The sequence below is a fragment of the Vigna unguiculata genome, chromosome 5 (assembly GCF_037176805.1).
Source record: "Vigna unguiculata cultivar grain cowpea cultivar isolate G323 ecotype 2 chromosome 5, ASM3717680v1, whole genome shotgun sequence".
Classification (NCBI taxonomy): Eukaryota; Viridiplantae; Streptophyta; class Magnoliopsida; order Fabales; family Fabaceae; genus Vigna; species Vigna unguiculata.
This window is the reverse complement of record NC_140796.1, coordinates 52,511,336-52,561,911: the sequence shown is the minus strand read 5'-3', so window position 1 is coordinate 52,561,911 and position 50,576 is coordinate 52,511,336. Positions and strand designations below refer to the sequence as shown.

The 50,576-nt window shown below is 32.6% G+C and overlaps 6 protein-coding genes across 13 annotated transcripts; 4 read left to right on the top strand and 2 right to left on the bottom strand.

Annotated features, from left to right (window-relative positions):
• Positions 1 to 3,240: 3,240 nt before the first annotated feature.
• LOC114184260 (zinc finger protein WIP2-like) lies at positions 3,241 to 5,644 on the bottom strand. Its single transcript, XM_028071550.2, has 2 exons — positions 4,858 to 5,644; positions 3,241 to 3,768 (listed from the first exon to the last, which is right to left on the bottom strand). Exons 1-2 carry the CDS (start codon positions 5,392 to 5,394, stop codon positions 3,313 to 3,315), a joined length of 993 nt encoding a protein of 330 aa, XP_027927351.1. The 5' UTR covers positions 5,395 to 5,644; the 3' UTR covers positions 3,241 to 3,312.
• A 5,567-nt stretch (positions 5,645 to 11,211) lies between these two features.
• On the bottom strand, positions 11,212 to 19,117 carry OEP80 (outer envelope protein of 80 kDa). 3 transcript variants are annotated; one of them, XR_003604841.2, is made up of 17 exons: positions 18,457 to 19,117; positions 17,408 to 17,501; positions 17,222 to 17,304; positions 16,911 to 17,008; positions 16,719 to 16,788; positions 16,281 to 16,371; positions 15,120 to 15,201; positions 14,802 to 14,837; positions 14,172 to 14,325; positions 13,931 to 14,071; positions 13,619 to 13,689; positions 13,458 to 13,536; positions 13,268 to 13,383; positions 12,995 to 13,142; positions 12,256 to 12,325; positions 11,621 to 11,846; positions 11,212 to 11,485 (listed from the first exon to the last, which is right to left on the bottom strand). XR_003604841.2 is itself a non-coding variant. In XM_028073363.2 (17 exons), exons 1-16 carry the CDS (start codon positions 18,994 to 18,996, stop codon positions 11,692 to 11,694), a joined length of 2,028 nt encoding a protein of 675 aa, XP_027929164.1. In that variant the 5' UTR covers positions 18,997 to 19,117; the 3' UTR covers positions 11,212 to 11,485; positions 11,652 to 11,691. The 3 variants fall into 3 exon arrangements, 1 of the variants encoding a protein (XP_027929164.1); XR_003604840.2 differs by having other exon boundaries at positions 11,625 to 11,846; XM_028073363.2 differs by having other exon boundaries at positions 11,652 to 11,846.
• Positions 19,118 to 23,334: 4,217 nt separating this feature from the next.
• Positions 23,335 to 25,756, top strand: LOC114184868 (uncharacterized). The gene is made up of 2 exons (XM_085673708.1): positions 23,335 to 25,115; positions 25,320 to 25,756. The coding sequence occupies exon 1, from the start codon at positions 23,732 to 23,734 to the stop codon at positions 25,073 to 25,075; it is 1,344 nt and encodes a 447-aa protein (XP_085529834.1). The 5' UTR covers positions 23,335 to 23,731; the 3' UTR covers positions 25,076 to 25,115; positions 25,320 to 25,756.
• A 2,102-nt stretch (positions 25,757 to 27,858) lies between these two features.
• LOC114184869 (ADP/ATP translocase 1, mitochondrial-like) lies at positions 27,859 to 29,804 on the top strand. Its single transcript, XM_028072234.2, has 3 exons — positions 27,859 to 28,368; positions 28,494 to 28,868; positions 28,949 to 29,804. The coding sequence occupies exons 1-3, from the start codon at positions 27,859 to 27,861 to the stop codon at positions 29,243 to 29,245; spliced, it is 1,182 nt and encodes a 393-aa protein (XP_027928035.1). The 3' UTR covers positions 29,246 to 29,804.
• A 6,513-nt stretch (positions 29,805 to 36,317) lies between these two features.
• On the top strand, positions 36,318 to 40,486 carry LOC114183740 (E3 ubiquitin-protein ligase BIG BROTHER-like). Of its 6 annotated transcripts, none has more exons than XR_003604507.2 (10): positions 36,319 to 36,512; positions 36,624 to 36,680; positions 37,151 to 37,250; positions 37,360 to 37,528; positions 37,775 to 38,009; positions 38,148 to 38,185; positions 38,328 to 38,372; positions 39,346 to 39,479; positions 39,891 to 40,102; positions 40,270 to 40,486. XR_003604507.2 is itself a non-coding variant. In XM_028070866.2 (10 exons), the coding sequence occupies exons 4-10, from the start codon at positions 37,406 to 37,408 to the stop codon at positions 40,321 to 40,323; spliced, it is 738 nt and encodes a 245-aa protein (XP_027926667.1). In that variant the 5' UTR covers positions 36,319 to 36,512; positions 36,624 to 36,680; positions 37,151 to 37,250; positions 37,360 to 37,405; the 3' UTR covers positions 40,324 to 40,486. The 6 variants fall into 6 exon arrangements, 5 of the variants coding, with proteins under 5 accessions (XP_027926670.1, XP_027926667.1, XP_027926671.1 ...); XM_028070866.2 differs by having other exon boundaries at positions 39,891 to 39,999; XM_028070867.2 differs by having other exon boundaries at positions 36,331 to 36,512; positions 36,587 to 36,680; positions 39,891 to 39,999.
• A 5,714-nt stretch (positions 40,487 to 46,200) lies between these two features.
• Positions 46,201 to 47,963, top strand: LOC114183585 (uncharacterized). The gene has a single exon (XM_028070657.2). It carries the CDS (start codon positions 46,300 to 46,302, stop codon positions 47,755 to 47,757), a length of 1,458 nt encoding a protein of 485 aa, XP_027926458.1. The 5' UTR covers positions 46,201 to 46,299; the 3' UTR covers positions 47,758 to 47,963.
• Positions 47,964 to 50,576: the final 2,613 nt, after the last annotated feature.

Below are 50,576 nucleotides of genomic sequence, written 5' to 3'. Positions count from 1 at the left end.
CTAATCAAATAATAATTTTCTTTAAAATGCAAAAATTATTTACGATACTTTAACTAAAAAAAGTATACATACTATTTTTTATTAGATATTGAAGAAAAATAAGTAAACAAGAAAGTGAAGTTATAAAATTAGGAAAAAAAATTGATACTAATAACTATAATTTGACAACACATTGTAAAAGTAAAATAATCTTAAAAAGTAAATTTTTATATGGGTTAAATATGTTTTTGGTCTCTTAACTTTCAGTAAATTTTTGAATTAGTCAATCTCGAAACTTTGGATCAATTTAGTCATTCATCTTTTGAAATACGTGGATTTAGTCCTTTTAATCAAATTTTGTTAGGTTTATTTGACATTTTAAATGCATTTCATAATAATATCTTAGTTAACATTAAAACAAAAATGTGTCAAATAATATAAACAACTTAAATACGATCCTGAAATGCGTACGAAATATTAAATAAATCTAACAAAAATTGATTAAAATGATTAAATCTACGTATTTCAAAAGATGAATGACTAAATTGGTCAAATATTTTAAAATGAATTAATTCTAAAATTTACCGAAAGTGAAAAGACTAAAAATATATTTAATTTTTTATATTTATAAAAGATAAAAAGATGGAATGAAAAATAATATCGAACGCAACTAAAAACTTTGAGTGATAGAGTATCACTATGTTATAAAAATTTTCCTAAAAATTGAAGAACCAGCTAGAATAATTTTGATAGAACGAGTCCAATGTCAACTTTATTGGATTAATATATAAAAATAAGACTGTTTTGGCAATGGTCCCCAAAGTCGTGATATTTATTAGAATCTGAGCATTGCAGTGAGGAAAGGGAAATCGAAAATGTATACGTAAAATGTATCATTGAATGCTTATTCTATCACATTGTTGCGGCAAGTTTTTGTTGGTAATATATATTTATGCAATAAAAGAAAAGTTGATGATTCGATGAAGAATAGAAGAAGGTGTTGTTAAGGTCTACAAGGTTCCATCACATCATTCTTTGTTAAATCTGACAGGTTTGTGGTGATTGGGGATGTTGTGACAGATTGACGTTACACTGAACAACACCATCCATATTCATAACAAGAAAAGAATCACATAATTAGTTATTATCATTTTTTCACTGTTCCAGAGAAGGAGACAAGGAACGTTAATGAGGGAAATAGAGTGAAGTGTGTGTAGCTACAATTCATATACTGCTTCTTCTTGTACTTTGACATGACATCTCAATGAATTGGTTTTTCTATCATAACATTTCTCTCATACAAAGCTGCCATCACCATCCAATGCATGCATTCCTTCCATCTTCCACTCTTCAATTCCCAATGTTCAATATAAATGCTTCTCTTTGCATCTTTCTACCCAACTCTTCTTACTGTTACTGTTACTGCTTCATCTTCATCACCTATTAAATCCATCTTTTACTTTCATCAAACAAATATAACACTGTTGAATTCGTAATTTACAGATTAACGTACTTGAACCAAATGAATGGTGTACATTTTATTAACAATAAATAGGTTTACTTATTTTTTTTTATCTTTGTTTTTGTCGAAAAGTACTAGTTTTTTTAAGTTTCAATTTGTTTATAATTTCTTAAAAGTTCACATAATGAGATATTTTTTCGTTTAATTTTCTGAAATGGATTAAAGATATTTTATTAAGATTGAAGTTATTAATAATGATGATTTATTTTATAATGTAATTAACATACTAATAATGTCAATTTCGATAAAAAATTATTGATTAATTTTAATAAATTTTAAAAAAATCAAATTGTATAAATTTTAAAAAAATCAGAACTAAATTGAAATTTTAGAAAATTAGAAGACCAATTTGACAGTTTTAGACAAAAACAGAAATAAAAAGAGTAATTAAACTCAATTATGATTATAGGTAAAATTTCATTGTGTAGTTATATAAAAATGTTGTTGTTCAACTGATAAGTAAGTTGTAATAGAGTAATGCTTGTCTCTTTTAATTAATAATAGAACCATATATATGATAATTTTCTTATAAAAACATGATTTATTTCTTTTTTTAAATTTTGCATAGGCCTAATTAATTTAAACCAAACCAACCCTTTGGTTAGGTCTGAATTTGTACCTTTTTTGAATATTTAAATCACTAAAAATTTGATTAATTTAAAGTTTATCTTTTTCCTTAATTCGATTTCAACCGACCCATGGACAGCTTTATCTTTACTCTATTTACAATGTTTTTCATACTTTTTATAATTAAAATTTTATGTGAATAATTTATGTAAGGTTTCTTGTACTTTCTTAATTATTCATTTACATTCCAAACGTAATCCGTTTTCAAGATTAAACCAGTCAATAAGTAAGGAGAAGACATTATATTATAAATTATTGTGAAACTATTATGGGACTCTAGATATATGAAGATGATATTAATATATAAAAATATTGACTAATTATATTTATGATTACATAATCAATTTTAGTCGTGTTTTTCTTTCAATTTTGTATTTTTTTTTTCCATCACAAGTTTCAACTTTATAGTTATGGAAAATAGTCGAAAAAAAAGAGAGAAAAGAGACATTTTTGTTGAGAAGATAATGATTTTGATGGAAATGATTATGGTGAGTGAAAACATAGTATTTGATCGGTTCATCATGGTGGACATAGCAAAAGGGAAATAGCAGCATCATATGAGTCATAAAGCTGAACAATCACAGACTCAAAAGCTTCCCTTATCTGCATTTGAAATTATATATATATATATATATATATATATATATATATATATATATATATATATATATATATATATATATTTACCCTTTTCCCTTTTTGTTTTTCTTAAATAAAGTTCAACGCGCACCTTCTCTTTGTCTATTAATTATAAACGTAGTACCTTAGTTTTGAGAAACTTTTATTTATACGCGTTGTAGTTTAAATATAATAACAATATTGTTTCCTTAAAAACTGAATAATTACCTATATATAATAAAGGAGAAATGTCATTGTAAAACTACAAATCTTGACAGAAAAGTTTATTCAAATTTAACATGCACGTGATCTTCTTTGCATATATCACAGTCTGCAATGATTAGTAAAGTGTAGTTTTTAAGTATTAAGTTAAAAAATGAGGTGTATTAGGTAAGAAAGTGATATAAAATTTGAACATAGAAACCAGAAGCAAAATGAGAGAAAAGAAGAAGTTACAGAAATTTGATTATGCAGAATGAAGAAACAAGAAATGGTTAGAGAAGGGAGTGAGACAGTGAAGAATTTAATATCAGTTTGAAAACATGAGAATCCTCAAATGTGACACATCAACTATGACTAGAAAGTAAAGATTCATTGACATTTTCATGCTCAATTTCAGAGGCAGCTTCATCGTCCTGGTCAAAACAATCGATTCCAAAAGCTTTATGTCCATTCCCAAAAGCCTTGATATGATCTTTGAGAGAGCGTTTGTGCTTGAAATCAGAGCCACAAGAGCAATACCATAACTTGCCACAGTTCTTCTCATGGGTCCTCCAATCACCCCTAACAGCAAAAGCTTTGCAGCATTTTCTGCACATGAAGGGCTTGATTCCATGCTTTCTCTTGTAATGAGTTTGGAGGGTCCTAAAATCTTTGAGTGGCTTTGCTCTTGGATGATCAATGTTGTTCTTGCATTCAGGTGCACAACAATAGCAAGGAAGTCTAAGCATTGCTGTTGGTTGAGTTCCTCTCAGAGACTCTGGCCCCTTTCTATATTGAGATCCATGCCCCCACATATGCATCTGCAAAGGTTAATTTTTGGAGCAACATCATCATCATCATTCAACACCAAAACAGTTCAAAAGGGGTGTGGTGAAAATCATTCATTCACTCACTCACATTCACATGTTAAATATTTGGAACCATCGATACAGTCCAAAAGCCTCACTGTGAAATCGGATTCCCTACAAACACTATCTTTGTTTGTTGCATTGCATGTAACATTGTTAAGATTAAGAATTATTTTCCCGAACAGGCCAAGATTTTGAGTCAGAAAGCCTAAGGATATATATATATACATATATGTATAATCAAGGACCCGCGTCTTTTTCAACATGTTTCAATACTTCTTAGTCACCTATATGGTCTAGGAGTAAAGAAAAAAGGTAACAATGTAGGGCATCCTAATAAAGTAGTAGCTCGGAAGCCCAACAAGGGAATATTGGACAGCTATTTTTGTTTATGTTTGTAGAGATCAAAATAAAAACTCACTCCATGCGTGTTGTACTAATAATGAAAACTTAATTTATTGATGTTGTTTCACTTTATGTCACCTCGTGTTGTTGGTGTTAACGTTGTTGTTCTCTCTATGTAACATCTTTAGCATAAGATTTAAAATAAGCCCTAGATATCAATAGTTAGTCCCTGCCGTTTTCTGTTTAACACCAGTTAATAACACTTTGCAGGTCCTCAAAATATAGCCTTAATAAATAGTACTGATCTTTCATTGGAGTGGGATTTTTCCATTTTCGTCTCTTCGACTACAAAAGGGGCATGGTAAAAAACCTTTGAGATTGATTGATTAGCTTAAGATAAAAAAATAAAGGACATGCAATAGTTGTTACAAAAACCCTAAATTACACAAGTGCTCCCGTAAGGAATTGAAGACAGCATAGGTTATAGGCTAAAAATAATTAAAAGTGATGATATTTACAAATGGAAATTTTCTTTTCAACAATTTTCCACAAAAGTAAGATCTGGGAAAGTATGTGGTAGGATTATTGTAGGAGTGAAAAAAACAATAATCAAAAGAAAGAAAGTGATAACATTCTTTTTCTTTTCCTTCTATATATGAACCATCTTGAATGAATGGTTTGATGGTTTTTAAGTACCTGCATGTTGTTGTATCTGTTGAAAGTCTTGAAACAAAGGGGGCAGGAGAACTGTGTTGGACCGATGAGAATTTGAGCAGGGGTAGGGATCCAATATTGGCCCTTGTTAATTCTACTGGGAGAATACTCACAAGCTTTTTCTTTGTGTGGTGAGTATGTGTTTGAAGATGAATCAGCAGAAGCAGAAGCAGTAGTGTTTGGAAGCCCTAAGTGCAAAGCCACGGTGACAGTTTCATCATCCATGGAGTTGGAGTTATTATTGGACGATATGCTTGCTTCTCTCTCCTTCTCTCTGTTGACTTTCATGGCACTGAAGGAAGATTCAAGATCTTCACCCCTTGCAGGGCTAAGGTTAAGGAGAGGAAGTGCTTCTTTGGGGGGAGAAGAAGATTGATTGTGATGAAAAGTAGAAGGAAAATAGAATGGAGGGTTGGAGCAAGGTGATGAAGAAGAAGAAGAAGAAGAAGAAGAGAAAAGGAATGGAGAATTGAGGTCAAACCAAGAATTGAAGTGATTGGAGCAAAAGGGGTGAGTCATGATGATGATGAGAGTGTAGAAAGGATTAGGTTATTATGAAAGAGAGAAGAGGTAGTGTGGTAGTGGTGGAGGAGGAGTTGAGGGAGAGGTAGATAAATAAAGGTAAGCAAAAGATAAGTTTGAGAGTTAAGAAAATAATAAGCATAATGGAAGAGTGAGGAAGAAGAGGAGTTAGAAATCCAATGTTGGTAAAGCAGACCCAATAAAGTAAAGAAAGGGGAGACAAGAAATCACTTGCGAAGTGTGACATAACAAGGGGCAAAATAAATATACAAAAGAGGTAGAGAGAGTGAGAAAGAAAAGAAAGAAAGAAAGAAAAAAAAAAAAAAAAAAAAGTCAGGTCCTGGATGATGAGATTACCTTGGGACTTGAAAGAACGTTTGCAAGAACAGTGATCAAAAAAAGGTTGCACAGATTTTGTATAAAAAACTCTTTTATATACGTAACATGTTCATTAAGAATAAATATGGTCACAACTCTACCTACCCTTGTGTTTGTGGTGGGGAATAATGCCAAATTCAAAGTCAGTCAACGAAGCTTAACCTAGCTTCTCTCTTTTCACACCACAGTCATAATAATCATTTTCTTTAAGAGTTTTAATAGTAAGTTTTGTTCTTAAATGAGTGTGGGATTAATATATAATTAAGAAAGAAGAGTTTGGTTGAATGGTTGAAAGGGGATTAAGAGTGTGGAGTGACAGTGGTGTTGGTTGTGAAGATGTTGGGAAACAAATAGTGTGGAGAAAAAGCAGCAAGTGCTTTGGGGTGCACGATGTGGTCGGGTTTGGGTGATCTTAGGAGCAGAAAGACTCAGTGTGTGTCTCCGCTACTGTTCTCACCTGTTACATGCAAACCTTCACTGTTGGATCTACCTCTCTTTCTCTTCTGCTCACATGTTTTTCTTCAGTGCCATTTTTTTGACTTAAGGGAAGAACACCAACATTAACGTCTGCTTTGACCTCACACAAACACTTACACATAATTACTGTTTATGGCTAACTGCTATCACTGACCACCACCTTGTCACCCACATGATCAACACAACAACACCCTTTTTCTCTATTCTTTTTTTCTCTTTTCTTTATCAACAATGTCTATGAATAAAATACTAAAGATTTTGATATTTCATAACTATTTATAAGTTTGAAGCAATTAAATAAAACCCGTGTTACAAATTTCTTTGTTTGTTAAAGTGAACTATAAATTTAACTCAATCCTACAAAATCGATTTGTAATGTGAAGTTTGTATCTCATTTGTATACTATAAAAAGATAATTAACACGAGACTTTCAACATCTCGTTAATCATAAAAAAGTACGAGAATGAAAGTTTTGGCCACTGCTCATTTTTAATTAGTTCGGAGGTCTCTTATTTGTAACTTTATTCTGATGAATATGCGTAGTTTGTATTTCTTTACATAAAGTAATGAAATTTTTTTAATTATAAAGTAAAGTTGACGTACGACTAAAATCTCGTTACATTCTGAATTGATCAGGAATCACAGAGTGAATCTTGGCACACAACTTTACCAGTAAAAGGTTCACCAAAAAGAAAGGTGAGAAATTATGACGACAAGTCAATAAGAACTATATGTTAAAAAATTTAGAAGGCCAAATATTGATTTCAGCTGTTACGAGTATTGACATTTCTTCAATATGTATCCATTTAAGGAACAAGAAGAAGAAAAAGATGTGACTAAGCTAGGTCTAGGATTGAATGGTTCGATTTTTTCCCTTAAAAGAATGTTTTTTTTTTCCACTTTTTTTGTAAGTTAATATATGGAACTCTCTTTCATTCAATGGTTAGCTTTTAGCAATCATCTTTCAGTTTCCTCTCTGGTTACTTTGCTTTAACAAGGTTGTTCCTTTCTTTCTCTCTCTATAGATTCATCATTGTTGTTGTTTTTTATCTTTTGATGTTTGTGTTTTTCTTTTTTTTGATGGATCTTCTTTCTAGAGTGAGTAAATGATATAGTACTAATTTGGTAATTGATCTGATGGCTGCAGCACATACTTTGATGAGCTCCAATAATACAGAAGATGGTGAGGAACACTAGCTAGCTGTACTAGAGCCTCAAAATTGCTCTGACATATAACCAAATAGTTACCCTTTAAAGAACATTACTTTACTTGCTTCTTGGATATTACAGAGGAAAAATGAAGGAAAATATCTCAAGATTTTTTTATTTAGTTTATGACTTTATTGTTCCATTAATTGTACTAAGTGCGTGTTTGTTTCTTCATTTGAAAGGTCTCAAGTTCATGTTTGTTTCAAAGACGCTGTCTTTTATTGAAGCTTTGTAATGTAAGTTTACTAAATATGATATAGAAGGAGCACATATTATTCAATGATCATTGCATTGTTTAAGAATATGTATTAGCCTTGGGAAATATTGAACTTTTCTCTCATTTAACACATCTTTCAATTTTTTTCACCAGTTATGTTTTCATTAGAAAAATATTATCATGCTAATATTTCCTAATTTCAAATTATCAAGGTTAGGACATTATATTTTAGAAATTAAAAATGGTGATTAACCACGATGCTGATAATAAAATGTGATTCATTTTGAGAGATTCAATTGCACATATTATTGATGGAATTTAATGACAAATTTATAATCGTCTAACTTATTGATGTATTCTTGTATTTGTTGATAAACTTTACTGAAAATCATTTTATTAACGAAATTTTATTAATCGATAACCTGTCAATGAATCATGTTTACCGACTAATAATAATCATAATTTGCATTTTTTTTAGTGTACTATTATCAAGTTTAATGTTATGTTTCCACATTTTTTACAACTTTGTAATGAATAGAACACTATAAATATCACATATTTTATGGTTTGGGTTATCAAATCGCTTATCTTTTATTATAACAATACTACACTATCACATATCTTGTTTCTTATCTGCCTTCTAAAATTTTCTAATTTTTTTCTATTATCTATGTTTGAAATGCCATAATAATAATAATGTCATTCACATTTCTGTGTATACTCCGGATGAATAAATAAGTTTATTCGTTTGATGTGATCTGTATTACCATAATGAGTGTGTGAATGGAATTGTACTTTTTGATGAATTGAGGTAATAGAAATGGAGATGATGAGACTCACTATCATAGTTGTTGTCTGCAAAAAAAAAGAAATTAGTTTGTGCTTATGTTATCCACTTCAGAAGAGGTACTTACTTTGCTTCCTACAAATGAAGGAAGTAAATATATATATATATATATATATATATATATATATATATATATATATATATATATATATATATATATATATATTTGTGATGATTTAATAAGTATAATAATTTAAAAAGAAATTATAAATCATATAAAGATTCTTTTTCAACTGATTTTATGTTAGTTTTTTCATACATATATTAAAAAATTCAAAATGTATTTACTTATAAATTTATAAGTTCATTTTTTGTTTGCATAAGTATTAAAACAGACGATAAATAATTCATCTTTCTCTTTATTTATTAACAATACTCTCAAAGTAACCAAAGTATTAAAAAATTTGTGATTTCTGAACAGAAATATAACGACTAGTGGGGACTTTTCTCTTTAGTTATGGATTATTCATCGTTTTGTAGGGTATTGTAATATGATCTTTAGTTATTAATTATTCGTGCATGTTTGGAGGTGCGTTGAAATGTTGAAATTTTATATTTTTTTAATCAGATTTCATGGACGTAGAAGTTAATATTTCTAGATTCTCATTGAAAGTGAATTTTTTTAGTTTTAAATCAATTTTAAAATCAAACATAGATAGATTTTGTGTTGAAAATTCATAATCACATCAATATGATGCTAAATCAAACATTCACTTCATCATTATTTTGTGAGATGATTGTAATATGATTTGGTTTAAGGCAGAGATAATAACTATTAAGAAATAAAAATTAAGTTGTAATATATAGCGGGTAAATGTTTGAAAGAAAAATTAAGGTGTAAAATATAGCTTGTAAAGATGAACCAAAAGTAAAATTATGATGAGCTAATGTTAATGTTGATTGTGTAAGAATGATGGATCGGTGGTTATGTTTTTATCTGGTTAAAGTCAGATTAAAATCACCTGAGGTTCAGGAATTTTTACGGGTGTCTCCAACTAATTTGAAGTGACATAGGTTCATTATAAATTATTAAAAAATAATTATTGAATATAAAAACTTATAATTTATAAGAAGTATTATTAAATAAAAATTAACATCATTTAACAGTTATTTTAAAAGAAAAAAATATTATACGAAAGTTAAAAAGAAATATATAAATAATTACATTAATATAATAAACATAAAACATATTACTTTTAGTAAAATAAAAAATATTTACGTACAAAAAGTTAATTTCATTAAAGCTCTGTTAATTAATATTTAAAATATAATATATATATATATATATATATATATATATATATATATATATATATATATATATATAACTTTTAACAAAAATATTTAAAATAAAATTAAACATATTTTTAACTTTTTAATAATTTTCATATATATTCATTAAAAAAATATTGATATTAAATTGAAATTATCTCTTTTATTATTTTTTTTATAAATTTAAAACTTTTAAAATTAACTACTTTTTATTTAATAAAATACGTGACAAAAATAAAATACATATTTAAACATCAATAAAATTAAATAATATTAAAATTGTAATATTTTGTATTATATAAAAATAAAATATGTTAATATTTTATTTTTAGATTAGATATGATTTTAAAAACTTTAACATAAAATTAAAATTTATCTAATTCTATAAATTCTATATTTTTGTCTTTAAAGTTTAAGAATGAATTTTTGTTGAAACTATATTTATTTATATTTTAAGATCAAACATTAAAATTCGAAAGACCACAATTTTTTAACCTTTTTACTTTTAACCATAAACATCTTCTGTAAACGACACACAAGTCTAACAAGACTGAACTTTTAACTGTTGCCATCTATTAACGTGTCATTTTCTTGGCTTACCTCCTTGTTGGTTTGATTCTTTTCAGCATGATGCCGATAACACATTTTCCAGGTCATTCAATTTGTCTTTGTTTGTCGGTGGTTGTCATCAATCCAACTATGTTGATTCTTCGTCCCTTCTCATATTCAACTCCAAACTCAATCCATATTTTATTAACGGTAATGTTAATCTCTGTTTAACTAAAATAAAATAATTTTATAAAAAAAAATCCATGGATACCCCATTTCTGGTAAAAATACTAATGTTGTTATTTCTCAATTAAATATTAACTAGCAACACCATTTAATTAATCATTGATGTAAGCGACATCAGAATTTGAGATGAAGAGGAAAATTAATTCAACGTAAATGTAAATATAGATTAAGGAATAAGCTCACTGAAGTTGGTTTGGTGATGGAAAAGGTAAAGAAATTAGCATGCTTAAATTCAAATCTCAGTACTATCATTTTACACAGGAAAAATATTCATGTAGTACATGAGATTCTTTTCAGTTCCATCGACAGGATTCATAAAACTTGCTAACATTTCGATTCTCATTATTCTATACCACTGGTTGCTTGATAGAGTGTATCTAGTTGAAGAACACTGGATTAAAATATAGCAGGGACACATCAAGAAAAAAAATAGCATGATTCACTATTTGTTGTCTTTATTCAGTTTAATGAAATAGTTTTAGATTTCTTCCAAAGTATACTTTATATTTGAAAACTATCCTACCAATGTTTTGCATTCCAATTCTTGCATTTTATGTCTACGTCATGCGAATATTCATATCCGTTTACGAATCATTCCGGAATAAAAATCCCACCAAAGTTTACGAATCATGACTCTTTGTTCCTCCACAATAGTTTACGAATCATGACTCTTTGTTCCTCCACAATGCCTATTCACGTGTGCCAATTGGCAAGACAAGCTAACTAGTAGTGTCAGAACGTAAAGATATAAATAGAAAACGCAAAAAACATGGAACATACTCGTAGGGGTTGTATTAAAATCAGTGGGTCGTAGTTTCCTTAGTGTCGGTCTGTCCCTATCATGTGAAAAATCCACAGGAGAGAGTCATTCCCTTCTAACTGGTATACACATCCTGTTAAAAAAAGAGTCATTTAATCATAACAGCTATAAGATACACTTAAGGGGATAAAGGCAGTTGAGTAATATTTTAATCGAAAAAAGATACATATAAGTTTTTTTTTTTCGAGTAAGGAAAAGGCCATGCAACCTACAAAAGGATGGGGAGAGGGATTATATACAATGACCAAGAAGCAGCTGGTAAGAATTGTCTCCCGATATTTAATTTCTGTGCCCAACTCCAAAGTGAAACCTCTTGTCTTTCTTGTCGTTAAAGGCATATTCAAGGCGCAAAGGACCCAAAGGCGATTCCACACGGATGCCAAACCCATAGCCATATCCGCTGCCAGGTTTCTTCCTTGCTCCAGCAGGGTCACCTAATATAAAACCAAAACACCAAATATGTACTTTGTTAATGAACAGCATGAACAAAATCAGCATACATATAGAGAAATACTACCAACTGAGACGAAACAGTTGAAAGTTCGTGAACTGTTTAACTTTTGAGAAATGACATTGTGGCTATTGTCATTTAAAGGAGTCCGAGCACAAGGATCAGCAGAAAGCTGTTCGCTAGAAATGACTTCAGTCTTTTGACTGTTTTGTGTGCTTGGTTGTCTCCTTGACTGAGTTATATAACAGCGAACATTGAATAAACTTCCCAATTTGTTAAGAAAGGTTTGACGAAGGCTATGATCTTAATTATTCTCGTGAAACACAAAAAAGGAAAGAACCAAATTGAAAAAAATAAAAAAAAAAAGCAAAGAAAGAAACATGAAAACCTACCTGGTACAGTTGGGCCTGATCCAAGGTCAGTTCCATAGTCAGAAAATATAACACCCTCCACTGGCCCGTACTGCAAACAGAAACAGTAAAGATAAGTGAGTCAAATTACAGGGACAACAGCAATAAATTTTCTATCATCCATTTAGATACATATGCATAACTACTTGCAAATTATATGTGGCTGCATACTTAGTTCTGGGCTCAACCTGAACCCACAATCCATACAAAGAAGTAACATGGGGGCCTATAGGTTCAATCATGTTCAATTCTACGTAATTTCCCTGTTAGTAAAACGGAAATCATTGTAGGTGACAAGACCAGGCCAGTAAAAACAGGAGAAAAAAATTTCAATTGCTCGCTACAATTTGCAATGTTTAAATGACATCGTGTTCAACTTTTGGCAAATGAATAGGAATAAGGTTCTGCAGAAATTTTATAGAATATTCTATTTCCTTGTGTTTTGCCCACTCCTAACACCAGAAGATACCATCCTTCCTATGTGTTTATACATAACACACACACACACACATATTACAATCAAGTTCATACACTTACTTCAAATATTTTTCAGGCCATCTTCTACTAGTATTCTGAAAACATGTCACTCCAGTCCCCAGAAATTACAACTCAAAAACAAATTTCAGATATGAAATCATGAAAACTAGGATAAGCACAATTGAGGCATACGCAAAGAAAAGATGCTTAACAAGAATGAGCAAGAAATAATAATTTTGAGTACCATGGGGAAAGAAACTTCTCCAGAGCCAACAACATACGATCGACCAGAGCCCACACTACCTTCTTCATAGCCTCTCACACTGTTTGTTCCACCAATGGCAAAAGCTTCATAGGGAGGGAAATTTCCCACCACATGCCCACCAGAGATACTACCAGGGAACCAATTAAAGCAGGTAAAGCATAAGATTGTCTGTTTTGCTTTAGTTTAAAGTGTAAACAAGGCATTCCTCTTACTTTCAATGACAGGGTTGACTTGATGGTGTGTATTTCATACCTTAAATGAAGGCGTGTAGGACCTATCTCAACACCTTTCCTAGCACGTGCATTCACCCTAGTGAAGGACAGCCATTCAGGCAAAAGAGGAAGTCCCTTTTCCATGTTAAGGACAAACTGAAAAACCAATCCTTGATAAGAAACATAGTAGTAAATTTAAACAGAAGGACCTTAATCAATTCAGAGCATACCATAGAAGAGCCATGGTCACCAGAACCAGTGTAAACAGTCTCAAGTTTAGCAAGCAACGTCTGATCATGAGTATTGCCACTACAAAGAAAGTTTGACAAAAGTTAGAAACAACCACACAATGTCATGATAATAATACTCTCAGCATTACTTAGATTACAACCTTGCAGTAAGAGGACTGCTGAAGCAATCCTTAATGATAGGAATACCTTTCTCATCACGGACTCCAGCATGCTGAAACGATATAGGAATTTTGAATGGAAAAAAATCAGTAGTATAAATAGATAGCCAATCTATATTACAATAACATTTCATTTATGGCAGAAATAATCCGATTAGTGATTTCATAGTTTAACTAAACTAAACAAATAATCAATTTACAAGTGGTATTTATAAAGCTAGAGTTGAAGGACTTAAATTAGAAGAAATAAAAAGATATCACACAAAAATGTTGTCAAAATTGTCAATCAAGCACCTGAAAAACAAGTCCTGCTGTTCCACTCCACTTTGGCCTGATTGGGCGACTAAACTCTATACCACCTGTGATGCGGCCAATGGTCAGGCTACCGTTACCATCCGCATTACCATGAACAATGGTTCCAGGAGTTCTTGAGTTCTGAAGTAAAATTACTTGAATATCAAAAAGTACAGTTTTTAACATTCAATCATCAAAAGTACAGTCATCGTGTTCAGACAAATCAACCTTCAGAAATTACCTGAATCATTATTGTTCTAGATGTTCTTTTATCATCACCTTGAATCCAAGGGTCTGTGTAGTTTATACGATAGACCGAGTCAATCTGGCCCCTCTCTAAAGAAATATTTAGCTTCTGGTTTTTACCAAAAACATTCCGATGAGAATAGGCAAAGCTGCAATGTTATAAAATAGAATCAAATGGATCAGTAGAAAAGAACAAAGAAAACAACTAGTTGCAGTTGGACCATAAGTTAAACAAAATGTGAAAACATAAATTACAGCCAAAAAAGCAACTTAATTTGGCTGACAACGGGGAAAACATACATAGTCACAGATAAGCCAAGATAAATTATCCAAAGTTAATATCAACTAAATTTCACCCATGCTTTATCCCAGCAACATTATGCATTTATTAGTGGCATGCTTAGAGTTAGAACTACAAGTGGCATATTCACCACTTACCAATATCATCAAACTGCATACCACTCGGTATATAGAGACAACAAGAGAGGACCAAAGGTAAATAACCCTTAACTTGGTTCCAATTGCACTAAAGTAAAAATAGGCCATTAAATGAAGGGGGTAATAGGATAGCAAGAGTCAGAAAATTAACTCATAACATAGCACATAAGTATAAATTGGTTGTCACCTTCCAATAAGCCCTCTTAGTGGACCATTTGTAATCCTGCAAAAATAAATACCAAGTCAGGTACTCAGATAAATCAGCAACAAACAGAGCCAACCTGGCCCCTAGAGTACTGGAAATAAAACCATCCCTCTATCTGTTATGTGTATTTATCACCAACATGGTGCTGTACAAAAGACTGTTTCGGGGCTGTCTATAATATAAAAACCAGAGGAATATTTGCCTTGTCAAAATTAAAATTAGGGGAGTTAACAGTATTACCAAGAATTTCATAAAAACTAAAGGAGGTAAGCGTAATGCTTGAAGACTAGAATCACTTACCCACTTGATATCCCACCACCAGCAGAAAATCCTCCACTTGGACGTTCCACCACATTCATCACCAAATCAACCTTCCCTGTATCTATATCATGCCAAAGAAACAAGATGCAGAAGTTTATGGATCAAGTGGGTGAAGACAAATAAAGGTGATTAAGTCACTTCTTCAAGAATATATTTATTTTCCATTTGACAGTATCAGTTGAAGAAAGTGACATCACGTCAGTTCTCTGTTTTGCTTTTAGACATATTGACTTAATGTGTCACCTCTTCATTACTTGTAATTGTAAATCAGTTAACTGTGTTTATGATTGTTGCAATTGACTGACAGACGAGACTTCAGATAGGTTATTGATCTCTGCTGTACAACAAATATCAATTGTAAACTCAAACTCTAAACAAAAAATTCACTTAGCTAATTTTCCAATATACGGAAAATTTCCCAAAAATTCTCATTTTCTAGATATTCAACAAGGATTAGTAGGTATCATATATAGCACCTTACTGTCAAATGTCATTACATGAATAAAAATTATCAAGAAAAAAATTGGGACACACTTGCAGAACACTGCAACTTATTGCATTCCTCATTAGCTCCAGTTAACTGTATAAGAAGGGAAAAAACTTACATTTGATACTATTGAATTTGTTAGATAACCAATGTAAGAAGTTTAGTTATGATATGTTAGTAACTCACTAGCAGTTATATTGGTGAGTCAGAAGTACGTTAAATTATCTAAATAAGGCATCTTGCATATAAAAATCAAGAGGGAGGCAAGATACAGATCATCTTGTCATTTGTAAGAGAATTAGGGCCTTTGGCTTCGGAGGTGCAGTCCCTCAGGAACAGCTGACTGTTGAGTGTATTAGTGTTCTATTTTCTAGATTGGGAAATTCATCCATATAATTCTGTAAAAAATATACAGGTTTTCTGTCATACTAACTTCTTAGTTTCTTTCTTCAATTCTTTATTTTTCCTTCTTCAGTTTTCATTAAATTAGTTTCCTAGTTTCTCCCTAGGTAGGCATGCAAAATTCTTCACTTTATTTTATAATCATTTATACAAAGTCAACTTTGGTAGGATAGAAAATGCTGAATAAAAAAATATATACTTAAACAGGGTTTGCCTGGACTTAAAATCCATTTTTAGTATGCATACATTACCTGCTGGTTGGGGAATAATGCTAACATCTTCCATGATTCCCATAGTTAATACAGTTTCTACATCTCTTTTTCCCTCAAGCATGCTGTAGACCTGAAAATACAGATGGATGATGCTCAAATCCTTCTCAGTAAGAATGTGAACTCAAAGAGGCATGTTTCCCACAAGAGAAAGGATACATCTGAAAATATCCCTGTGATGAGCTATGAAAAATACCAATGTCCAATTACCATCAAACAGACCAGAGAATATTGCAACCAAATTTGATAAAATAATGCCACACTCCACCTTTCAAACTTACACAACACAAATATTAAATCCTCATGCTTTATCTTGATTCACAGTTTCACACAAAATTAAATTTATATTACCTCTCGATATCTTTCAACACTAACTAAAAACTAAGAACCGTCATCAGCAGGAGTGGCCAGTACAATTACCTGTCCCTTCTTTGTTGTTATTTGCCTAAGTATTGTTTCGGGCTTAGTCTTTCCCACAGTAATCTCACCTCTACAGGTCAAAAAACAAGTTGGTAAAAAAAACTCAATATAAACCATAACAAAAGATTGCAGGTAGGGTTGTCTTTTCACGAGTACTAGTGTTTGTCAATCAAATTCAAAGAAGGTGCTTACGTCTTCCTGTCAAGAAACCGTATGGAAATATTATTGACCTCAGCCTCTGAAACTTGTAATCTAAGAATACCTCCAGACAAAATCTCAACAGCCGAAACCTAAAGCAATGATCAATACAAGGAAAAAATAAAAAGACAATCCCCATTGATACACTGGTTAGAGAAGGCAAATGAAGTTGAATGATATAATATTGTGATAGTTACTGCAACATAGGCTACTAAAAATCTGAAACATGGATCCAAATTTTGGATTCCAACCGAACAGGAGCAATATTAGATGTGAAGTTTGACCGGAAGTTTAGGAGAATTTACCATGGCAAAAAGACCACGCTCCATGTACCAGTTATTAATGGAAGATATTGCTTCGTCCAGTCGTCTCAGATTAATAATCTTCCCTGCAAAATACAGCATGTTAATCTGAATACAGTGAATGTCAAACTTGAGCAACATGCACATGAGAAACAACTGCATGGATATGGAGAATGAAGAAAAAGTTACCATATCCATCTCGCATTGAGTTCTCTAGAAATTTAGCTGGAAGAACGTTAGCTCCTTCACATACCAACCCTTGGAATTCTTGATTTGGTTCTACCTTATTCCACAAGAAATCACTACTAAGATTACAGAACTCAATACTGCAGACATGAATAACCAACACTAGGATGCAAAATTCAATTCAAACAACAATAAAATCCTTATAAAATCACGATTACAATAGTTAAATGAAATTGTTCAACAGAAGACAACTTGCATAAAATACTAATTGGACATCGTCACTCATACTAGCGTTGCATCACTCAATATTGCAAACTTAAATTGTTGTAATGTGCATCCACTATCTCGTGACATAAGTCAAATGAGTAAAGTCACAATCAAATCATGACGATTAGACCGTTACATTTTTAAGTAGATAGAGTTGCACTTTGTTTATCAATTATAGTTTTTGGCTTAATGGTAAGCGTTCAATCGAATAATTGGTATAAGAGAAAGGTAACAACTTTGATTCCCGAGGAGACAATTATAGAGGGTGAGATTAGTGCAGATTTCATCGGTGGCACAAAGGCTAGATGTTCACTTTGACTATAGACTATAACTTTTGACCTAAGTGTTTCATCTCACATACATAACAAACACTAGAATGTGAAATTCTATTAGAATTGCAATGTAAGATGACGAACTCAGCTCCAATACCTAACCTCCATTATTAAACAAAAGAGAACATGCCTGAAAGAATAAGCGGATACCATCATGCTTACTAACATTACACAACTCAATTTTGCAGATTTAAAGACACGACACTTTAATGCGCAATTCTATTAGAGACGAATTTCATTCCAATGCACAACCATCATTGTACGACAGAAGCGAACAGCCTAGAAGCTTAAACACTAATCGGATACCGTCACGCTGTATATCAAAGCAGTCAATAGTGCTTCAGACTTAACATTAAAAACTAGAATGCGAAAGTCTATGCAAAATCACTTTAAAATTTAATCTCAATTCCAATGCCTGGTTGTCATTATTCAACAAGAGAACACATAACATACCTGAAATACTAATCGTATACCATCTCGCGTATCAACCGCAACCGGCATGCAAGACGAAAAATATCCACTGTTGATGATGCGATGCACATCCTCTTGTACCTCGCGCACTGTGAGAGCCGAGTTAGGTCGACAAGCCTTCAGAGCCTGCACCGCCTCCGCCTCGAGGTCCTTCCTCTCCATTTCCTCCCCGTCTTTGTTTCGAACCAGCACTTCGCTGATCAGCACTCTCTCCTCGTTTTGTCGAGCCTTCTGCTGCGCCTCCTCCGCCAGAGACAGCGAAGCCAGACGCCGAATCGGGCATGGTCTCTTCCTGTCGCCGGTCAAGGACAGAGTCGCGGAGCAGAAGAGCGACGATTTTTGGAGGACGGAGCGAGTAAACTCGGTGGAGTGAGACGCGAACGAATTAACGAGTTGCGCAAACGAGTTTGTGGCGTTGGCGATGTGGGAATGCGCCGTTCGCAGAGGACAGGTTGGGCGCTTGGAAGGAAGAGGGATTTTGATGGCAGAGGAGACGACACGGATGTCGTCGTTTCGAAGCATCCTCTTGAAAGGTGCAGTTTGGCCCCGTGTTTGGTTGAATAGGTGCAGCTTGAATCAGGAGAGTGAAGTGTAGTGGAGTTCTTGCCTTGTCACGGCTAAAGCTTCCTCTAGCAGTCACAGCTGAGACTCCAAAGAGGAAATCATTTTTCTTTTGGGCCTTTCCATTCACAACGGACAGGCCTCTCTGGATTTACTCGGACTGGGCTTTAAGTTACGACTACTTAAAATTTTATATATTTTTTAATTAAATTTCTGTCGTTTAATTTTTTTTTAATTAAATGATATAAGAATTATATTATTGATCTTGTTTATTTGTTTGTCCAAGATAAGATTGAAGTTAAAATGAATGATATTACCATTTACCACGTTAGCTCTTTCCAAAATATGTTATTTAAGAAGGAATTAGTACCTAAGTCAATAATAATCCAAGAAGACTATTTTCATTGTTATAGGTAATATCATGAAAGTTATAAATGAGGATTATGATATTATTGCTCGACACATTTTTAATTAAAACAATAAATATTATTTGACATCTTAAGTAAATTGTAAAATTGTTTTATACTAAATATGAAACTTCACTTACTTAAGTCAAAATTAAAGAGTGGTAATTCAATTAAAAATATTAAAACTTTAAATATTAAATAAAAATAATAAATATTTAATAAAAATAACAATTTAAAACATTTAATTATATATATATAAATCTAGAAAAATACTAGAAGATATATCTAAAGAATGTAAAGTTTTTTGGAAGATTGACGAGAACACAAGTTACCACTCCTACATCTATACCACAACTCTAATATCATCATCTAAATATGTCTTTAGATCTGTATATGCTCATTTCAAGAAGGTGATCATTGCAAAATAATAATACCAAGACACATAACATACCAACAAAGAGAGAGGGTAAGCTAATAGATAAAAGGATGCATCAAATACCAGATAAACATGTCATATCCATAATAAAGAATTCACCCAGTTATAAAACATAAGCCACACAAGATAAAGACTTTCATAGATTCAATTATCCAGATAAAAAATACATTAATGTTGGACAACTTGGAAGTCATGTATTCGAGATGGATACTCTTCCACCTAACAAGGCTAATCCTTTAGTTCCATAAGACCTATAATGTTCTTTAGACAAAGACCTTATACTACTCTCACCTCCTAATCCACCATTCTCTATTTATGTATGAATGATTAGTAGAATCTCAAGGTAACCTCTATTATGTGTCCATACTTTAATGCATAACACCTTTCAAAAGAATTTCCTCCCTAGAATTCCCTATATCCATACTTACACATTTCTAACATTCACATCATCAATACACAACTATCCATTTATATATTTACCTTAAACAATCCATTATGAACTTTAAAAAAGAATTTTCAAGTCACCCAACTACCGGCCAACACCATTAGTTGTCGCCTAACACCACTTAAACAAAGAAATCCCCGAAAGAGTGGCATCAAACGACAACCAAGCAGCGCCCAACCAGCCTAGTGGTCATCCAACAAGAGGACCCCTAGAGTTCCTAGGATTTATTTGGATTTTCTGACGCCCAATGGTACCAAGTCATTAAGCTTTCTAAATTTGGCATCGCCTAACGAGAAAAAACCCTCATCCAACGATAGATAGATATGAGAATCTATTGACTAAGTGGCGTTGACGGTGTCAGAAAATTTCAACTTTTCCTCTTGAGCTTGATTTGTAAAATTTGACATTTCTTAAGTAAATTCTCAGTATAAAACACCTTTATGATCATAAAAATTTGTGGTTCTTAACTTAACCAATGTCATATTACTCAATTAAAGTTCCACGATGGAAATTCAACAAAACCAGCTAACATCACAAATTTCAAACACATAAAACAACAATTTCACAATTTTTATCATTCTACCAAATGTTTTACCACATCATCACATATTCACTCTAAACTAGATATCAATACAAATTCAACCAAAGAGACATCCAAACTCGAATTCAATAATAATCACCAAACAAACATATTACAATAATAAAAATTTAGCTTCTCACACCTAACATAACAACTTAAGGTAGCTTTAAGATAGAAAACACACCTCAAAGTTCAAAGGATATCTATCTACATATCAAAACATCACAAGCATAACCAGATTAAACCATTATGATCATTGATCAATAGAGACTCATATAGGAGATCAAAACGTTATACGAAGAGAATTTCACATGCAAGCCAAGACATATTTGACCAAAAGAAAAAATAGTGAAATTTCAACTTACACATATGAAGAAATTGATCATACAAAAAGAAATAGCTCGCTAAGAAGACCACTCCAACTGTCTCTGATCTTTAAAAAGATAGTGCCAGAGAGTAAGAAGACTTGTAAAAACCTATTGTGCTATATATAAATAAGGTGTGTTATAAAGTATTTGAAACTCATTTATAAAATTTCTATTTATATTTAAATATTTTACTACTGAAAATCAAAATTTCAACTGTTTTAAACATCCTCGAAAATGTACCATTTGTAGAGTACATGGTACAAATGCTCTTTCCTAATAAATATGAAATATTTTTTCGATTAAGCATACGAAAAGAAGTATGGTGTAAAATTTTATTAAGTTAATATATTATTTAATAATTTTATTATGAATTTAACTATGTTTTATTAGTTGACAAGTGATATCAGCTATTAATTTTAAAAGTTAATTTTGTGTTTGTTTAAGAAAAAAAAGAGAGAAAAATAATACTATATGAAATTCTCAAAACTATTAAGTATATCTGGTCAACTAAAATTACTATTTATATAAGTTTGAAAATATTTTTTATAAAATAAAACATATTTATATTATATATTATGTTGCAATTGTATGATAATATATATATATATATATATATATATATATATATATATATATGTTATATTTTTTTTTTCTTATAAATTTTCATCTCAATCTTAATGAAGATATTATTGGTTGAATAATTCTGTTTTTGTTATTCAATACATGAGTATATTTATCATTTGTTATTACTTAAGTTTTTTTTTTTTCTAACATCAGTAATATAACGTTGGGATAATGTGGAACATATTTTTTTATTTTATTTTAATATGTATAAATCTTATGTTTAATTAATGTAAATTAAAGTTATTCTTTTATCATTAAATACAAGTTCAAGATTTTAAGGGACTAGATTTTTCTTGACTAACTCTAATAAAACTAACTTGTTTTTTTCTAGATGTTATTAAAAATTTATTCTGTTAACAATAACAAAACTATTTTTTGATTAATCTAAGATAAACTTATTTTAATCATCATCTATTAGGAATTAAATAATTTTATTATCGAGAATGTTAAAATCATTGTTTGATTGGTAAAATTATTCCTTTCAGAATGACATTTTTTTATAATTTGTTGGGAACATTTTTGTTAATGTGATCAGGTGGAAGAACAATTTTTATATTTACAATTTTAGTATTTAACATTAAATGAAATAATCTGTACCAACAATAAAATTATTTGAAATTAAAATAATTTAAAATGTAAATAATTCAAATTCAATGAATTAATATATATATATATATGTATAGTTATATTTAAAATACTTAATAAATTAATAAAAAATAATTACATAATTATAATTTATTAATTTCGAATATGTCAAACATTATATAATATTATAAAACAGGTCCTTTTGATGTTTTTTTTTAATAATTGCTATCTGGACGTAGATTAAATGTTTGTGAGGAAGTTGCAAGCAAATTCTGAATAAGCTAATATACTAATTAATAGGTTTATTATGAATTTAAGTATTTATTGTCATTTGATAAATATTACCAGGTATTGATTTGAAGATTTAATTTAGTGGTTGGTTAACAAAATAAATTATAGAAAATCATACTATATTAAAATTTAAAAATTAGTAAGTATGTTTTCTTAAATAAAAGTACTATTACTTTTAAAACACCTATTATCAAATAAAACATCTTTATATGATATAGTTATTTTTTATGTTATTTTTTAATTCTTAATAACATAAAATATTTATCTACTCTTAAAATATAATTATTTATATATTTTTTTCTCAGGATAAGGTAAACTATTTATTAAACATGGTGACAACTAATGCTTTAGAGGAAAGAACCAACAAAATTAAGGGATTTTTAAAATATTAGACAAATCTGCTGCTGAGTAAGAAAGATTTATCTCATCCTAATATCGAACTGTGAAGGTGAAAGAGATAACAAAACAGTGAAGTTGGTTCCCCATTATCAAAACAGGGGAAAGCTCCCTCTTTCTTGTCTTTTTCTTTTGCTGCTGCTACTGTGTTACTGATCTTTGCTCACCAACAGGTAAGCCAAAACAAGATCTGTAATCAATATCAGAATTGTCATCAACTTTGGTTTTAATCCCAGTGAATATCAGCTTATATTTTTATGTAGGGGTTTAGATTTGAACGCAAGGGTATATGTTCTTATCACAACATATCAAGCTTCTCATGATTATTTCTAGTTAATGTTCGTTAATTGCCTACATGTGAATTCCATGAGCTTTATTTAATTTTTTAGTTGTGGGAGCAAAAGTTTCTGGCTTTCAAGATTTCTGGTGGTGTTAGGCTTAGTCAACTGGTTGTAAATAACTACTGTTCTGTGCACGACCCAATTATTGAGATTTAAGATTTTGTTCTAGTCTGTTTCTGTTCACCATCTTCGAGGATTAGGGTTTTGTGTTTGAGTTCCAAGAATGAATAGTTCGGGTTTGGGTGGTGGATTTTTATCTGGTCCCAGTGGGGGGATTTTGGACTTGGAATCTTCATTTCATAGACATCAACAGACTCAACTTGGTCATCCATCAATTACTGGTCAACAACACTTGAATATCATGGGTGGTCTCGAAAGTGATCACCCCATTGGCCTAATTGAAGTGAAAAATTTGAATGCCGGGTTGAATTTTGGTAAAGGAAAGACAATTGCTCCTTCCAATAGTAATGAGTTGAGTGACGAGGATGAGCCTAGCTATGCAGAAGAAGGGAATTGTGAGAACCCGGATGGTGGGAAGAGCAAAAAGGGGTCTCCTTGGCAGCGAATGAAGTGGACAGATAATGTGGTTAGGCTTCTTATAACAGTGGTGAGTTGTGTGGGTGATGATGGCACTATTGGGGGCATGGATGGTCATAAAAGGAAATCTGGGGTTTTACAGAAGAAGGGCAAGTGGAAAACAGTCTCTAAGATAATGATAAGCAAGGGTTGCCATGTGTCGCCTCAGCAGTGTGAGGACAAGTTCAATGACTTAAATAAGAGATACAAGAGGTTAAATGACATACTTGGAAGGGGAACTTGTTGTCAAGTGGTTGAGAATCCTGCATTAATGGATTCAATACCTAACCTGTCAGCTAAGATGAAGGATGATGTCAGGAAGATCCTGAGCTCAAAACACTTGTTTTATAAGGAGATGTGTGCCTACCATAATGGGCAAAGAATACCAAATTGTCATGAACTTGATTTACAAGGTTATTCTATGGAGCATGGGAGGGACTCAAGAGAAAATAATGGATCTGAGGATGAAGATGAGGAGAACAATGATAGTGAGGATGATGAGTTGGATGATGAAATTAATATTAATGCACACGAGGATGGAGGGAGGATGCAGGAACTCTGTGATAGAAATACATTAAGCGAGGAGGATGGCCATTTTGGCCCACAAACTTCTCGGATGGACAAATTTGAGGTTGAAATGGCAAGAGTTTTTCAAGACCCCGGAAAGTCATTACGGGAACAAAGAGAGTGGATTAAAATCCAGATGTTGCAGCTTCAAGAGCAAAATATCAGCTACCAAGCCCAAGCTCTTGAACTTGAGAAACAGCGGCTTAAGTGGTTAAGATACTGCAGCAAGAAGGACAGAGAGCTGGAGAGGCTGAGATTGGAGAACAAAAGAATGAAATTAGAAAATGAGCGCAGGATCTTGAAACTGAAACAAAAAGAGCTAGAGACAGATTTCAGTACATCTGAGATGCCTTTAGACCCTGCCTCTATAGGAATGAACCGGCCGCAGGGGAGGGAACATATCAGCTTAGGCAGACAACAGTAGCTGTTTCTCAGAAAGGATCAGCCGTTATTGCTTAAATGAGGTATAAAATGAATCCGTTTCGTTTAAAGTGTTTAATAATTTGCTGTTACAGTTATAGTTTAACATGGTAGGTTACTAGGCTGTAGATATAAAATAATTGCATTAACATAGTGAATGAATGATCTATCAATTTGTTCAAAGCTTCCAACCATATAGTTGAGAAGAGAGTTCAGTTGACAATATATGTTTTTTATACCTTTTGCAGTGCTGTGGCGCTAGCAACTTAGCTGAGATGCGCAAATTCATTTGGAATGTGAATGTTTTTGCTCAAGTAGTTGTGTGCTTTACCTCATTTAATCACTATAAATTGGCATGTGGGATTTTGCCAGTATGACAGAAAAGAAGGATGTTGCTCCAAGACACTTAGCTCTTATTGGTCATCAATTCACCATTGATGTGGATTTGACTTGTTTTTGTCATCTTAATTGTAACTGTTATTGTTGTATCCGCATGCCACATGCGTTATTTTTGGCCTTAAAGCTGCATATTGTACACAAAAATAATTGTGCAATTCGGGGAAAAAGGTTACAAGCATCCCTGGGAGTATGCACCGACTTGAATCTGTAACTTTTTTTGGTACAGACTTTATTATAACTTTGTTACGTTAAGTTGCTACATGAAGAATGTTTGATTCATTTTTAACTATGTATTTTTCCATAGGACTTTCGTGAAAGCTTTCAAGTAGTCTTTGAAAACTTAGTTGTTTCGGTCCACTTTTTTGTTTTTTAAATTGTCACCAACTAAGTATTGTTATTTGTTCCTCCCCTTATTGTTATTTTATTGTCTTCTTCATGTTTAGTATATAGGTGCTGGACCGTTCAACGGGATGGCGTGTTTGCCTTTGATTACTTTAGTAGAAATACTTTTTTGGAAGGTTTCTTCGAAAATATTTTATATAGAACAATCTGATAGGTTTAGTGGGTGTTTGGTTTCACCTCCAAACAATTTAGTACTTGTTACTAGACGGAACAAACAGAACCTATAATTTTTTGTTTGTGTCAATGGTGGAAAGGACTCAATTTTAGATCCAAGGCAACGGAGATTCAAACATTATTTAAAATGGTTTATTTTGCATTTTTCTTTCTTGTTAACTTGTCGTTTTCGTTTATTTTGGGCGATTTTGAGTGGAAATGTTCATGCGATAAACAAACAGGCCTCTAATTTATTAACAGAAACGGTCCAACTTGAAAAGTCTTGTGCAAACAAGTCAATGCCAGAAACTTCAATGAAACCTTCAGTCTCGGTAAGAAGTGGAAGCTCATTTTGCAGCATTAACTATTCCACTATAATGTGCAAAATCAACCTATTTCTCCAAAAGTGTAGGATTTGTGCCTACCATGATATACAGCCGTAAGATTTGCAGGTTGATACGGACTAAGGAGAAAAAATATTTTTAACTTAATTATCATAACGGTTCGAGACTCCCCAAGTTCAGGAGCCTGAAAGGTTTTCATTCAAGCGCTTCTTTCTTAACGTGTTATCTCTGTTCTCATTCAAGAACTCAAGACCAACGATACAGTCTCTCTCCCTCAGTGTCTGGTTTGACTTTAATTTGCGTTTCTCTTTATAACCTTGTTCGTGTTGATTTACGAGTTAGTTTCTGTTATTTTGTCCTTTTAATTTCTGGATTATGGCTTAAGCTGGTTTCTTTATCAATTTTGATCGATTTATGTTTATTTAAGACACTCTATTTACTTGATTCCATAGCTGGTTGTTATATAACTGTGTTTCTAATTGAAGTGTGGTTCTGACTGCATAAATTTTGACATTTAAATTTCATCAGGTAGGACTGGTTGTTATATAACTCTGCATAAATTTCTTTGACAAAGTAGTTCTCTATTGTTCAAATAGGCTAAGGTAATTACAAAGTACAATGCAGAGTTTTTATCTTACCTATCATACCTCATTTATAGACTAAATCCTACCTAAACTATACTATGTAGTGGAAAGACAGCGTGGTGACTTTGGAAGTTGTCTTTGTTTTGGTCTGAGGTTTAGTCGGCTAAGAATTCAACGCTTTATTTTTGTCATCCTGGGTTCTTACATTTTTATCACTTTTATCTACTTGAAACTTGATTTTCACATGGTGACAGTTTAATAGTATGGCTTTGAGACAAATCTTATTTCTGTTTAAGAGTAAACTCTATATAATACAAAGCATTTTTTGTTATAATTGTCTCTCGTATACAGATATAATGAGAAGGCTCTTGTGTCATGTAACTAGATAACATAATTTTTTCCTCTAATAGATTGATAGAGAGAAGGCTGTTGATATTGTTATAATGTTGTTAGGCATGGGATGGAAATTAGTTTTCAATCATTATGATGCTTGTTATAACTACGATAAACATTATGATTTTCTGTTAGTATTGCTCTATATACTATCATGTTATGTTTTATCAACTACATATAATCAATGCATTTTTCGCAAAAGACAAGAAAAATTAATGACTTTGAAGTAGAATAAGAAACGATGTATACTATTACCACAGTATAAACATCAGTGATCAGTACTACAAAATGATAGTACTCTTAATTTTACTTAGTTACTTCACCTTCCTTTTCTTCGCCAGTAATAAGCAGAAGCTGTCAATAAGCAGCTTAAATGTGATTGCGAATTCAGTGTTACTCTTGAACTCAAATAGCCCAGGTCTTGATTTCATTTAAGTCCGTAAGTAAGTAGCTTAACACAATTTATTCTTTTTGTAGTTCATAGTATTTCTAAGCACTCAACTACTCAAGCAATGATGATTGATAAACAACAGCACCCAACGATCGAACAAAAGCTTGCTGGCCAGCTTCACTCGAGATCCAGCTCCAACCTTTCCCCACATGTTGGAACTTGTTACGGAGGTTTGAAAAGGCTAGCTCTGTTTCAGCAGCGATTCTCTCCTGAAAATTATTCAAATGCAGGGTTACAGTTCCCTGTCATGCCCGCATGCAATGCCACAAACTACATGCATTCTGCAGGTTCACCTGTGTTCGTCCCATCCCCTTCGGAGAAAAACTGGGGAAGCTTTGCCACCGATTTTCTCATGGGTGGAGTTTCTGCGGCAGTGTCCAAGAGTGCGGCTGCTCCTATTGAGCGTGTAAAGCTTCTCATTCAAAATCAGGATGAGATGATCAAAGCGGGCCGGCTCTCTGAACCCTACAAGGGCATTGGAGATTGCTTTGGAAGAACAATCAAAGATGAAGGGTTTGTTTCATTGTGGAGAGGGAACACTGCTAATGTTATCCGTTACTTCCCAACACAGGTATACTTGTCATTCCAACGTGAAACTTTGTATGGTTGAGACCTACTATGTGTTCGTGTACTTGGTCTATTATATCATCCATTAATTATTAAGCTTGTGGTGACTACTTTCTAATGCTTTTATAGGCCTTGAATTTTGCATTTAAAGACTACTTTAAGAAGCTGTTCAACTTCAAGAAAGACAGGGATGGATACTGGAAATGGTTTGCAGGGAACATAGCATCTGGTGGTGCAGCAGGAGCTGTGTCTTCGGTGTTTGTATATTCATTGGATTACGCTCGAACCCGCCTCGCCAATGATGCCAAGGCTGGAAAAAAGGGTGGTGGAGAGAGGCAATTCAATGGCTTGATCGATGTCTACAGGAAGACTCTTCAATCAGACGGTGTTGCTGGCCTCTACCGTGGCTTCAACGTTTCTTGCGTTGGAATCATTGTCTACCGTGGTTTATACTTTGGCATGTATGATTCTCTGAAACCAGTGCTCTTGGTGGGAACTTTGGAGGTAAAGCATTACACTTTTCATGGTCCCTTTTTTGTCACCTTGGTTAGTTTGGTCAATATTTTTCATTTCTATTTTTTCAGGATAGTTTCTTGGCTAGCTTTGCTTTGGGGTGGGTGGTTACTATCAGTGCAAGCATTGCCTCGTACCCGTTGGATACGGTTCGCAGAAGAATGATGATGACATCGGGTGAAGCTGTGAAGTACAAAAGCTCTTTGGATGCATTGTCGCAAATTGTGAAGAATGAAGGTTCAAAATCTCTCTTCAAGGGTGCCGGCGCAAACATCCTTCGTGCAGTTGCAGGTGCTGGTGTGCTTGCTGGTTATGACAAACTTCAGTTACTTGTTCTTGGAAAGAAGTATGGTTCTGGTGGGGCTTGATTATCACAAAGTGTCATATACTAACAATATCTGTGGTACCAAAACTGCATTCAAAGTTTTTTTATCATTAAATATAGGTATAATTATTGATTTGGTCTCCCAATTTTTTGAGTTTGTACAATTTGGTCTCCGAATTTTTGGAAGGTTCAATTTGGTTCCCGAGTTTTTAGAAGGTTCAGTTTCATACTCTTATTTTTTAAAGTGATTCAGTTTGGTACCTTCCGTTATATTACAGTTAATGCCGTTTGTATACTAGTGAACTATCACTGTGCAATAAAAACTTGGGTGAAGTTGTTAATTGGATTGACTTGTTTGTTGGGTGTAGTTAACATCATTTTAGTCTCTTTGTTGATGTATCATTGATCAAGTGTATTCAATATGGTACTAAATTGATCAATTTTAAAAAATAAGGGTACCAAATTGAACGTTTCAAAAATTTGGGAATTAAATTGAACAAACTAAAAAAATTGGGGTACAAAATCAATAATTATACCTTAACCTTGTGTTTGGATGATGCATTTCAACAATTCAAAGAAATTAAAATGTATTGTATTTAAAATTCTTGCAATTGAATTTCCTTCATTTTTTAAATAATATGCTTGGATAGAGTAATTGAAATATCTTACATTTCAATTTCTTGTTTGGATAAAATAATTGAATTTCTCTTATGAGATAAAATTTCATTTTAATAATATTTATTTTAATATATAAATTTTGAATTTAAATTTAACAAATATAATTGTCAACTTAAAATATTTAAATTCAGTCAAATTAAGGTCTTCGACTTGGTCTGACTCGTGTACATCGTCAAGCTCGTCTAGTTCGTCAGGCTAGTCTAGCCCAACCCGTTAAGTTCGTTGGGCCAGTCAACCCATTAGGATCGTCGAGCACATCAGGCTTGTTTGAATCGTCGAGCCGGTCAGGCCTGTTTGGGTCGTCGGGTCGGTCAGGCCCATTTTAGTCGTCGGGTCGGTCAAGCCTATTTGGGTTGTTGGGTCGGTCAGGCCCGTTAAGGTCATTGACCCAGCCTGACCTGTATACGTCGTTGGGCCCCCGAGCCCATATGGTTTATTGGGTCCACCTGACCCGTCTTAGTTGTCGAGCTTGTCGACCCGTCTTGGTTACCGGGCTCATCCGACCTGTCTAGGTCGTCGGGCCTGCCCAACCCGTTTGAGTTGTCAGACCCATCCAGCCCGTGTGGGTCTTCAAGCTCGTCCGACTTGTCTTGATTATTGGGCTCATTTGGGTCATCTAGACCGTCTGGTCCATTTGGGTCGTTCGGCCCGTTTTAGTAGTTAATTGGATTGACTTGTTTGTTGGGTGTAGTTAACATCATTTTAGTCTCTTTGTTGATGTATCATTGATCAAGTGTATTCAATATGGTACTAAATTGATCAATTTTAAAAAATAAGGGTACCAAATTGAACGTTTCAAAAATTTGGGAATTAAATTGAACAAACTAAAAAAATTGGGGTACAAAATCAATAATTATACCTTAACCTTGTGTTTGGATGATGCATTTCAACAATTCAAAGAAATTAAAATGTATTGTATTTAAAATTCTTGCAATTGAATTTCCTTCATTTTTTAAATAATATGCTTGGATAGAGTAATTGAAATATCTTACATTTCAATTTCTTGTTTGGATAAAATAATTGAATTTCTCTTATGAGATAAAATTTCATTTTAATAATATTTATTTTAATATATAAATTTTGAATTTAAATTTAACAAATATAATTGTCAACTTAAAATATTTAAATTCAGTCAAATTAAGGTCTTCGACTTGGTCTGACTCGTGTACATCGTCAAGCTCGTCTAGTTCGTCAGGCTAGTCTAGCCCAACCCGTTAAGTTCGTCGGGCCAGTCAACCCATTAGGATCGTCAAGCTGATCGAACCTGTTAGGATCGTCGAGCACATCAGGCTTGTTTGAATCGTCGAGCCGGTCAGGCCTGTTTGGGTCGTCGGGTCGGTCAGGCCCATTTTAGTCGTCGGGTCGGTCAAGCCTATTTGGGTTGTTGGGTCGGTCAGGCCCGTTAAGGTCATTGACCCAGCCTGACCTGTATACGTCGTTGGGCCCCCGAGCCCATATGGTTTATTGGGTCCACCTGACCCGTCTTAGTTGTCGAGCTTGTCGACCCGTCTTGGTTACCGGGCTCATCCGACCTGTCTAGGTCGTCGGGCCTGCCCAACCCGTTTGAGTTGTCAGACCCATCCAGCCCGTGTGGGTCTTCAAGCTCGTCCGACTTGTCTTGATTATTGGGCTCATTTGGGTCATCTAGACCGTCTGGTCCATTTGGGTCGTTCGGCCCGTTTTAGTAGTTAATTGGATTGACTTGTTTGTTGGGTGTAGTTAACATCATTTTAGTCTCTTTGTTGATGTATCATTGATCAAGTGTATTCAATATGGTACTAAATTGATCAATTTTAAAAAATAAGGGTACCAAATTGAACGTTTCAAAAATTTGGGAATTAAATTGAACAAACTAAAAAAATTGGGGTACAAAATCAATAATTATACCTTAACCTTGTGTTTGGATGATGCATTTCAACAATTCAAAGAAATTAAAATGTATTGTATTTAAAATTCTTGCAATTGAATTTCCTTCATTTTTTAAATAATATGCTTGGATAGAGTAATTGAAATATCTTACATTTCAATTTCTTGTTTGGATAAAATAATTGAATTTCTCTTATGAGATAAAATTTCATTTTAATAATATTTATTTTAATATATAAATTTTGAATTTAAATTTAACAAATATAATTGTCAACTTAAAATATTTAAATTCAGTCAAATTAAGGTCTTCGACTTGGTCTGACTCGTGTACATCGTCAAGCTCGTCTAGTTCGTCAGGCTAGTCTAGCCCAACCCGTTAAGTTCGTCGGGCCAGTCAACCCATTAGGATCGTCAAGCTGATCGAACCTGTTAGGATCGTCGAGCACATCAGGCTTGTTTGAATCGTCGAGCCGGTCAGGCCTGTTTGGGTCGTCGGGTCGGTCAGGCCCATTTTAGTCGTCGGGTCGGTCAAGCCTATTTGGGTTGTTGGGTCGGTCAGGCCCGTTAAGGTCATTGACCCAGCCTGACCTGTATACGTCGTTGGGCCCCCGAGCCCATATGGTTTATTGGGTCCACCTGACCCGTCTTAGTTGTCGAGCTTGTCGACCCGTCTTGGTTACCGGGCTCATCCGACCTGTCTAGGTCGTCGGGCCTGCCCAACCCGTTTGAGTTGTCAGACCCATCCAGCCCGTGTGGGTCTTCAAGCTCGTCCGACTTGTCTTGATTATTGGGCTCATTTGGGTCATCTAGACCGTCTGGTCCATTTGGGTCGTTCGGCCCGTTTTAGTAGTTAATTGGATTGACTTGTTTGTTGGGTGTAGTTAACATCATTTTAGTCTCTTTGTTGATGTATCATTGATCAAGTGTATTCAATATGGTACTAAATTGATCAATTTTAAAAAATAAGGGTACCAAATTGAACGTTTCAAAAATTTGGGAATTAAATTGAACAAACTAAAAAAATTGGGGTACAAAATCAATAATTATACCTTAACCTTGTGTTTGGATGATGCATTTCAACAATTCAAAGAAATTAAAATGTATTGTATTTAAAATTCTTGCAATTGAATTTCCTTCATTTTTTAAATAATATGCTTGGATAGAGTAATTGAAATATCTTACATTTCAATTTCTTGTTTGGATAAAATAATTGAATTTCTCTTATGAGATAAAATTTCATTTTAATAATATTTATTTTAATATATAAATTTTGAATTTAAATTTAACAAATATAATTGTCAACTTAAAATATTTAAATTCAGTCAAATTAAGGTCTTCGACTTGGTCTGACTCGTGTACATCGTCAAGCTCGTCTAGTTCGTCAGGCTAGTCTAGCCCAACCCGTTAAGTTCGTCGGGCCAGTCAACCCATTAGGATCGTCAAGCTGATCGAACCTGTTAGGATCGTCGAGCACATCAGGCTTGTTTGAATCGTCGAGCCGGTCAGTCCTGTTTGGGTCGTCGGGTCGGTCAGGCCCATTTTAGTCGTCGGGTCGGTCAAGCCTATTTGGGTTGTTGGGTCGGTCAGGCCCGTTAAGGTCATTGACCCAGCCTGACCTGTATACGTCGTTGGGCCCCCGAGCCCATATGGTTTATTGGGTCCACCTGACCCGTCTTAGTTGTCGAGCTTGTCGACCCGTCTTGGTTACCGGGCTCATTCGACCTGTCTAGGTCGTCGGGCCTGCCCAACCCGTTTGAGTTGTCAGACCCATCTAGCCCGTGTGGGTCTTCAAGCTCGTCCGACTTGTCTTGATTATTGGGCTCATTTGGGTCATCTAGACCGTCTGGTCCATTTGGGTCGTTCGGCCCGTTTTAGTAGTCAATCATGCCCAGCCCGCCTTGATCGTTCGCCTGCCTGACCCGTCTTTATCGTCAGACCTGTTTTATCGTCAGGCCAACCCGGTATGTGTATGTCATTGGGTTGGCCCGACTCGTCTCGATCATCTAGGTCATCTGAGGCAAATTGACACCTCTAATGTTGAACAACGATGAATTTCAAAAATTGTGGAATTTCAATTTCCTTCCTTTTTGAGTGAATTTCCAAATTCTACTATTTTAGTGATTTGAAATACCTTCTTAAAATTATTTAATTTTAATTCCCTTCTAATTTCTTCATCCAAACAAGTTATTTTACTTAGAAGAAATTTAAATTCTCCAAATAAATGAATTACCCTCTTAAATTGCATCGTCCAAACACACCCTAAATATATTTGTAGTCCCTAATAAAATTGTAACTCGTGTGAAATTTTTGATACATTTTAGTCTACAAATTTATTTTAACTTAAAAAATAAATGAAGGGATAGATATAGTCGTTTTAATTCAAAAACATTAATTTTTTTTTTCAAATCTGTTTTCCTTCAGACATACATTGAAATAAGAATCTTTATATAAATAATTTAAATGTTAATTTGAGATGTGTTTGATACGTAAAAAAAAATTAACGTAATTGAAATAAAATGATTATATATATATATATATATATTTATTTTTAAAGTTTGAAAATTAAAATATATAAAAATTTTGAAAATGAAAAATTTTAATGCAAAGTTGAATAGCTAAAATTATATTTAATCATTTATTTATGTGTAATTATATATATATATATATATATATATATATATATATATATATATATATATATATATTCAATATTTGTATGGTAATGATCAATAAAATGGATGAATTGGTAAAGCACTTAGAAAAGCATGAAGAAAATACAATTCGTATTGCATTTGTGCTAATTTGGTTTCCATGTTTATAAGAAATATGTGTGTTCTGTTCTTAAAATTTAAGATTGGACTTTGTGTTATGATGTCATACATTTGTTAATTGTTTATGTATTTGATAAATACTTGTTAATTATCTACATATTTCATAAATATTAAGTGGTTGTGTCAACCACTAATAACGTGTCATTATAATAATATTTTATAGGTATACGTTAAAGTATCAATTAACTTTTGTTTACCACGATTAATTTATATCTCGAAAATTTGGTTCATAATTTTTGGTGGAAAATTTTTCTTATCACATTCTTTTTATATATAAGATTTAATTTCATGACATTATTTTAAGAGAATCAAATTCAATATTATTTATATGTCATAATTGTTATGGCAACAACTTATGTGTGTTTGGATTGCACTTAAAAAAATTAAATTTGGTTTGGTTTGAAATTAACTCACATTTGGAGCTCAATCAAACAATTAGAATAAAGAAAAGAATGTATCACATGTGGGTTGGTATTAGTACTTTAGACATCAAAGTCTTAATATAAACAATTAGATTAAAATCATTCATTTAAAAAGAAAAAATATAAAAGACTAAACTTTTATTTTAAAAACAGAGAAACTAAAAATTTAGGATTTGAAAAATTAGAGAGTAACCTAATAAAATATGGGTCTGGCATGAGTGATGCCATTCCTCTGCACAGAACATATCCCTTGAGGAGAAGCAGCGAATCTTTTGAATTGGTTTATTAATTACTTAGCGAATGTCTCGTGGCTATTCTTTATTTCTTCATTTTCAGGCTTCATCAGTGCAGACAAAGGGACTGTGCTGTGATTGGAATATGTCAAGATAAGTTATGCTTTTCGTGTTTCGCTTCACTTCCACGCCACCACTTGCTTATTCTCATCAATTCACCTTCATTTTCTCACATGCCTCGCACTATCTTTTCCATGTGTTGTTCCTCTTAGGTGTGCAGTGAGCACAGTTTGCCATCCATTAAACACTAAAAAGAAAAGTAAATTAGACAAAAATGAACTTGCATTCATGAGACATATATTCCCAGAAATGAAGTGCACCATGCTACTCTTTGCTTATTTTTAATTATTTAGAAAATAAAATTTATTAGTAGTGTGACAGATCTTTCTAAAAAAATATAATACTAAAGAGATATAAGTTCAAACCTTTCTATACAAAATTGACAAACTTTAATAAAATAGATATATGATATTCTTATTTACATAACACTCAATTTTCTTGTTACTACTTGACGTAAAACTTAAATTCATACATTCATACTTTGATTTTCAACCATCCACTCGTGTTAATAAAAAATATCACTGTTGTTCATCATCACGAGACACACTTCCTTGACCATCCATAAAAAAAAAACTTTTGGATACAATATAAGCCTATAATCGATAGGTCTTTTAGAAGAAAGATACAGAGAACATAGGATATCAATGATACATAAATTTAACATAAACATAAACATAAAATATCTACACTTCTGATTCAAAACCTTCAAAACAATGAATTTATAATTTCTTTTGTGTTCAACTCTCTCGTCACTATATAATGTAACTTAGGCTACATATATAAGTGCTTAAAAATGACATTACATGATATGATATTATAATTAAAAATAGTATAATTTGCTATAAGACTTTTTTTCATAATATATATTAAGAAAAAGTGTTTATAAATTATTTTTAATCTGTTGAGTTGAGTTAATATATTATAAATAAATATAATAGCTAAATAAATACATAAAATAAAAAGAAAATTAAAGAGAAAAAACTGAAACGGTTGGAGAAGAGGTGCGAGGCAGGTGATCATGATCCTCTAACGGAGTTGGCGTGTTCCTTCAAGAAGTGCTTAAAGGTGGAGAAAGCAGAGTTAACAGAGGAAGTTACAAAACTTTTCATTCGTTCGTTCGTTGGTTCATTCATTTTCATTCGGCACCAAAAGATATCAAGGTCAGTTTCTTCATATTCCTTCCATTCAATTCTCTTTCTTTATCTTACACTCGTGCATTCATTTTCATCTTCAGTCTTCACCTATCACCATTTTTCTTGTTACACTTCTAGAATCAACGCAACTGCGAGGCTTATGTTCTAATTCTCTGCTTCCGTACAACTAAACAGGTACTCGTCGTTCAGTTTTTCTTTTCTTCACCAGAGATCGAAGATTTCAGTTTTCGTTCCACGCGATCTTGTTCTTCGTTGCATAACTAACTACCTTGAGAGTGTTTAAGCTTTGTTTCCTTTTCCACTTGATTAGTGTGCTTTCAAGTTCACCGTGAAAATGCTTCATGCAACTTTGTTCCTCTTTTTTTAGAATCTGACGAATGCAAAAATTATGCAATAATGTCGTTCATATCCAATGATTGTTTTATATGTAGTGTATGTTAGGATTTTAATTTTGTTCAGTAATAACGAAATTAAAATTGTTGCTGTATCTTAATTGTTTCATTATTTTCGTGATCAATAACTATATGAGTAGTGATTTACTACTTATTGACTTTCATAGTTATTGTAATTAGGCCAACAATAATTTGGGTTTTCGAACTACAGTATCTAGAAAGACCTAATCATTTCTTTATCTCAAAATTCAGGTTAACATTTTAGAGTAGCTGAGTGATCTGGTGTTGATTGCTTCAGTTTTACTGACGGACATGCGGAATTGAATACTTGAATTCACTCTAAAAATTACTTGTATGTGAATTCATTCTGCACGTTACCTTTTGTGATTCACTCTGCAGATTCACCATTTTCCGTAAATTCACATTACTGATTCACTATTTTCTTTGAATTCACTCTGCAGATTACTTGTCCGGCAGATAGAATTCAAGATCAGTTAGAACCCACACATGGAGGTCCGTTACAGTAACATGAGCTATCCCTATAGTACAGCAGGAAGCTTTATTGAATATGTTGAAGGTCTTACATACGAACATGTTAACTTCATTTTTTCTGGTGCCTCACATGCTCAGGTACCTTCAGAGATATTATCTACATTATGTTTGGATATTGATAGATTTTTCGCACCCTTTTTATTGTTTCCTTTTTGTAGATTTGTTGGGATACATAGCTAAGTTTGATATACAGTGTAAAACTTTTCAAATATAGAATAAAGGTCTTCTTTTAAAGGGTTTATATACAACATTATTCATGTTATTTTCCTGCGAGTAGAGCTCTGGTTGAAAGTTGCAAGTAAAAAAGTTTCCATACATACACAGGAGAGTTCATACCCTTCAAGTTCAACTACAAGCTTTTACAAATCTGGGCTGTTTGAACCAGACAGTACCTCGTACCATCAGGATAGTAATGGTTACGAGGTGAATTATCATGAACAATTGATGGATGAGTATAGAAGGCACTCGGAAAACTCTGCAACAATCAATGAACAGATGGCAACAGTACGTATAGAAAGGGAAGGAGTAAACAATGTCACACTAGACAGTTCTACTGAATGTAAGCTACAGAGTTTCATCACTGGATAATTTTCAACAAATATATTATCCACTTTAAACCCCTTTTACAGATCTGTAGTCCAACCAATGTATAATATGTCTGCTCAAAATTAAAACAAATCCATCTCTTTTCTTTCAGGTCCGAGAAGGCATCATAATGATTTCAATGACTATGAGGTATTTTTATTAAATTTCTGGTGCATTAAGTATTTAAATAATTAAATGGATATTCTTTAAACATTGAAGTTGTATCTATGCCTACAACACAATCACGAATTAATTAGAATGAGCTAAGCCATTTTTTTATAATTTTTTTCAGGTCAGTTGGGAAGACAATATTGATCCTGACAACATGACCTATGAGGTTGGGCTGAAAGTAACCTTCCTTTTGTTTGCCACATATATTTCTCACTTAAAAGTAAACTAATCTTATATTTGGTTTCTTAAAAGTATACAACCAATATTCTAGATGTATATAATGGTAAGTTTTACAATTGTTTGATTTTTAGAACCTATATCTTCAACCTTTTCCTTTTTGGTCGTTTTACTCCTGCACAAGCCTCTTCCCCCTTCGTTTCTTCCAGCATAATGCATTACGTTCTATCCACACTACTACTGCATCATTTTCCCAAAAATATGTTTAAAAGTTGTATCATTTAACAATTGCTTATAATAGTTACAAAGGAGACAGTTGTGGGATTGATCTAGCGATTAGGACCTTTTGTCACTCATTAAAGTTGCAAGTAAGGAAGGCGCTGCAAAACCTCTATACCATTTCCAAAATTATTTGGTTTAGACAAGAAAGCATGATATTGACAACCCTTGCCTTCACCTATAAAATAGACTAATAGGGTGGTGGAAGTTATTAAGGGTTCAAACCAATGGATGGGTGTGTGAGACAGTTACCAATGTAACAGACAACTATAGGGCAGACCATCCAACTTAAACTATCACGGTTTATTGGTTGATGGGGTTATAATTTGTATGACATGCGTGTCGTTCTGATCATCATGAGCACTTAGTTGTAAAAGTCAAGTTCTTTGTTCCCTTCGTTATAGTAGTACAATACTTTTTCTTAATAGTATCCTTTTCCATGTTAGTTATTGAAGAAATTCTGGGACTGTATTCTTTTATCTTCTCTGTAAATCCCTTTCTACTTGCTAATGATGTGCCACCTGGTGATGGAAAAGGCTTGGTTGTTGTTACCTGTGAAAATCTAAATTCCTTGTTCTATCTCGAAGAATAACAATAGATAAAAGTTGGAAGTACAGACTTCTTTCACTTGGTTTTATTTTTTTTACCTTTTCCTCACATTGATACCATTTTATTTATCGTAGGAACTACTTGAATTAGGTGAGACAGTTGGAACTGAGTGTCGTGGTCTCACCCAAGAACAAATTTCATCGATTCCAGTATCGAAATACAAGTGTGGCCGCTTTTTCTTCTTTAGGAAGAAGTCACGGGAGGAGAGGTTATTTTCCGTTTCTAGATTTTGTTTTAGTTTTCTGAAAATGAAATTACTTCATGTAAGTTTTTCTGTTTAGTAAATTTTTTTCGGAATTATATGCCTTCTTAGCTCTGTTAAACTACATTGTCTAGCAACGAGGCTAATAAATATGGGTGCGGTAGCAGACAAATGGGTTGTATTAGAAAAAAAAAGGATCAGTAATGGATTTATTAGGTGTTCCAAGACTATCACTAAGGATTCCCTTAAATAGAACATGTGCTTATGTAGATTATACAAGAATTCTACAAATACTTTGGTATATTGAGCCCATTGCATACTTGTCCTATACTTATCTATTGTTTTCTTGACAGAAGAGCAATTGTTTGGATATTGACTCCTCCTTAATGTGCTATTCTGATTCATTTTCATGTTTAGATGCGTGATTTGTCAGATGGAATATAGAAGAGGGGACAAGAGGATGACTTTACCATGCAAACATGCCTATCATGCTAGCTGTGGGAACAAATGGCTTAGCATCAATAAGGCAAGTTGTTTAGGAATGAGATCTCCGAGTGCGTAATAGACTCCGAACTTCAGAATCTATCAAAGCATTAGAGAGATCACGAGGCATATAAGAACTAATTTAGGTTTCTCACTGGCAATTACTACTCCCAAATTTTCTTTGTGAAATGCATATTTTTTAGGATTCACGCCATGTTGATTCAATTAATTTATAATAACGAGTTCGTTAAATATTTGTAGTGCTCAATTTGGCATATGCTGAAATGCCTCTTCTTTTCTGTGTTTTTTTCAGGCTTGCCCTATGTGTTACAGAGACGTGATTGTGGATGTGTCAAAACACAAATAATCACCTTCGAGCGAATAGAAATACCCTACCTGTATATGATTCGGTTTTTCCTTATGCTTAGATATCTCCTTTTTTTTTTATCACCTATTAAATAATGTATTATATAGGTATAAGCGTTACCCTTTCTCATTTACAAAAATGAAAAATGATCAATCTTTCCTTAGTACAACCTACCAAAAAATTGTGGTTAATTAATATTTAAGTATATTATACTAATTATTTCAAAACCACCGTACTAACATATTCCCACACAAATGCCCTATAACAGTACTCCCCAAGCACATACAAACCATGAAACCATGCTTCAGCTTTGGGCAGCATTACAAATAAGCCTCAAAAACATAAATCATAACTCACAATACAAAACAAAGACAGAATGCCCAGTGCTCACTGCATAAATGGTTGGAAGCTAAGAGGATCAGCCGCAGCGAGGATTCAAAACGCATAACGCTTTTATCGTAAAGGCTGAATTATGTGCTCTAATTTCACCAATTTAGTGTTATTATTGTTATTTTGAATTAACATCTCCTGCTGTGTTGAGTACCGAAACCTAAAATAGTCAAGATATTATATGTAGTATAAATGCGCGCATGCAATAGGTTTACACACGCTTTCCCCAATATTACTATTAAATTATATAATACTATATCCATGTGCACACAAAAATTAGAATCAACCCGATTATCCAGTAATCCGTAGATAATTTTTTTATCTTATATTTCAAAAATATACTGCACACAATATAGAGATTTTTTTTTTTACTTTTGATCAAAGTTCCTAATATCTTTTATATACAAAAAAACTATTATGTCAAACTGATAATTGCTTTTTGCATCTCTTATTTATTTATTTAAAATAATTGTTTTACATTTGTTTTCTATTTAGTGAAATAAAAGTATTAATATGAGACAATGATGCAATTAAATATTATATTTATTAAAATAAAAAAAACTGTTACTTTCTTAATTTTTATGTTAAATGGGAATGAAAATAATTCAAAAGTAGGATTAAAAATAAACGTATTTCACGGCACCCACTCTATTTTCTTTTTCACTAGAAATTGGTAAACACAATCTAGTTTATGAATTTCACATATTTTTTATAAAAGTTAGATCAGGCTTTAGACAATTATTTTGAGATTAATTTCCATATACTCCTACTGCAAAACAAAATTATACTTTCAATCAATAATCATCCATATAACCTTTTCATTACTTATTAAAAAATCAACCACTAATCATGACAATTAATAATTTGATGGCATCATAAAAATTCATTATATCATCAATAAATTATAAAGTATTTACTCTAATTTTTATTACGCAAATGAAAATAGGTTTAAAATCGTGTTGCTTAACTAACAATATACAAAATTAAACAATTTGCTTTCCAATTTAAAACTTTTTTACGCATGAGTTTTTTATCCTTCATTTATACATGTATTAAATAATGAATTCAAATATATCGCTATAATATCTATTGATTATTGTGATATGATAACAAAGTAAATTCTTAATAAATGTATTTTTCTGTAAATATAAATAAATAACCGTGTTTAAAAAATCATTATAAAAATTATACGAGAAAATAATAACTCTATAATTATCGCAATGTTTAATACTGGATTCAATGATTTGACTAAAGGCTAGTGATATCTTTTTGTTTTTTTATAACACTGCGATCTTCTATCAATTTATGCGAGAACGTGGTTTCGTGATACACACAACAACAATATTTTGGTCCCTCCAATCTTATAATAAGTAATACTTTTTCTTTGTTATTTCTTTGCAAAAGTTATAGTTTTGATTTGGCTAAGCCATACTTTACGTGTTTGATGGCGTATTTTTCTATCAACTTATTTTTTAAATGCTGATAAATAAAAAATAACTTTAAAATTTACTTCCACCTTTTTACCTTCGTTTTAAATTATTAAAAGTTAATAAATACATAGAATTTGAAATTAATTTTTATCTTTCACATTTATTATTAGTTTGAAATAAATCGTACGTGTTATTATTAAACTGCAATTTAATCATATTATTTAATTGTATTTTAATAAATTAATTTTATTATAATGTGTAGGAAGAATCTATATGCAATTAAGCACGAAAGTGAAAAGTGAAACTATTTTAAATAATGTTACTTTAATTTATTTAAGTCCTAGAACTAAATTCAAACTCTCACGGATCAGACTGTTCATTCCACCTTTTACTTTTATAACTAATAATCCAATGTAAGACATTTCTTAAATTTTGCTGGGCATCGAGACAAACTTTTGCTTTTTTCTTTAACGAAGAATATTAATAAAGCTTGAAGTACTACACTTATATTTTCTTCTTATTTACTAAAAACTAGTGCTAACAAATTAAAATAACAAAACTTCTTAAAAAAACCACTACACCATAAATATCATAATATAATTAATACTTTAGGGAAATAGTTCTTTTTTAATTACTTAAAGTGTAACACTGTGTTCGTTTGAAGTTGAGTGGTAATGTGAAGATGAATTACGTAATAATTTATGTGTTCGTTTGAAGAAAATTAAGAGGAAGGCATGCAACAATTAGCGGGATTTAGTAGTTTTCCAATCCCACCTAACACGCGATCATTTAAGTTGATTCACTTGGTTAAATACAATTTTACCCTCTACAAAGTTGGAACACATCCATGCATAGTAAGTGTGAGCAAAGGGACCTGTGAACGATAAAGAGCATGGATCCATTCCCACCTCACTTGAAATGGATTTGGTGTGGTTAAACACCTGGCAAAGTTGGAACCCATCCACGCATGGTATGAGCGAAGGAGTTGAACGTGAAGAGCATGAATCTGTTCCCATCTCACTTGGAACGAATATGGATGTGGCTAAAGAACTGGATCCAATCCCACCTCAAATGGAACGAATCTATGTGTAGGCAGAAAGTGAGAGATTCGATCCCAGTTCAAGTGGAATGGATCTATGTGTAGAGAGAAAGTGAGATATTTGATCCCCTCTCAAGTGGAATAGATTTGTGTGGGCAATATGGTAAGGGCAAAATGGTAATCTCCTCAATACTTCTATTAAAACATATTTTTTTAATCTATCATATCAATCAAATTTCTCATCAACTTTCACAAAAATTACTTTAAATTCTACTCACAATCACCTCTAAATCCTTTAAAAAAACAACACAAAATTCACTCTCAAATCCACTCAAACCCATCCACTCGTTCTCAAATCCTCTCCTTCAAATGAACACATTATAAAAGTTAAATAAAATCAATTACATTACGCATAAAAGTTAAGAACAAGTGATATATGCTTTAATTTTACATCATTATTCAATAACTAATTATTGTATATATGACCAACATTCATTCACTTTTTAAATAATACTTATCTAAAAATCAATAGTGATTTTTTTATTAAATTAAAAAATCAAAGAGTTATAATTCTGATACTTGGTTTGATCTCATTGTTTTTAACTACTATTGTTATGGTCAAACTCAAACATTATTTTTATGATTCAAACTCTTATTTCAAGTTTTTTGTAACCAACTAACATGGTTGAAGGACAATCATGCTCCTTAAATATGTATATGGACAAATATTGGATCTCGATGCCCGTGTGAACACAAAACATATATTAAAAGAAGTCAACCTCTTAACTACGAATCGAATTCTTTATTAAAGGACATCTCAAATTTAAAAAAAGAAAAAGCAACAACCAATATATACCAAATTTAAAATAAAATAATACACTAAGTTAATGAATGAAATTAAGAGCATCGACCAATTTACCTACATAAACAATTGCATTTGCAATTTCTGAAATTATGATAGAAAAATTATCTTTTGACAAAATTTATTTTGACAATTTGTGAATTCAGGAATTAATTGACCAAACTTTTTATAATTTCCCAATAAAAATATGTTCAACATATTGAATAGGAGAAAATAAAAAATTTGATAGAAAGATTTTTAAAGTGCCCATAGAATGCATATACCTACATCTAAATTAAAATTGATTTTGAAAAATTATTATTAAATATTCATATAAATTGAATGGCCGAAATTATTTCTTCTCCCCAAAAAGCTAAAATATTTGTAAACTCAATATATCAGAATTTATATAATATAATATTAAAAATATTTTATGGAAAATTAATCTCAACTCTTTGTTTTCCTTGAAGGAATAAGCATACCAGTGAAATGAAATATAAAATGGAATAATAATCTTACCCCTCTATCCAAAATGGAATGGTTAAAATTGCTTCTTACTATATGTCAGAGAAGTTGAATTTTAGAATATATTATCTATTTTCATGAAATTTTCAGGAAAAGAAATTGGGTTTAAGGAGAACCTGAGAGGAGAGAAGATTATTTGATGGCTTCCCACGAAATTGTGAATATAATTCCTTTCCCACAGCTGGCCACACCAACTCGTTGACACTGCCAACATCAATTATTTCTGAACTCAGGTTACATTAGAACTCACCGGCAATGCAATGCTATATAATATGATGCAATTCTCTTTTAGCCAATCCGTGTAATAAGAATGTGTTTGATTAGGGAATTGAAATTAAGAAATACTAAAATAAATGGCAAGGTATATCAATGTCCTGCATAAGTTGAAGGAGAATGTCTTATACGAGAGACAACAGGGTCAACATGGATTAAAATTTTAATTACGATCTATAACTGTAAAAGGAATTATCTTCCCTGACTGTTCAAATTTTCATCTAATTTCAAAACTAAGATCTCTTTAATATCTGCTATATATTTGGGTGCAGATAAACTAGGTATTGGGATCGAATTCTTACTAGTTTCACTCATGACTAATTTGTACCTTAACTTGACAAGAAAATGAATCTCCAAATGTCTTTGGCCATGAGTCTATGACAGACACAAATAGTTAATTTTGATATGTAAGTTAATAAACCTACTAGTATTCCTGCACCATGTCAAGGACATACGTGGAGCAAGTTGTGTTTATCTCTACAATTAAATGACTATCAAAATGCAACTAATGGATCACCTTATATATAGAATACATGTCTCTGAAAACAACACGATGATGGCAGAGTAAAAACAGTAGCAGCATTCTCTAATATGTCTAGAACAGTACATATAGCAAGTATAATGAAATCACTAGGAAAAATGAGTCCTACCTGCAGAGTTCGCACTAGACCAGTAATGTAATGGAAAATTACAATCGGATAGGGAAACCACTCAAAATGCAGTTAAGAACATAGTTAGTTAGATGCTCAATGTTAATGTGGAAAAACAAACATCAGTGAAGTACCAATAATATTACATCAACAGTTAAACCCTGAAAACCTAGTCAAATGGGGTAACTGATCAAAGGTTCATAAGACCAAGTTTTGTACGGATGAGAAAAACCGTAAAATACTCTAAAGTAATCATACCAAGATAAAATTATAATGTCACATTCTCATGGGGATAATTTTAACTATAGCCATTGTCATGACTTGAGAATGTAAGTTTGCCTATTGATCCGGATGTCTGGTAGGTTTTTGTTTTGACCGACACCCTGACATTTGACTTCAATATGATGTTTGGTACTTCAGGCTTGCTCTAATATATTCACCGGTTCTCTAAAGTTCAATTGAAATAATCATAGCTGGCTGCTTTAACGCGCATTTTCAAAATTTGATCCAATTCAACTAGTTCTTACGTCCAACCATGCCATTGCCAACCTTCTTTCTTGACTTTGTTGCTAATCCATATCGTAAGAAATATGAATTCACATAATGGAGGCCTGCAACTTCAACTCCGAATAATGATTTGAACAAAAAGGGTAATGTGCAGCATGTATATTAAATCCTCAACCAGTCTGTCGATGCATTTAACAAATAAACAGTATCAGCCATAACTGAAGGCTAACACTATATAAAGGGTTAGGATGCATACTTTGCAAATGCAAGCATAGAGCATAGCTCATCTAAACAACCACTGGTGCTGCACACTGATAGAAGATGAGAACATCGGCAGGGCCGAGGCACTGGCCTCGACTCATCTATGGATTGGCATTTTGTCTAATTGCTATCACTGTGGCTGGTGATGATTATAACTATAAGCCTTACTATGCATCCCAGCCAACCTATTACTCTCCACCAGAGCATGCAAAACACCCACCCCACCATTACAAAAAACCTCCACATGCACACAAATCTCCACCTTCACCTTATGTCTATAAGTCACCACCACCTCCCTCTCCTTCACCACCACCTCCATATATCTACAAGTCTCCTCCACCACCATCCCCATCACCACCCCCACCATATGTTTATAAGTCTCCTCCACCTCCATCTCCTTCACCACCCCCTCCATACGTGTATAAATCTCCTCCACCTCCATCCCCATCACCACCCCCTCCTTACGTTTACAAGTCTCCACCACCTCCATCCCCCTCACCTCCCCCTCCTTATGTCTACAAGTCTCCACCACCTCCATCCTCCTCACCTCCTCCACCATATGTGTACAAGTCTCCTCCTCCACCATCTCCATCACCTCCACCTCCTTATGTCTACAAGTCCCCACCTCCACCATCTCCATCACCTCCCCCTCCTTATGTTTACAAGTCTCCACCACCTCCATCCCCCTCACCTCCCCCACCATATGTCTACAAGTCTCCTCCTCCACCCCCTTATGTCTACAAATCTCCCCCTCCACCATCTCCATCACCTCCACCTCCTTATGTCTACAAGTCTCCACCACCTCCATCCCCCTCACCTCCTCCACCATATATTCACAAGTCTCCTCCATATGTCTACAAATCTCCCCCTCCACCATCTCCATCACCTCCCCCTCCTTATGTGTACAAGTCTCCACCACCTCCATCCCCCTCGCCTCCTCCACCATATGTATATAAGTCTCCTCCTCCACCATCTCCCTCACCTCCCCCTCCTTATGTATACAAGTCTCCACCACCTCCATCCCCCTCACCTCCTCCACCATATATTCACAAGTCTCCTTCATACGTCTACAAATCTCCCCCTCCACCATCTCCATCACCTCCCCCTCCTTATGTCTACAAGTCCCCACCACCACCATCTCCATCACCACCCCCTCCATATATTTATAAGTCTCCTCCCCCACCATCCCATTCACCACCTCCTCCGTATGTCTACAAGTCTCCACCACCACCATTCCCATCACCACCACCTCCTTATGTCTATAAATCTCCACCACCTCCATCCCCTTCACCTCCACCACCATATATCTACAAGTCACCACCACCTCCATCCCACTCGACTTCACCATATGTCCACAAGTCCCCATACGTCTACAAATCTCCTCCCCCTCCATCTCCTTCACCTCCTCCTCCATACGTGTACAAGTCTCCACCTCCACCTCCTCATTATGTTCACAAGTACCCGCCACATCACCTACCTTACCTCTATAACTCCCCACCGCCTCCTGCAGGCTATTAAGTTAACTAAACCAGCTTATATCGTTTCAACAAATTTATGCAACACATTGCTGCGATTACTACTAAGACTTCGTCAATAATACAGGGTCTACACCGAAGAGCCTTTGTTATGAATGTAGCCCTGTTGTGTCATTTATTATTGTCCATTCAAAAGTTTGCTTAATTTTAAATTTTATCATATCATATTATATACATTAATTTTGCTAAGTTTCCATTTTGGCATTTCCTTGTTTCTATGATATGATCTTAATGTAGTTCGTGCCCTGCTCCTACGATATAAAGATTCCATTCGATATCGTAAAATGAACCTCGTAGTTATCTCTTATCGAAACATTAGCTGTTTGTCTCTAGATTTACACGTGGAATCTTTGAGAATGATGGGCCCTTTGAAAGAGAATATAATAATAATAATAATAATAATAATAATAATAATAATAGAAAAAGACATGTTGTCTCCATCTGACATCCATGTTTGTTGAAATAATTGACTGGTGAAATTCATAAAGAGACATTGGCTCAAATTAAGCACAGGGTTTTCAAAATCTCTCTTTCGAACGTTAATTAATTAGTCAGAAGAATCAGCAAATGAACACCAACCCAAAAGTTTAATTACTCTGGAATTTACGACGGCACATAACCCAACTGAAATTCGCCCTAATTTAACAATCACACACTACTTAGAAAATAGTCAATGGCGTAATCACTTTTTAGCACAACATGGGCCAAAGTTTGAACGAGATATTCCAAAATGGAAACTCACCATGCCACCTCAAATAGAAATATCTAATGCAACCTAAACCCTATTTGGAAAGGGAGAAACTGAAGGATGGATATTCGGAAGATAATTAAAATGTTAATCATTTAACTTGAGCAATTAATTAATTAATATGAAGCGTGAAAGATACTTAAACATTGTAATTGTACAAGAGGCACGGGAATTAGAACCTTACAACGTTTGAGGATCTTCAAGTGTAATGGATGAGGCTTTGGGTGACAGAGAGAAGCGACCCTTCAATTCTTCACAACAAATGTTAGTGCAATGCAAAATACGAGGAAGAAGATGGAGGTTTGTATAGAAGAATGACTTTTGAAAAAGAAACTATGTATTCATAATTTTAGGATGGCTAGTTCAGAATTTCTTTTTAAAAAAAATAAGAGTTTTATGGTTGTACCATAATTTACTTCAAACAAATGAATAAATTCAATCCCAAATTTGAATAATTGATTAAGTATAAAAAAATAATGCAAATCAATGTCCTAAAAAATTAATTAATAAATAATTAATGAGCATTAATTTCATTATTTTTACATTAAAAATTAGAATTATTAAATATATTAATTAAAATAATATAAATATATATGACTATTTTATAAAGATAAAACTATCTTTTTAAATTTTTAGATAATAAATTTAAGATAAAGAATATAGACTTTTGAAAATTTCAAGATCTTTACTAAAAAATAAAAAAAAGAATTTTTTGACACTCGAAGAGTCTTTGATTTTGAAAATTTCTATAAACTATTTAGATATTTAACATTATTTCTTTATTTATTTTTTTATTATTCAAATTTTCTTATATTTAATTTTTAATAATATTAAAATATAATTATTTTGTTATTTAATTATTTTTTAATTTTTATTGGTGGACATTAAATAAAATACAAAATACCTGTATAATAATAAACATTTTTGTTCTTTAAATAAAATAAAATTTAATTAATAATTATTAAGTCATATTTTATTTAATATCACACTTAATTATATATTTTTGTAAAATTCAATACATATTAATCATCTTTAACTAATATCTTAGAGACACTTAGTAGCGACACCCTAAAAGAAATTTAAGAGGTTATAGATTATTATCTAAGAAACTTTATGGTTTCCTTAACTTACATGAAACCGGTTAGAGTGAAGCTATAATTAAATCAATGAAATTTATAGTAATTTAAATAACAATAATTTGTAATTATGATAATTAAAAGCGGGAATTATTTGTTGCATTTCACTTATCATTTATTATTGTAAAAGGAAAATTAGAAATAATTTTGTTCTTTAACTTTTAATTGTTTTTTTTTATGCATTAACAATGAACTTTACATTTCACTGAATAAAAAAAACATCAATGTCTTTCAATTCGTTTAAAAATCAAAGTTGAATAAAAATAAAAAGTTCTTATTAAAAATATAAGTATATAATTAATTATCAAGTTTTCAACATAAAATGAAATTCATCGTATTGCTTTATACTTATTTAATTGATTAAATAGTATTTTGTTGCTAAAGCAAAAAATCTATATCACATAACATTTACACAAAAAAAAAAAAGAAGAATAGATAGCAGTTCTTGTTATTAGAGCTGTCAAAATGGGTAATTCGATTCGACCTATCATGGGTTGATGATTTAGTGAGTCAACCCAATCCGGCTCACTTTTTAGCGAGCCAAAAAAATTTGAATCCGGCCCGGCCCACCACGAGTTGACAGGTTAAACGGGTTGGCTCACGAGTTCACTTAATTAACAAAAAATACATTTTTTTTATGCATTAACAATGAACTTTACATTTCATTAAATAAAAAAAACATCAATGTCTTTCAATTCGTTTAAAAATGCAAAGTTGAATAAAAATAAAAAGTTCTTATTAAAAATATAAGTATATAATTAATTATCAAGTTTTCAACATAAAATGAAATTCATTTATACTTATTTAATGATTAAATAGTATTTTGTTGCTAAAGCAAAAAATCTATATCACATAACATTTACACAAAAAGAAAAATAAAATAAATAACAATTCTTGTTATTAGAGTTGTCAAAATGG

Coding starts and splice junctions, on each gene's coding strand:
- LOC114184260 (XM_028071550.2), bottom strand. CDS start 5,394: ATGACTCACCCCTTTTGCTCCAATCACTTCAATTCTTGGTTTGACCTC. Junction 3,769..4,857: donor ACAGATACAACAACATGCAG/GTACTTAAAAAC, acceptor TAACCTTTGCAG/ATGCATATGTGGGGGCATGG.
- OEP80 (XM_028073363.2), bottom strand. CDS start 18,996: ATGCTTCGAAACGACGACATCCGTGTCGTCTCCTCTGCCATCAAAATC. Junction 17,502..18,456: donor GTATACGATTAGTATTTCAG/GTATGTTATGTG, acceptor TTGTGGAATAAG/GTAGAACCAAATCAAGAATT. Junction 14,072..14,171: donor CTAGAACAATAATGATTCAG/GTAATTTCTGAA, acceptor ATTTTACTTCAG/AACTCAAGAACTCCTGGAAC.
- LOC114184868 (XM_085673708.1), top strand. CDS start 23,732: ATGAATAGTTCGGGTTTGGGTGGTGGATTTTTATCTGGTCCCAGTGGG.
- LOC114184869 (XM_028072234.2), top strand. CDS start 27,859: ATGATGATTGATAAACAACAGCACCCAACGATCGAACAAAAGCTTGCT. Junction 28,369..28,493: donor TCCGTTACTTCCCAACACAG/GTATACTTGTCA, acceptor ATGCTTTTATAG/GCCTTGAATTTTGCATTTAA. Junction 28,869..28,948: donor TCTTGGTGGGAACTTTGGAG/GTAAAGCATTAC, acceptor CTATTTTTTCAG/GATAGTTTCTTGGCTAGCTT.
- LOC114183740 (XM_028070869.2), top strand. CDS start 37,406: ATGGAGGTCCGTTACAGTAACATGAGCTATCCCTATAGTACAGCAGGA. Junction 37,529..37,774: donor CTGGTGCCTCACATGCTCAG/GTACCTTCAGAG, acceptor ATACATACACAG/GAGAGTTCATACCCTTCAAG. Junction 38,373..39,345: donor CTGACAACATGACCTATGAG/GTTGGGCTGAAA, acceptor TATTTATCGTAG/GAACTACTTGAATTAGGTGA.
- LOC114183585 (XM_028070657.2), top strand. CDS start 46,300: ATGAGAACATCGGCAGGGCCGAGGCACTGGCCTCGACTCATCTATGGA.